This window comes from Camelus ferus, chromosome 19 (genome assembly GCF_009834535.1).
Source record: "Camelus ferus isolate YT-003-E chromosome 19, BCGSAC_Cfer_1.0, whole genome shotgun sequence".
In the NCBI taxonomy this organism is placed as follows: domain Eukaryota; kingdom Metazoa; phylum Chordata; class Mammalia; order Artiodactyla; family Camelidae; genus Camelus; species Camelus ferus.
Window position 1 is genome coordinate 24,816,211 of NC_045714.1, and position 72,089 is coordinate 24,888,299.

The window sequence follows — 72,089 nt, forward strand, 5'->3', positions numbered from 1 at the left end:
ATTGTAGTTTCCTGCTGAAAAGTATCTGTGTGTTCCCAACAATCTAGGTGAATAACCTCTAACACACACACTTAACTCTCAGAACTGAGCATGTGGAGAGACGTTCGTTCATCTAGCATAAAGGGAATAGGAAGCACTAGAAACACTTTGATTTCTCAGTATGTTTCCTACTGCCGGTTTAAACTGTGATGGAGCTTGTACCTCCCCATATATATATATATGTAGTGTAGTTCCCCTCTCAAAGAAACTGTGTGTTCCCTACAAGCTAATTGATAGAAGTCTTTCACACACACTCATCCCTAAGAACTGAACATCTGAGGAGGTGTTCGTTCATTTGGCATAAAGGAAATTGGTCTTAGCAGAAACACTTGCTCTCGTTTCTCAGTATATTTCCTAGTGCCGGCTTGAAGTTCATCCAGTTTTCACGGTAAAACCGAGTTGGAGCTAGTACCTCCCCATATATATGTATGTGGTGTAGTTCCCCCTCAAAAGAAACTGTTCATAGCAAGCTATGTGACTGATGGATTTCACACACATGCAGATCACAGAACTGAGCATGTGTAGAGGCGTTCGATCATAAAGCTTCAAGAGAATGGGTTGCAATAGAATCACTTATTCAGTTTTCTCAGTAACTTTCCTAGAGCCGGTTTGAATTTCATGCAGTTTTCAAAGTAAAATCGAGTTGGAGTTAGTACTTCCCTTTATATATGTATGTATTATAGTTTCCCAATGAAAAGAAACTGTGTGTTCCCAACAAACTAGGTGATTGACGGCTTTCACACACACTTAACTCTCAGAATTGTGCATGTGTAGAGACGTTCGTTCATCTAACATAAAGAGAATAGATATCACTTGAAACACTTACACTGATTTCTCAGTATGTTTCCTAGTGCCAGTTTGAAGTTCATGCAGTTTTCACTGAAAAACTGAGTTGCAGCTAGTACCTCCCCATATATATGTATGTATTGTAAATTCCCACTGAAACTAAGCAGTGTGTTCCCAACAAGCTAAGTGATTGATGGCTTTCATGCACATTCAACTCTCAGAATTGAGCATGTGCGGAGGCGTTCGTTTATCCAGCATAAAGGGAATGTGAAAGCGATGATCATTGCCTATGCTGGGATGAATACACCAAAGGGAGCATTAATTTAGAGCCTTTATATTTATAGTCCACAGACATGACAGAATTTCATTTTAACCATTATATTTCTTTTTTTTTTAAGATTCAGAAAACTTAATTCTTTCCTGTAACTGGATATAGATATTGAATATTTTTAAGTCTTTGAGCAACTGCTTTAAAGTAGAATAGTTACTGTACTTTTGGTCTTTAACCTAAGGGAATATCCAGAAATCTAGTGGCAGTTCAAAAGCAAGGGCCTGAACCTTGCCTATTACATTTTTTATGTTCAGTAAGAATAACTGTAGACGAGGGTACTGTGCATAAATCAAGAGCTGCTTGGATATGTTATATGTAAATTATATTTTCAGAAATTAGAAATATCATGAAAATCAATCAACCTTGGAGATCTATTTGGTATAATTTAATCTTGAATAATGTAGATTTATATAGCCCTTTTGTATATTTGACACTTATGAAAATATGTTGGCTTTATATAACTCCTTTGTAGATAAATGATTTAAAAATTAAGGGTTATTTTATCACTTACTTCTTAAAAATAGAATACTAATTGCAGAATATATATTTTCCTTCATGTTCATAGTTTTTTCCCTATACTATCTTGACTTGTTTAGATAAGTTAACCCATAGTCTGATTTATTTTAAACACTCAGTATGTGCTTCTGTCTGTTGCTTTATTGGAGAGCAAGGATTCTTTATTATTTTTAATAAAATATACTAGCAGGAATCTATACTGGGATTGTTTCATTCACAGAGTCAAGCAATGATACCTGTTTTGTTAGATCAAGTGTCTAAGCCTCTCAACTTCTAAAAGATTACATGGACAAAGTTAAAATCGTCATAAATGATCGACTAACAAAGTTTATTGTGTTCCTTGATTAAAAGTATAAATATGGGTCAGTCTTAAATTCGGATGTAAAGCTTTTATGAATTACATGAGTCTTCTCCAAAATTCTTTATTTTGGGCTTTAAACCCTCCAGTAAAAAACTGGTTTGAAGAAAGAAGAAAGTCGAGAATAGATTCAATCCAAATTCTATGGGAATAAACAAAGCTAAATGTTTCAGTCATTTTTTGAAGCAGAACAGATATGTTTTCTGCTCCATACGATTTTAATAGTATTCATCTGAACATACGGTTAAGACACCGTGAGACCTTAAGCCAACAAACACGATCTCAGGAAAAGCAAGAAAAACAACTGAGGGGATTTTCTACTGCAAAATTTCCCCAAACTCGAACTGTAATAGAAAACAAATCTGACGCCACATTGGATCTGTTCCTTCAGTTTGAAGCACTGTGCCCTGTTTTCCAGGCTTAATCTTCCTGGCTCTGCACCTTTTGTAAAACAACGTTGCCTTTAGCCTAAAACCTACAGGAAAGCCTACTCTCGGGGCTCTGACCTTTAAGGATGTTAGCACTTCTGCACTTCTGCAGGGATGGCAAGTTGCAAAACAGAGAATAACTTTGTTTTGTTGGAGGTTTACAGGGACAACATGACCTGACACACATGGACGGCTGCAAGAACAAAGAATGCCTGCAGCAAGAAGTTGGCACAGCAAACCACACCCCCTCCCCTTTTTAGTTTAAAAGGAGCCTGAATTCTGACTTGGGCAAGATGATTCTCCAGGACATTAGTCCCCCATCTTCTTGGTCTGCCAGCTTTCTGAATAAAGTTACTATTCCTTGCCCCAAAACCTCATCTCCTGATTTATTTATTTATCACTGTTGTTCACTGAGCAGAACAAGTTTGGCCTCGGTAACAGGACCAGCTTTGTCATTCCCTCTGATGTGAAATCTCTCTGGGTGTACACGTGCTTGCCTGGTGGTGGTGGTGGTGGTGGCGGTAGGCAAAAATATTTCACTTCTCCTGATTTCAATAGGCTAAAATTTCCTGCTATTTAAGTCAACTCTAGACTTTTACAGAATCACCTGCAGATGTGCTTCTGGAAGCTAAAAAAATTCCAACAATAAAAATAATTCTATTGTCTCCAGACAAGATAATTTTCCTCAAAACTGATCAGCTCTGAGACACACTTCAGGAGTAAAGATAGATGCAGTGTGCTTCATTTCCCATGCTGTTCTGACACAATTTTCCACTTATATCAAATAAATTAAAACCGGTCTTCAATAGCAGAGGCTCTGGCATGATACAACAATGTCAATTCCACTTATTTATTGAACCAGAGCAGCTTTAGAATAAATGATTTTATACCAAACTCCTGCTTGATGTCCTGTCTTCTCCCTGGTGGCTAATTCCTTCTTCTTTCTTCCTAAAAGTTCTCCTGTTATGGGAAGTTAGCCTTTACTGTGCACATTCAATTGGGAAGGCACAAATTAAATATGTGTGGGGATGACATACATATTTTATTCTTACTTATACATATATACAAGCACACAGGACCTGTGTCTTGGAAGATGTCACTTCCTAATGTGGGCAAGAGGATGGTCTATAGTTCAATCAATGATCTAAAAGCAGTTTTCTAGGATATAATAAAGCAATGCTTGAGTTATAAGGCAGAACAACTCCTGGATATGAATCAGTGGCACCAATCAGTGGGGGCACATGTGTGCACACACACGCCCCAGCACACAGTGCAGCCTTGGAGACACTCCATCTGTGCTGATGGAGCAAACCATACTGGGGAGATGAGGAAAAAGTGCCTAATACCATCAAAACAGGACACCTGAGTAATGGGTAATAGGTGTCAATTGAATTTTCTGGTTAGCTGAAGGTCAAACAAAAACACTTTTAGTTTCAAACGTCATTGCTAAAAATTTTCTTAAAGCACAGGAGCCTTTTTTCCTGCCTTGCTTAGTGTCATATGGCATATTAAACATGACAGATTCATACTTCTCTGACCGTGGAACGGGAAAGGCCTTGTTGTCATATTTCTGAACATTAGTTTATGTTTTGCAGCACAGTGGATACTGAAAATGGGGCAATTTGAGTGAATGGGAATGGACATAACCTAGCAGTCATTGACTGTGTGTGATTTGCCAACTTTCTTCAAAAAGTAGGGGTAGCAAGCAAATCAGATAAATTGAGGGTTCTTGGGGTGGGGAGTCGGGTGGGCTGACAGCTGGGTGGTCCCAGGTAGCTTGTTTTACTGTGTAAAATTGTGACTATGATCCAGACAGTGACACATTGTCAAATTCTTGTGCCTGTAGCTTTGATACCTGGCCAAGTCTGTGCAGCCAATTTTATCGATGGTGCATAATGAAGATAACTAACATTCCCTGAGGACCAGGTTGTGTGACTTCTGTGCATTGACTCACTGAATTCCCTAAGAACCCTTTGTGGTACATAACAGTCTTAAAATATGCGGCAGGGAATTATTCTGTTTGCAGATGATTAAAAGAATCTCTGAACTGTTGAAGACTGGCCCGAAATAATGGAGATGGGAAGGCGCCGTGCTGGGAGCTAAGCTCGGGCCTGACTCCAGAACCTGAAGGACCCAGCAAGTCCCCTCACCAAGGAACTTGGCCCACAGCCACTGCCAGGCCCTGTTCTGTTTCTATGAGTGCTCATAGGAAAATGCCAGGTACTCAGGGTCAATGTGACTTGATTAAGTAATTCAAACTGGGATAGCCGTTTGTTGGGGACTGTAACCTGGGAGTGAAACTGGCAGTGAAGTAAGGGAGGAAACAGCCCTGGTTGTAAGAATATTTCTAGGGAAGAAGGTTCCCTGATGGGCTGGCATGGGAATCGCTGTTGTTGTGAGCCCCCTGTTGCCCTGTGTGGGTGTGGGCAGGGAAGGAGAGAGGCTGTTCAGACTGATCATAGTCAATACAGTTTGTAAACAGCTGAGTTCTGTTCCCTCACAGCTCAGACACATGCAGGACATGAGGATGCTTAGCTAATGACCAACAGTGTGTAGCAAAGGCCAAGAGTGGGGTGGGGAGGAGAGATGGGACCGCCTTCTGGAAGAACTTCTGCCCCAGGGGACCAGGAAGGTAATGAATAATTGGGGATCCACAAAGGGTTTATATGGCCTCATCAGGTAGTTCCTACTTTAAACTGATAGTCTGGAATATATGGTAAAATACGGTGGAATGACTGCTCTTATTTTAGGTTCTACAAACTCTTAAACGGATAGATTTCTATCTCCATTATACAAGCACTGCTGGGTAACCTTTACAGTCATGTGAGGATCAAAAGAGTGAGTAGTTATTAATACTATTACCATGCTTCTACTGAATTAACACTTCAGCAACAGTATAATGGCCGCACTTCTTAACAACTGCCTCTTTAAGAGCTCTTGTAAGTCACAAATAACAATTATAAAGAAAATACATTAAAAATAATAACAATTACAGTTACAACAACTATGTTGTTGATAATGATGACCGTGTTAGCATCTCCCTCTCATATTAAACAATACCCAACCCTGGATACCTTAGGAAGCAACGCTAATGCATTTTTGGACTTTTCAAGGTCTTCACCCCATGAAGCCTTTTTACTCGCATTGGTCCACCACAGCCAGAATTGCTGTTCCTTGCATGGTGGGCTGCCACGCTGGGATGTCCTGGGCTTTTTCTGGCACCATGCGTCTATACTGGGTATTCAAGTTTCCACGTATCCACTCTGATTTCCAATATATTGTTCTCCAGAGCCAACAGAGGGGCCACTGGAAAGAGGCCACAAATAAGGTGGTGAACCCAAACTGAATACCTGTTGAAGAAATGGACACACAACACGGAGTGGTGGGTGGATGGAAGGACAACATAAATTCCTTTACTCCTGTAAAGAGAGAGGGGCAAATGGCGAACTAAATCCCAAAGAGAAAAGACATTCATGGTAATAATAATGTTCAACAGTGAAATAATCAAAACAAAAGGCAAATATAAAATCTCTGGGAAGAAGACTAATTACAACCTGTTTCTTTCACGTATATACCCTTAGTAGGAATAACATACTTAAAAATCTTTAACCAACCATAGTTATTTGCTGGTAATAAACTTGCGAATCTTGAAGCATATTATTCACTCTCAGCGTTGAAAATACACAATCGTGGAAGATAATTTGTAATTGAGGATTAAAAAAATAATATTGTAGATGTATCTAACAATTTAAATAGAAATAAGAAATGTACCTTTGGGAAAGCTATGCATAGAGAATGTTGGAGGAAATACACTGAAAATAAGCAAGTGAGCAAGCTCCCTTGAGTCTGGGAAGGTGAATGCAGCCCATTCAGAGGGTCTATGAAGTTATTACAAGTCACAGAAAGGTATGCAATTAAAGTGTCTTCATAAGGAAAATATCCTTCTTCAGGAATTTTTATCTTGATATTTCTATGGTCTGTGTGGTCACAGGAAGTCAAAGTTATGGTGGTGGCTTAGAAGTTCTTGTCTCTCTGCCTGTAACTTACAGGGCATTGCTACAGATGGGGCAGCAGAGATCCGCGGTAAGCTGTTCCATGGTGTGGGAGAGAGGTTAGAAATGATAAGGCCAGAGATCTAAAAGACTTTTAGACCCACCCCTCCTAACTGGCAGACCTTTAAAGTAAACTAGCACAGGTATGTAACTAAGACAGTGGATGAGAGGCAAATTTATACTCCCTTTAGGGTTACAGATCAGTCGAGGGATAGGGACCACTCTGTCCAGGAATGGCAAGACTGTGGATGGGGTTGATGGGTAGGAGAAGCTGACATTTGCTTCTGACCTGAGAGGCAGGGGTGTGTTGCAGAAAAGCAGACAGTGCTGGAGAGACGCAGCAGTTCCACAGCCCAAAAGTAGCTGTCATATTCAGTGAGGTCAGAGAGCAAGAACCAGAGTTAGTGACGCCACAGGGTCAGCAGCGTGGCAGCAGTGATGTCAGTACCTGTGTCCATAACCCACCTAACCCTACACGAGCTCATCTGCCTACAGGGGGCAGGTAAGTAGCAGAAATGTGTGGAGTGGGTGCAGCCACTGGCAAATTGGCAAGTGGACATCCTAAGGAAACGCACTGCTCACAGTCACCATATTGGAAAAAGGGCCCCACACTGTCAGATCTTCTTATTCAAGAGAAGCCAGAAATTAAGACTTTATTAGCAATCAACTCAGTTCAAAACCCAGAAAAGATATCATTTATAATGACAACAAAGGCATAGACTATTCAGAAATAAATTAATGATAAATGTTAAGGTGATTCTGATATATAACTTAATAAAAGAAAAAAAATGATGATTGAATGAACAGTAGAATGCAGCATATTCTTCACTGGGCAGACTCAAGTTTGGGGGACATAGAACATGTTTTCTCCAAAATAAATTTAGAATCTGAATGCAAATTTAGTTAATAATCCCAAATGGATTTAAGAAAAAAATCTGAAAGGTGATCCTAAAGTTCTTCCAGATATACACACAAATATAGAAATAAAATAATGAAGAGGGATGTTTGAATTTGTAGTATTAGGGACATTCTGGAAAAGGATAAAATAGGACCAAGTCTAGGAGGTATTAATCTATGGTCATGGAAACAGTATAGAAATAGTGCACTGAGAGTATGAATGAAATAGAATCCATTTCAAGAATAGACATGGATATTTATGAGATGTTAGTAATATTATAAAACTGACACTTCAAATCAGTGGATTCAAGTACTGGAGTAATTAGCTAAATCATTGGAAGACCTGGTACAGTGTCCTCACTTTTGACATTAAAATAAATTCCAGATAATTTTTTAGTTAAAAAATAAAACACCAGAAATAACCCAACATGATTTAATCTGTTCAGATATTTATGTGAGAAGAACTTTCTTAAAAGCTTTTGGAACAAAGACCAAAAAGAGCAAAGGCCTAACAACTCAGCAAGGCCAGAAACCCCCACTGTAAAACAAAACTAACCCTCGCCCAACCCTCTCTCACGGCCCTGTATTGCTCTCTGATACTTTCTACACTTTCTTCTTCCCTTTAAAGTCCAGTTTCTTGGAGAAGTACCTGCGCTGATGACTCCTCCAGGGCTCAGAGCCCTGCATCCCCCACGGCCCTCACCGCGGCACTGAGACAGGAGTTGCACTACCGGTGGCTGCGTGTTTCAAACCAGTGGGCATTTTCAGCTCCTGTTTATTTGATTACCAGGTAGCTTTTGCCGTGGACAAATATTTCCCTCTCAGTGGAATGTTTTCCCCCATTAATTTATATTTTACTTAAATAAATTTAAAAAGCCCAGGCAGAAATATGTGTGCACATATGTACACACACAGATACACACAGATCTGTTTTTTAAAGGCTACCTAAGTATAGCCCTCCTCCTCCTTTTCCCCAGGCTTGGCAATTAAAGGTGGGCTTTAGCTCTTGCTTTTTTGCCCCACACACCCCCCTTTCTCACTATGCTCCTTTTAGTCAGTGTTCAAATCCCTCTTAAGCCAGGTTACAGCCTTCTCTGTGTTGCCTCAACTAGTTTCCTCCCAACTGCTCTGCTATTCTTCTTTCTCTTGGTGGATTTCTCTTCTCCCATTTGCCATGTACATGGCCCTTTTCCCCAGGGCCTCGTCTTCCATCCTCCACTTGGCAGGACTGAATCGCCCCCACGGCCTCACCCACAGCTCCTCTGAGCTCCTGACTGGTGCATCCAGCTTAACAACGGACATCACCCCTCAGATATCCCATAGACACTTCGCACTCAAAATGCCACACACAGAACCATCTCCTCGAAACCAGTTCCTCCCCTTACACTCCCCCTGCAGATCCGCTCTCCGGATGGGTACCTGGAAAGTCACCTCAGGAGCTCTGCGGCCCGCCGCCCCGGCCCTGCAGTCCCCTCTGCAGCAGTCACCACTTCTGCCGCCCATGTCTCTCTCCCTCTGCCCAGGGCCTCTCTGCAGGCTTGTGCCACTTGTCTGGGTTACCTGGGGTGGTCCCTGAAATATCCTTTCCCCCTAAAATATGGGCCTTCCCAAAATAGTATCTTCCATTCTGCTGCCAGTAATAACCAGATCTTCTTCAACATAAACATGATGCAATTCTCTTGCTTATAAATATTCCAATATATCCCTGTTTCTTTAAGGATACTTTCAAGTCTAAGCACACAAGACCCATCGTGACAGAGGCCTTTTGCACCTGATATTCCTACCTATGGATCCTTTGTTCTAGCCCTACATGTTGTTCTTCAATCTGGCCAAGCTGCTTCATGCCGTGTACACTTATATGTCTCTACCTCTCTGTATGAAGTGTCCACTCCCTCTACCACACATTAGAGAGCTAACTTCCTTTCACCTTTCAAGATTCAGTTCAAACATTTCCAGCTCTAGGAAGTCCAATTTATGTTCACCTGCTTAGCAATCCATCAACTACTCGCCATTCCTTCCCTGGCCTGGGGAGTGCAGACACCAAGTCTTACCTGTCTTGGTCTCCCCAGCAGTTGATAGTGTGTGGCATAGCAGGTGCTCAATGTTTGTTGGATAGATAAATGAATGAATCAGTAAAGAGATGAGAGGTCTACAATCCCCCCCAGTTACTCAGCTGCCATTTTGGAAAGTTCATTCTGCGGAGTTAAGGAAATGTCAGTGCAGGTGGTGGGCAGACAGAACAGAGGTGAGGAAAAGGGGAAGACAGGCCTGGTCCTGGAGAGTGCAGGAGCGGCGTGGGTGGGAGAGCACTGGAGAGAGAGGGAATGGAGGGGGTGGGTGCAAAGAGATGTTGAAGAACAACTGATATTAACTGCAGTAAATTAAATGGAGAACATAATATATGAAGGGAAGATCAAGTTAACACAGCAAGGGTGGAAAAGGCAGTACCAGTGACGAAGAGCTCTCACTTCATCACTCACTGCATTTCACTTACAGCACCCGCCCTCTGGGAAGGCAGCGCCAAATTCTTGAGAGACTGGTGTTTGTGCTGTGGGTGCTCTAAGTACAAAACGGTATCTTATGGCTTCTAGGCTTTAAGACTGATAGATTATTTCTCTTATGTCCCATGTCTGAGTTCTCAGACAGCAGGATCATTCGCTGGAGGGGGGAGAGCTATTGTGGTTAACAACTCAGGGTTACTCTAATAATCTCAAAGGACAGTGGGGAATTCACTAAAACAAATAGAAGAGAAATTTCACTCAGAAAAAAACATATGCCATATAGAACCTTGTGGGGGCCTTGGGGGCAATGTTACCGCCAACTCATCTAACAGTTGTATGTGAGTGTGTTGAAACTCCAAGCTCAAGTCTGTTAAACATGTATGAGAACCAGCGTCCAGGCTGTGGTGCTCTGGACATAGACGGGAAGATGAAAAGCCTGACTACTGCCTCCGACAGGATCAGTCCAGCCGGGGAGCGCAATGAACACAGACACGATCACGCACCATCAAGACAAGAATCAAGTGCAATTCATGCCTAGAGAGGAGAGCAGAAAATCTCTAAACAGTGGCGGGGTCCCTGCCAAGGTGTGGCAAGAGTCCTTTCAGGCAGAAAAGCAGAAAAAGTTACTTCAGGCGAAGGAGACTAGGGTTGGTGGCTGGGTGTGAGGCCTAACGAAGCACGGGTGGAGGGCTCCAGGGTCATCTGTCAGAAGCTGTTCCCCTTCAGCAGCTAAGACGCATAACTAAAAGGGCAGGTGGGGTGTCATTAATGATCATGGGGAAAACTGGCAGGAGGAAACTGAGGTCAAGAGATCACCACCAAAGGCAGTTTATTTTAGAGGAACAAAAATAATTCAAAAAGCACTTGGAAATTCTATCTCCCATGAAAGAAAAGAACACAAAATAAGTTTCACTCCAGCTTTGAATACAGAATAACAGACTCCCTACTCTCAGAAATGGATTGAATTTTCTAATTTGTTAGGGATTATTTAGATAATAGGAAAACGAATAAATCTGAAAAATCTCTCTAGAATAGCTTTTGCTCCATCCTGTTTTGCAGGGTAGGGGGAGGCTGAATTATTTAATTGGTATTTTAATGAGACTATAAAGTTCTAAAAGTCCTATCAATTTCTCCTGAAAGCATACAACTTTTCCTTTCAATGACCTTTATTAGACTTACCTAGAACAATAACATTTTCCCAAGGATTATTTCGTGTGTGTTAAAATAGCAAGTGATATGCTGCCCCCAGAATGTTGTTACTATTAATGCTGATAATAGCCCCAATAAGAGATATTTACCATTATGACACATTTTGGAATAACATGTCATTGGCTTATAGTCCTTTTGAAAATAAGCAGAATAAACGAACATAACTTCTACACCAGGGACTGCAGCTGCACCCTTAATGGAACCTGGTCATGAAACACAACAAAAGCAAAGATGAAACTCAAATCAGACACCAGGCCACAAAGCATAGCTGACTGAAGATGCCACAAGATGACCTTTCACTCACCAAGGGAACCAGATGTGTTTCCATGTATAATGTATATTTTTGAAAGCAATTATTTTACATATAGAATGCAATTTAGGAGAAAGAAAACTCCCTCTCTCTGTAGACTTATAAACAGGAAGCACAAAGGGGTGCCTTTGCAGACATGAACCCGCATGCATAAATGCAAAGCCTATTGACCCAAATCCTTTCCTGTCTCCTAAGCTTAAAAACAAAACAAACAAAAAAAAAACAAAACCAATTCAAGGCAGTGGTGAGCTGAAAGGGCTCAGATACAAAACGTGCACATCATCAGCCTTCTAGTAGATAAAAGAGCGCCGTCCATAATAGAAAAGATGACGTTTCCTCTGGAAATCTATTTTGAGATGCAAGTATTTAAAGGCAACTGAGAGCTCAAAACCAAGTTCAACCAAAGAGAAACCGAGTCCAAGCAAATGTACAGAAATGGACAAAGATATTTGAGAAGGAGGGGATCTGTGCTCAACCGATACTCCAGATCAGCAAATTCATCCTGAATTCAAGCCAGTGATGTGCCATGAGGTCACTCAAGGAACCAGGCAGAAACCATCGGCCAGAAGAAATAGGAACAATGTCAAAGGTAAGTGTGAGGTGTGGAAGGGGTGACTCTGTGAACCTTGCTGCCATGAGGCAGGATGCTCTTGCGGGCTTTCTGCAGAGTCTGGCGGGCTCACATGACTCTGTTTAGAAGGATATCAGCCAACAGCTGTGCCACACTGGCTACAGCCCGAGCTGAGTCACTTCTAGTAACGGTTCTGAGTTCATCCTTAGACGACATGACCAGAAGGATCTGAGAATCAATGGTGGAGACGTACCTGAATGAATATTCCATTTCATTCCTTGGCAGTAAATCTTCATCTTTGTACAACATAAATATTGACAAAGATACAAACAGGCACCCTATTTGAAAGCCTTTCTGCATAGTTGCATCTAATGGAGAAAAGCGGGCTTTGTTTCAGTATGCTATGTCATTGTTTGGCTCGGTAAACGATGCTTCTGAGTCCCAAAACATACTCTAGTATAACCGACAGCACCGAAATATCCACTGATGACTTACTCATTTCAAGGTATTCATAAAATAACCCCAATTTGCCCATGGGATACAGATGGTTGTCCCGTTCCCATCATGGGGTGGTCTGTTCTGCTCCTGAAACTGTGGCACCATTAGATTCATGACCCAGCTGCCAAACAGATCAAATTATAAGGCAGGATATTATCAGACCAAGGTCATAAAAGTATTACTGACATTTCAAGCTGAACCCATCATCTTCCCAAGAATTTAATTTCTTGTTTTCAGGATAAATTTCTTTTTATTGGCTGCCTCCCTACCCCCAAATATTGTGAAAACTAGTCCTGCCTATGTACCTTGGATTTACCAAAATTGTAACGACTACTACTTTATCTCCTACCTCCTTTTCAGGTGGGCATTTTAGCTTTTAGACGATACCTTCCCTCATTTGTCTGTTTTCCCCCCATTTCTCCGCTATTATCCACCATGGCCTTTCCAGTCTGAAAATCGTCAGAGAAAATAAGTAAAAGAAAGAAAGACAGGGTCTGTGAGCTGGTGATAAGTGCTGCGGAGGAAAATAAAGGAGGGCGAGGAATGTGTGGTGGGGAGGAGTGGGGATGGGGCAGTGAACTTTGAATAAGGCAAAGACGGAGGCAAAGGGGTGGGCAGAGGAGGGGCAGAGGGAACAGTAACCACAGGCCTGGAGATCCCTCACGCTGGACAGACAGCATGGAGACTGGTGTGGGCCAGAGTGAATAGGAAATAAGTGGTGGTTTTGGGGGTGGAGTCTAAGAGACTGCAGCGAGGATGTGGGCATTTTTCCCTCTGAAGGAATTGCAGAGCCATTGAGGGTCACCGAGCAGAAAAGTGATACTCTAACTTTGGATCAAACAGGTCCAAGACCCTAATTTAAGCTGAACAAATCAAGGGCCAAAGAAGTGACTTGCCACCTCAAAGTCAGTGCAGAGCTTGAAAGAAACACAGCCTCGACTCGCAGCCCAGTGCTCTGCCCCCTCCTGGATGCTGTCCCACAGAGCTGTCTCTAAGGTTATCTTTTTTCCTCACTCAGAGGCTTGAGGGCCAACTGAATGCTTCCCCCTTTTTCAAATGGCAATTTGTCCTGAAATGAAATCGGAGTTGGCAGTGAAACAAGGCATGGACCTGTAGCCTACAAAGCTGTTGTCCCTGAAAGCAACAGCTGGCGCGTGGTTTACTCATGGAGTTCAGCAGAAGAGACAGAGGAACAACAGACAACTTAGCTTCTGGCCGAGCTTCGGCTGACTGCACTGCAAGTTTGGATGGATTTCAAATTTGGACAGTGAGGCGGCTTCACACGAAAGGCAGGTGTATACATCATACATGCCCACACGACCGTATGCACACACACATGGACACATACAGAGTATATGATGTGACTTGTAAAGAGCTGCCCCTGCTAGGTTTCACTGGCCTTGCTCCCAGGTTTGCTACGAGATTTCTTTGCAATGGAACATGCCCTTCGCTTCACAAATTTTCACCACTTCTTTCAATGACATTAGGGGAAGAGCAGGGAGCTCTGGGAAGTGGTGGGGATAGGGACTCGAGATACCCCTGAATCTGAATCCACACTTCATGGCTTATTTGTTATTTAACTTTATTTACATTCAAAATGCAATTGTTGCAGATCTCAGAAGATATTTACACTCACTGCTATGGCAGAATGTTGCTGTTAGTAGACCCACCATTGGATCCTCTTATTTAACACGTCCTTCCAATAATTCAGATACTACTGTATCACAAATGTCCATTTCTATATTTTGATATCTGCTTTTCAGTATAATTGTCTTCCTTCTTTATTCTCTAAATCTTATGATTTTAAAACATTTTTCTGAGGATTCCACAGGCTCTTATGATAAGTTGATAAAGAGATCCTGGAGATCAAAACCACATTTAAATCCTGAGATAAACTCAACTCTGTCATATACATGGCTAGGTTTAGGTCTGCAAATACTTTGTTTAGTAATTTTTGCATCAAACTATAAGGTCCTACTGTATAGCACAGGGAACTACATACAATAACTTTTAATAGCCTATAGTGAAAAAGAATATGACAAGGAATATATATATATGTATGTATGTATAACTGAATCACTATGCTGTACACCAAGAATTAACACAATATTGTAAGCCAACTGTACTTTCAACAAAAATTTGAAATAAAATTGGGAGATGAAACTTCCACTGCCTAGGCTGCTGTCAGTATGAGACCATTCAAAGCAGGCCAGGTATTAACAACCCCCCTAACACATCAAAACCCCATGTGGGATGTTCCTTTTGAGCAGCACAGGCTAACCGGCTGTGGTCACCTGTAATTAGGGTTGAAGTCACTTAGACATTTGGCTTGGGAACTCCGTGGCCACAGGGGTCGGGGTCACTGCAGCACCTACGAGAATGACAGGGACAGCCTGCTGCTGAAGCCACTCCCCAGGCTGCAGTCAGGTCTGAGGTTCGGCCAGGAGTGCGCAGCTCCACAACCACTCGGAGCCCTCCGGTGCGGGTGGCCCTGGGACCGCGCTCATCAATCACCCTTCCTGGCACCCAGACTCGGGAGTCTCCTGGGAGAATTTTTCTCTGCCTCATACTTCCTGTCTCACCCTTTTGTGGAATCTGGTCCATGGCCCAGGGAAGCACGGCTTTTACCCTCCGGGACTCAAATCCATCACGGTTTGGATCCAGGATGAAATTTCCATGCTAACTCATCTGGCGCTCCCTTCTTGGGCTGAACTGATCTCTCCCGTTGATGGCATTAGGTCGTATTAGAAGTCCCGACTTGCTTGTCCTTAGCTAAGACTCTGAGCCTCTTGCTCAGTCTTCCTGAGTGGAACCACTCATCTGTGGTAGAAAAGCTTGGGCTGTCGTCTACCCATCACTGTCCTCGGTCTTTTGGGCTGTCTGTTGGGTTATGGTTCTCGTGCAGGGATATCAATTTGCACATGAGAAGCACCTGTAGGCATTTTAAAAAATACAGACACTGGATCCTCCCCCCTCTCCAGCCAAGGCTGGAAGCTTTCTCCCTCTAGCAGGGGTTACACAATCATTTGCTTGGGAATTGACCACACATATTGACATAATCATAGTAAATTGCCCTTTACTCAGTGCTTGCCACGTGGCATTTTCTACTTCATGTTGTCTTTGTACCTTCATTATCACATTGAATCCCTGCATTCTAGATTATCACCATTTCTGCTGAGGACTCTCCCACTTGCTAATCTTGAATACAAGTATCTTTGATTCTCTTAATCTATTTCATTCCTGAGTTTCCTGTTCCTGAATTTAAAGAGTGAATTATGGACACGTGTATTTAAGATTCTCTTATTATACGTATCTGACTCATCCTCTAACCAAATCATATCTGGAGAAGAGAGATTTTCTCTTTTAAACATTTGCTTTTTCTTATTATATAGTAGTGCATAACCACGGTGGAAAATGTAGAAAACATATAAAGTAAGAAAATTACAGCCATACGTTATCTAAACACCAAAGGACAATGCTATGTCATTTTGGGCATTTAACTATTTTTCTTAATATTTTATCATAAAATTTCCCTAGGGCAAGTTGCTTAACCCTGGAATTGTACTAGCCTTTTGTCAAGTACAGAATAACATTCCCAGAAATGACCCCAATATCAAAATAGTATGTGAGGCTGGGAAGGCCACAGGGCTCTCAGCTTATTTTCTGAGTCCTACAAAGAATGTTGTTAATTCACTTATGTTACGCATTCGATGCCTGTGAGTCACTCACTCACTCAGCTGGCTCGGACTGAGACCTAATTTATACCAGGTGCCGATCCAAGTGCTGGGGAGACCCCAGAGGGAGCCCGGATCACGGCATCACTGTCCTTCTTCATTTGCTCCCAGAATCCTACTCAAGAACCCCATATGGAATTGGGGGCGTGGGGGCAGGTGAGTTATGGTGAAATTCATTTCATTATGTTCCTTTAGACATATTTAAATAGCATGAAAATAGTCGCTAACTTTGATAAGTTTTCTTTTCCCTTCCTATGTATTTTTGAGGATGGGTATAGTTTTGGTGCATCAAGATTAATTGATAGATCTTTAGTATGTTAGGATTTTATATGAAAATTTAAGAAGGAAACTGGCACCTTATGCAAAGAGAAGAGGCAGTGAGGAAGACACAAGCCACCCTCGAACTTGGCTAGCATTCAGCATTCCTGGTTTTCAAACAAGGGAAACATAATTCAAAACATATTCCCTAAATATTTTAGTCTATAGTAGAAATACATGGAGGCAAAGTTCAGCTCACTGGAACTTACAACAATGTGCTTACTTAAAATAAACAAACCACAGATACTATAATACATCCTTTACTTTAAACTTGTTCATGAGAGCAAGTTTCATTTCACATGAATTGCTCAGTACCAATTTAGGAAATATATCTTTCTCCTTGATTGGTAAAAATAGCTCACTGATAACCAGAGTCAACAAAATTTAGTGTTAAATAATTAACCTATTTCCTTCAGGAAATGCTCTTGAGTAATCTGAGTTAAGAATTTCCTCTATCTGATCTATTTCTTTTCACAGAGAAAAATAGTATTATTTGTACATGAGCTACTTTTACTCCTCTGGAAAAATCTGACTGTGAGCTCAAGGTAAGAGTTGTCTACTGCACAGTAGGGAAAAAAAAAAACGATTCATTTCACAGCGAAGATCAGAATGTTTATTTTTTTTTTTGAGGGACGTGGTGACCTGGGGGACAAGGGAAATGCCTTTGTTTAGAGACAGACCCCAGTAATCCATGCTGAAGCTGAAAGATGATGCCCTTGTGAAGAAATGTGGAAGGACACACTGACACCCAAAGGTGTTCACTCTGCAAAAACAGAAAGAAAGAAAAAAAAACTAATTTAACTGCCCTACAAAAAGAATGGACAGAAACTTGGTAATAAGGGAGAGAGAAGGAAGGTTAGGGAAGGGAGTAGAAGCAATGAAAGGGAACTTGGATGCTGTGGGCAGAATAGAAGTTTTCTGGAGCCTACAATGAAGGATGATAAGAAAAAAAAAGTAAAGTTTAAAAAAAGTAACAAAGTTTAAATAGTTTAAAAATTAAAAAATGAAGTTAAAAAAATAAAATTTTTATAGTGGCATGGAAGATTTTAAAATGATGGAGGTTTTTTATTTCAAAATTCAAGTTGTTTGAGTTTCTCCTCCATGCTCCAAACAACAGTAAGGCCTGCTTGGGTAAGTAGTATTGGGGGACACCACAGAGAGAGGTGAGCTCTGCAGTTAGTTTGGCCAGGAGCAGAATGCTGGTGTGGAAGGCAAGACAGAAGAGAGATCAAAAGTTTCATGAGAACAGAAACTCAAAGCCAGAGATTATCTTAAATAGGTTAGTGTCATAGGCAGAAAAATGATCCCCCCCAAGATGTCTATGTCCTAATCCCCAGAACAAATGAAGAGGTCAGCTTCCCTGGCAAAGGGGGCCTATGTTTGCAGATGCGGTTAAGGTTGCTAACAAGCCGACTCTAAGAGAGACGAGCTGGATTATAGAGATGGGCCCAGTGTAATCACCAGGGTCGTTAAAGGGGGAAGAGGGAGGCAGAAGAGGGGAGAGAGGAGAGGAGATGTGACCACAGAATCAGAGTCAGAGGCACACAACCATGCTGACCTTGAGAGAGAGAAAAGAGGTCACAGGCCAAGAGACGCAGGTGGCCTCTGGAAGCCAGAAAAGTCAAAGATACAGGTTCCCCTGGGGCCTTCAGAAACAGCTCTGCCAATACTTTGACTTCAGCAGGCTTGTGTGTTCAAGAACCCTACAAGGTTAAATTTGTGTTGTTTAGTGGAGACTTTTTCTTTTTTCTTCATACTACCATGACGTTTGGGGATACTTGTTACAAAAGCAACAGAAAGTGAATACAGTAATCTCCTTGAAATGTTCAGAAATTGCAGATAACACTGGACTGTCCACTTTGATATGGGATTGGGCTTATGTGAAAATCAAAAGGACAGTGTGACCTTTGCTAACATCTGCTTTTCTCATTTTTAGGAAGAGAACAGTAAGTCAAAACCTCTGTACTTATTATTTTACACAAGTGTCTCTTAAAACATTATGTAAGCCTGTGCCTTAGGACCCCAAGACAGTCTCTGTTCTTAGAAGAACATGGATTCAGAGAGAGAGGGTCTTACATCTGGGTCCCACAGTGGTCTCTTATTGGCAATGAGAGCTTGCGCAAATCATTTACCCTCTTTAAGACACAGGATCTTCATTTGCAAAAGGAAGATAAGAATAAGGGTTGTTTGGGTGATTAAATTGTACACACACGCACACACACACACACGCACACAAACATATAAGTACAACATTTAATACAGTGACTAGCACATACTAGGCACTCAACAAATGCCTGTTATGGATTTTCAAATACATGTATAAAAGGAGGAGAAAATTGTGGGTAGTTGTGGGAAAACTTAGTTCACGGCCCCAAAAAGGGCCATCTCTCAAAGGGCTCTGATCAGTCAGTCCCCAGTGATGGGCTAATAAGCAGAAACTATAGCACTTGGGGATTTAAGTTAAACATAAAAAGGAAGGTATTTAAGCATAATTATTAAATAGCAGGTACGTTTACACTGTTGGCTGGATCATCTTATCTGGAAAGCTTTAATAAGCAGAGAGTCTCCCCTGTTTTAGAGATGGGCACGCAGGAAAATGACTTGGATGGGTGGGCCGTTCTCATCCCAAGATCACATGATTTAGTACTCACGGATGTAACAACTCTTATATGTTATTCCAGATTGACTGTCCTCCCATGATTATTGTCAACTGTGTCATCAGTTCAAGGAGACAGCCACCTGGGTCACACTGGAATATTAGAAAGAAAATCTCATTTAAATTTTAGATAGCTCTAACATGAAATAAAGTCATTATTTTACGCCTTAAAAAAATCTAAGGAACAGAGAATAAAGACACTCTTCATTGGGCAACTAAGAGAAAACATGAAACAGGTCAGACTGTCAGAACACAAAGCTGTATTCACACGTCTTCATTTCTGTGTTTTCACAGCCAATACACCAGATCTCCCGGATAAGTCACAAATCTGCCCTTAAAGAATGTGATGTAGAAACACGAGGAGTAGTAGTTGACAAACTGGAACAAGGACACCTTCATGGCTAGGTTGTTCTCATAGTCAGTCTGGTCCTTGGGAGCGCTGCAGCTAGAATAAAGAAAAGTTGAGTCTGTAAAACTGTGAATGGTTTGATACCCTAATCAAAGCCACGGACACATGAGTTAACACGGTAAAAATGTATATATATATATATATATACACGCAATTCACACTGTTTTCATTTAAGCTGTTTTGAATTCCTTAACATAGCTACTATGTTAATTCCAAGTGTACACACTGTTGTAAGAGTTTCTCCCACTATGAACACAATATCCCACAAGGCAAAAAAAAAAAAAAATTCAGTCGTTCCTTAAAATTTATAAGCACAACAGTATCCAATGGGCAAGAACTGTCCTCTGTCAGGTGTAAGTTGACAGAAAGCTACTTTTAAACATCCTGCTAAATGATATTCTCTTGTCTCCCTGAAAGGCAGTAAGGTAGGACTATTGAAGAAAACAAACAAAACACGGGGCAACTTGCTAGAAGCATTTGGGGAAACATAAAATCGGTCATCCTCCTAGTTCAGAATTTGAATTGATCTTAGTGTTTTCATAAGATGACCACTGAGCAGACCACTGGGAGAACGACACAGCCACATGCAGCGTGTGGGAAGCACTTAACTTGGGCCGCTAAGCCACTGGCTGGGATAAATGCCAGAGAGAAGAAACATTTATTATAGAAGCCACAGCTGATGAGAATGGAGCTACACTATCAGGAACAGCATGGGGGGAAGACACATAACACTGTGATTACTTGTCCTCTCCGTAACACACAAGCAAATCTGCCACTGGAACCACGACCCTCTTCCACTTATTTGCAATACAGACACTATTTACTTTCAACAATATGGTACATGATCTAATGTAATTGAAATTATTATTAAGCACTGACCTGTTTACACAGAGCTTGGACATTCTAATGCTTCCTTTGTCCCTTTTACTATTGCAAAGCTGGAGCTAATTCACTTCTCACATAGGCTAGAGAAAATACGTTTACACTTGAAGTTTTCTAAAGACTGTAACGTACTGGAAATGAAGTGCCTAAAGGATACAGTCTCTGTTTTGACCTGGTTCTAAAACTGGTGTAGAAATGACCTCAGCTGCAGGAGGACCTTATCAGTCATCATGATTGCCACTTTCTCATATGTGGCGTTCAGGGTCACGATGATGATAAAACTGATGAAGGAAGCACTGATGGGCATGGCCCACCTGCACAGTCAGGTACTTCTGGATTGGGTCTCTGCCATTCAGGTTCTTGGGAAGTTTTGCAGAAATTAAAATGAACACTGAAAGTCCATAGATAATGATCCCAATAACTGAAGCAATGGTCAACAGGACCTGACAACCCAAAAACCCAGCAGCATGAGACTCACAAATGATCGTATTTTTACACAGGGAACTTGCCCCCAACCCACGCTTAAACACACAACATTCATGTGCTGTAAACCTCACATAAACGTGAGAAGTGATGTAAACCGCACATGAATGCCACGAGACACGTGAATATCAGGCATGTTAAACTTTAGGGGAGGAGGAATGAAGGATATCAAAAAGAATGAGTGCATCCGCTAATGTAACATGCTGACAGCAGGAGCAGCTGTGTGCAGGGCATAGGGAATATATGGGAACTCCACCTTCTGTGAATTTTTCTGTAAACCTAAAACTGCACTAAAGAAGGAAACCTGTTAAGTATATCTTTAAAAGGGTGAAAATGGAGTAACTGGTGGCATGATCTTTTGGAGACAAGTCTGTGATAGCAGAACCAATGAAAATATCCCTTCTACATCTATAGAATTATTTAGGTTATGAACTAGTTGTAACCCATGAAGGGGATATGCTTCCTTTAAAGGGAGAACCTATCACTGATTCAGGGGTCAGCAGGTGCTAGATGTCATCTTCATTCTGAATAGGACCAGTGAAGCTGTGGACATGCCATGAGGGAAATACTGGAAGTGACAGCAGGCCTCTGCTGATGAAAGCTTCACATGCTTTTCATACTCCTTGAAATCTTAAAATGGCAGGTATTCATACTCCCTGCATTTGCACAAGATTCATGTCCCTGATCCATTGTAGTTCTGACTGTGTGGACCCAAGGGCAACGGGGGTGTCTGAAGCATAATTTGCATGAGCCTGAAAGGGTTTCAGTTCCTCACTAGGCAGGTTTTTTTTCTGGCCACTGAAGAATGCACATTAAAGGTCCCATTTTAAAACTGTTTTCCTTCCATCTACCTTCTTGGTCATAGTCCAGAAGCATGTAATCAGTGTCCCTGGCTGCTCCTGATGGCTGCCCCGGAGAGAAAGCTACAAAGAATGTGAATTTCAAGACTAAGTGAAGCACATCATGTTATTGACAGTAACAGCGGGAGGCTGGCTTGCACCTGCAGGGGAGAGCAGAGGGAGTGTTTACAAGCCCCTCCTGGAGCCACACTCCTGCATCTGGATCCCAGCTCCGATGCTAGCTGTGGGGCCTTGTGCAAATTTCTTAATCTCTAGGGGCTTCAATCTCCTCACCCATATAATGGGGGGATAATAATAGCAATTTATAGGATTATTGTGATGAGTCAATTATTTACTAATTTTGAAAAAATTTAGAACATTAACCACAGGCATTGTGAAAAACTCTACCTAAGTATTAGCTATGAATATGGTGACCAAAATTTTAAAAAGGAGTTTTTCTTAGTTTTTAAGCCGTCAGTTTGTAGAGAAAGCACTTTATGTCCTCCTCTACTCTCTTTCATCATCGTTTTTTTCACAGTTAAGGCTACATGCTTGTGAAAGGAATAACTTTTTGGTGTGTATGTGATTAAAAGTGAAAATTACTTAAGGCTGAGAAAAATGTACTATAGAAGGTATATTAAGCCTTCCTCTCTTGTACAGCACATATAGGTCATTTAAATAATATGCATTTTTAAAAAGTCTGCATAATAATTTTTTAATTATGTATTAAGTTATCATAATAGTTAAGATTCTTTAAATGCTTACTATTGCTTCCACACACATCTATTTTTCTAAATCCTCACAATCACCCTGTGGGGAAGGTAATATTATATCTCTTTTACAGATGAGGAAATAGAGCCACTTGGAGATGATGCAATTTGCCCCAAATGAAGCAACTATTAAGTGAAAGAACAGAAATACTCAAAGAGCCCAAAGACACACTAACAGTATAGCACTGTCTCCTACATGGTCTGTGAAATCAATTCTAATTCATTTCAGAACTTTTACAAACTTGACACATTTCCATTTTTCTTACAAGCACTTAATGGGTTCAATATTTCTTAAGAAACAGGAAAGCTTTCCATTCTCCTTCCTCAAGTTTCTTCTTACTTATCATCTTTTCTGATCATAATTTTAACATTTGCTCATTAAAGAAAATTTGAAAGTACTCAGTAGTGGACAGAACTGCTGTCCTGGATCTGTCCCCAGTCTTAGAAGAGGACCCAGTATTTGCTTTAGGATAAATAACCTCCCTTCTGTTTTTAGTTCTGTGATTTAAGCTTGATTGACCCACTCTTTCTGAAGCACCAGAGGTAGATCTCAGTTGGTTTAAGACAAATAATACCCCTCATTCTACTGGCCTTGCACATGATTTGAGAATTGGCAAATAACCAGTAAGAGCCACTATTATGTGAGGAGATACTTGCTGGTGCCCATGTGAATGATAAGCTTCCTCTATCAAGAGAGGAAGCTGCCAAAAGAGACCTCTCTTGGTTTGGATGGATGTGTGATCTGGGATGCTGAGTGCCTAGAAGCAGCATGCTGAGACATCCTTGGACAAAGAATGAAGACAGGACAAAACCAGTCCTTGACATCATCTGGGCTACAGTATCTCTCCTTGACTGAAGCCAGACCTCAGACCTGAGGTTTTCATTTACAGGAACAAATAAATCCCATGCATCCCCATTTTTTGGTTGTTGTTTAAACACATTGGAGATTGATTTTGTCACCTACAATCAAAAGACTCTAACTCTGAAAATGAATAAAAAATAAAATAAGAAAAATGCTTCTACCTATAGACATAATTCCTTCAGAACTGTGCATTGTTTGTATATTACAAATCACTTTATATATTAATTTTATTCTCAAGCCTATCATAAGCATAACACTTTGACATGTCATAAAATATTTTCATGGACACACTTTTTCATCGCTGCATAATATTCTACTATGTGAAGGGTTGGAAGAATATTTTGGCTGAGATTTTATATATATATACATATAAAAGTATGTCTGTGAACTTACATCCATACTGACTTTTCCCTGCCATTTTGAAATACTTCCTGATTAAGTTTTTCAAAGATGAATTTGTGGATTAAAGTATATGAATATTTTTGACTCTTGATATGAACTGCCAGACTGCTTTCTAAGAAGGCTGGAGGAATACACCAGAAATTAACACAGCATTGTAAATCAACCACACTTCACAAAAAATATGCAGTAACCTAGGCATGGGAGTGGTGATCGCTGGCACTTCATCCTCATAAACAGAGCTGTGTCACTTGAGAGGTGGAAAACTATTTCATTCTGATGTGCACTGACTGAATTACCATTGGAGTGTGACATCTATTTTTTCCTTTGTGAATGTGTGTTCATCTTCTCTGCCTTCTACGCTCCTGAGATTTTTTGATGTTACCTTTGAAGTGATCTGAACTCTCTATGTATTGAAGGAAGTAGCCCCTTGTCGGATTTGTAAACAAATAACATCCTCTGGTGTTTTGTTTAAAATTAGGATGCTTCTGATGCATGGAAATCTTTATATATTTTCCTCTGAAATTTACTGCTCATCTAGAGGTTGTATATTCATCCATATTTATTTCTAGTTTTTTTCTAATTGTGTTACTTTTTTAAATGTTTCTGGAATTTATCACAGTATATGGTTCACTGTATGATTTCAATCTTTTCTTTTCCCCCCAAGTAGCTAACAATTGTTCCATTTACTGAATAACCTTTATTTATCTCCCTGATTTGTAATGCCTTCCATCTCTTATATTAAATTATTATTGATATCAGAGCCCATATCTGGATTTCCAGTCCTATTTTCTAATCTGGCTATTCTTGAACTAGTAAAACTCTCATTATCTTATTAATTATTATATTACTAATATGATTTTATTCACAATAAACCTCAAATCAATTTTATAACTTTTGATATTTTGGAGATATGATCTTTAAATCTAGAATCATGTGATTAAAGCATCTTTTATATCTTTCAGTGGTTTTTACTTTTATTTTTTTGATAGTTCCTACTATCCTTTTGTTAGGCTATTCTTAGATATTTTATCTTGGTTGTTACTCTTGGAAAATTTTAGAATTCTTAATGCCTCCATCTGGTCTCTTAATCAGACCATGGAGAATCCTAAACCACTGATCTGATTTGAACAAGTGAGGTGAAAAGAATTAGGGGAAGCACTGTGAGCAGAAGAGACTGTGGAACCTCCAGAGTGGCGCCCTGCTTTGGCTCAGACGTTCTCTGGAAAAGCTTTCTCTATGAGACTACATAGTTCCCAGCTTGACTTTCAGTTTTCTCAGCATTTCACATTAAGTTTTAAAAAGTCTGTGGCAGGTTCTTATCCAGAAAAAGAGCACTTGCACAAAAGGTTATATGCATACACTTTCCCCAGGTGGTAAAGGGAACACGCTCTTCTTCCTAATTAAAAAAACAAGCTTAGTCAATCAAGGGATTACACCAATGAAATGACTTTTCTCCTAACTGGTCACTAAATCCTAAACATAATTTAAAAAAAATAATAATTTTCAGACTTAGCCTCCTTATTTGTAACTGCATGGGTTTCTTTTCGTTTTCTTTGTTTTCTTTTCTGTTAATGATGTCAAACACACAACAAAATACGTACAGTGTTCATTTTAATAGTATTTTTTGAAAATGGACATGTGAACAACAAACTGTTTCCCTGCCATTGTCTGAGTTTAGGGGTCTGGGTACCTGACGAGGCCAAGCTGTAAAACTCTATTCGTGAACTTGCCTTAGATTTCAGAAGTGACGGTAGTGACAGCTTAGATTCCGTGCAGGACAGGAAGTTTCACAGGTGTGTGCAGCTAACTGGCCTCCACTGTGTGTTTCTTGGTTGAGTTTTATGTGTTAATTAGCTACAACTATGAAGTTTTAGGGTTTCCATTTTAGAGTTTATATTTAGATTTCTTTTTTAGAGATGAAATCAGTAAGACTCAAGATTTTCCTGGATTATAAAAACAGATATAGTATAATAATAGCTGTCCCTAAGTACATGGCCCTTCCTCTGTGCCAGGAAGTCTTCCAAGTAGATTCTTTACATTAATTCGACCCGTCCTTACCACAGTCATGAGGAAGCCACACTCTTATTCTTATTTTATAGGAAACTATGGCACAGAGAATTTAAGTTGTCCAAGATCACTCAGGAAGCAAGCTGCTGTGTTCAAATATGAATTTAGGCAACTTCATTCCCAAGGTCTCACTACCACAACGCTGGCCTCTATAAACAATTGAGGATGCATTCACAATTAAAGTAAAATGCTTCAATTAAAAAGCTAAAAAAAAATTAAACTATTTTTTACATAAGGAAGAACGATAAAGTGAAATGAGTCTTCATCTTCAATTTTTCAACAAGCATGTTCCAATGAAAATTTAAACTTATTTGTTGGCAATTTTAAATTTAAAATTGGCAGTTTAAATGACCAAAAACTTTTCTTCAGTATTTTTTGTATGCTGCCAATATGATACGTTTTTGTTTTCAGGACTCAAAAACATTATGAACATCTAAATTTGTCTGTTTCAGCTTTCATCTCTGAATGTACAGTCTTTCACCAACATATGCTTTGACCCCCATCTTCAGTTGTAAACAATGGGAACTATTAATAATGGGGAGTATTAGAAGCTTATTACATTGTAAAAGACAAATGTTACTTTCTATTAGTAGCTGAACCTCATTTTCTTCCATTTATAAAAAGAGGAGTTTGACCTGCTCCCTCCAGACCTTTTCAGTGCCAACATTCTGTAGATCTGTGATTCAATTTATTAAATCTATAGTTGGAGTCATTTTCAGATGCTCCTAGTAAAAGCATTTTCTTTCCAAGAGTTATTCATTCTCACAACCTACTCTCCTGCTGCTGCTGACTGCAAGTACCATCTGCTCTAAATTATCTCAGCTGATGGAAAGAAACAATAATACAGATGACTCAAAAATCATCTTTTCATAGCTCTGGAATGTTGATACAATGATATGTAGTTTTATTTTTTTAATTTTGCAGCAGGAGTGGCAGCAATAAATTTCCATTTCCAATTATATAAAATGCCTAGCTCAAACACTGCTCAAACACTGATGGCACCTCAGCAAAGGTTTCCCTGCTTCTTCTACCCTTTCTCTGACTTTAGGATGAGAGCAATGCTGTTTGTACACATCCCAAATGGAAGGGGGAGCAGTGACCGGGACTTAGTTCAAGACAAAGGGGCACCTAGTCTACGATGAAAAGGAGGCCGCAATAATGAAGGCACATGTGAAAAAATGGGAGTCAACTATAAAAACCAATGTGTCTTTCCTTCTACATCTATGTCATGGTGGCTAATTTATATTTTGCATTTTTTTATTGGTGTTATGAAAGGATACAAATCAATGCCTCTTTTCTTATACACTTATACGAGTCTTTTTCTTTTCCCCCTTTTTACTGTTATTACGAAGGAAGGACCACACTTCTCTTCTGTGTCCACCATTCCAGGCAGTGCTCCTTCACCTTGGCTGCACATTAGAATAACCAGAGGAGCTTTAAAAACTTCCCTATGCCAGAAAGCACCCCAGGCCACTAAGTACCATCAGAATTTGCAGTAATGGTATCCAGGCACCAACATTTTTTAAGGTCCCCTGGTGATTCCAACATGCAGCCAAGGCTGACAAGTCCAGAAGTAAACATACTAAACTGCATCTAAACAGCGCCCGCTTTTCCTGGGTAATGTCATCTATCTCCACGTGGGGACACTGCACCTCCTATTCTGGCCAGACTTGTCCTTCCTGCTCAACCGTGTCCCATTTGTACTCCAGTTCTTCCTGGCGCCGCTTCCAGAACTCCAGAAGTAAGGTGACTAACAGAGAGAGAGAACAGCGGAATGTGGATCTTCAGTGATGACTGATGCTTCACAAATCTGTACTTAATATTTATTACCCTTAACACTTTGGTAAATGGTTAATAAAATCATATTTTATTTATAGGCGATACTAAAGAGAAACATGAGTTAATGTCTTTTTTTTAAGAAAAAAGAAAATGTAGATAATTTATTGAACTTGGGAAATCAGACTATCTAGCTCTCTAGCTCAGGGGAAACGTGATGGTCAGAGGCAGGTGACTGTGTCTGATGCTAAAGGACCTGCTACCAGCACATTATGCCCACTAAAAACACAAATATCGGGGGAGGGGTGGTTATAGCTCAGTGGTAGAGCACATGTTTAGCATGTACAAGGTCCTGGGTTCAAGCTGCAGTACCTCCATTAAAAAAGAAAGTTAAAAAAAGCACAAGTAACTGTCATAATTTAAGAGCAGTGCATGGTCCACCCTCCAAGTCTTCTCCTCACATCCCTCTGTCTCTTCTGTCTGAAGGACCTGAGGGTGGGGAAGGGGATGAGAATGCTTTAGTGGCCCTTGCATTTCTACTTTCCACCACCCCAGTCACACAAAATTAAAATAATATTCTTAAATATGGAAAACTGCCATTTTCCTCAATCTTCGGTAAAGTAATTTTTAGAAATCGTCATTCTGTTTTAAGACTCGTAACTTCAAATAGTAGATAAAAACAACATGAAATGTTAATTGAAAATGTGGCTTCAGGGTAAATCCCCTAAGCCCTTCTTCCAACCAGACTGTTACCCTTAGGCCCCAACTCTAGAGAAATTCCAGAATAACCACTGTTCCCTCCACCATTATACCTGAGTCTCTACTATGCTCTGAGAATAAAGAGAAAAAAGACACAGTCCCTGCTTCCGGGAGCTCCTAGGTGCACAGGAGTCATCGGGAAATGATGGCTGAGGAGGCGTGTTAAGAGGGCTTGGATAACAGTCAGCAGAGGGTGCTTGGGGCAGAGAGCCAGAACTGTAGCCAAGGCTCTCCCAGAGGAGGGAACCACTGTGGTGAGTTCTGAGATGCCCTAGAAGTGACCAGGTGAAGGTATAATGTTAAGGCCATTTCTCCCTGGGGAGCTGCACATGCAAAGGAGGGAGGCCAAAGAGAGCCAGGTCCCTTCCAGGAACTGCAAATAGTCTATAAGCGAGCACAGGGTGTGGGAGGCAGGTGAGGCAACCAGGTGGAGAGATCACTGGTGCACATCACACAGGTCTCTGTGTGCCTCCAAGGTAGAGGAGACATGCAAAGTGATCTAGAAAGAGACAAGATGGGGTCAGGGAGACCTATTGGTAGGTTCATGTGAAGGCCTGCTGAGTCCCCGCCAGGAGGAGAGAGAAGAAAACATTTCAGCAGGTGGACGGATTGGCCACAGGTGTGATGGAAGGGCAAGAAGAGGTCAAATATGCCGGCCAGATTTCTGGCTTTGGAAGTGTCCTAAATTATAGTGCCATTCCCTGAAATAAGAAGGGCAGGAAGAGGGGCAAGTCATGAGAGGAGGCAACTGATTCAGTTCTGGCTGGGTGCCTGTGGGCTCCAGGAGAGATGTCCAGTAGGCAAATAAATGTCAAGAAATCGGGAGAAAGTTCTAGGTTGAGTCAAGTAATTTTCCTGTTTCAAGAGGCTAATGGGTGTGAGTGGACAAGCTCAAGAGAAGAGGTGTGGAGGGGTAGCTCTCACCCTCCTGCACATGAGAAACATCTGGGAGCCTTTAAGAAATAGTGCGCCCCAGCCTGGAGTGGGGACTTTGTACTGTTTATTGTTTTTTAAATACTTCTTTCCTTTTTTGGGGGGCGTAGTTAGCTTTATTTATTTAAATGGAGGTACTGGGAATTGAACCCAGGACCTCTTGCATTCTAAGCACTTGCTCTCTGAGCCATACCCTCCCCACCTTTTTTTGTTTTTAGACATTAGCTCTACTGAGCAGTCAGGGTTGAGAATCAACCTGTAGAGAGCAGACATCCTTGGGGTAGAGATCAAGGAGAAGCTGCCCAGAGCCCTGCAGACCCCACCAGGGGCAGCCGGAGACGCAGGGAGCCTCAGATGGGATGTGAGGAACGTGAACTCAACACTCCCCAATGGTGAAGACGACAAACATATTTTAAGCACCCACTTCCCAGCAGTGTTTGTTCCTGACTTTACTAGTTTTCCAGTAATACTGAGTGAGAATAGAGGTAATCTGGACACAGGGATCAAATTCAAATGCTGGTTCTGACCATTCTTAGCTGCGTGATTACTGATTAAAAGGTTACCCGTCTGCCACGTGTAAAATGGGTGACCTAGAACCGTGCTTGTGGGCTGCCGTGAGCGTAATGAAATGACATCTATAAAGGCCCTCCTGACTCTCAGAGGTAATTGCTACTATTGTCCCCATTTGGGACACCAAGAAACAGAGTCACAGAAAGCTTCAAACACTTGCCCAAGATGAGGGTTGGGGTCAGGAATCAAGCCAATGACTTCTTGGATCCAGAGCCCAGGATATTCTTACGAACAACACGTCACTGCCCAGGCTCCCTGCTCCAAAACCCGCCTCCCTTTGGCTCAGTTCCATGGCGCCTGCGCTGCACAGATGTCATCACTGCCTGCCTGCCCGCCCAGTATCTGATCCCGGCACTCCTCCATCCGTCCCACACACTGCTTCCTTGGGCACACCAACCCTCACGAGGCCATTGCTGTGTCTACTCGGATGTTTACACGGAAACGCAGGTGGCAGCCCAGCTTTTTGCTATAGATGCTGCTGTCAGTGGAGGCAAAGAGCTCACAGTTGGTGAGGGAGGCCACTTCTGGTCTCCTCCTTGGCTGGAGAGGTGGGTGGAATCCTGTTTCCCTCTGCAACTTAGACATCCAGCATGAGAGATATGTTGAGAGAGACCTCTCAACATAGAAATGATCCCCCACAGTCGTACTTAACATTGTAACCTCCTGGCTCCACCAGGGAGCAGAGGCCATGGCCTGTTGTCCACCAAGTTGTGTTTCCTTGCACGACAGCTACAATGGTGTGAGTTAACACCGGACCAGAAAATCTACAAAGCCCTCGTGTACTATTTCCTGACACTTGCAGGTCACCCAAATACCCCAGATCCTCCAAGTAAACAACTAGTAAGAGGAACTGAGCTGGCTCGTCTGTCAGACCCCTGATGGCAGGACTGATTTGGCCTGTCCTGCTCTCGGGATGACCCGTTCTCCTTCTGTGTGCCCTTCCCTGAGTGAAAGAGACAGTTCTTTGTTTATGGGCTAGGGAGTATTTGTGGCTGTCTGACCAGAACCTTCAAAAGTAGAGCTCTTGGTGAGAATGGAAGCATGGCACCCACGTCTCATGAGCTTAGCTACCCAACAGCCTCATCTAGCCAAGACTGTGGCCAACACCAGGGGTCCATGCTGTTGAGTGTTGGGTCTGGAGAGCAATGCCTCCACCACTGAGAAGCTGCCCCACCACTTGTGCCCATGTCCCCATCCAGCGGGAGCTGACACATCCATGTGGTGAAAGCCTTGAGGGCACTAGGTGACTGTGGACCAAGCTGTGACTGGCCGGTCCTGCTCCCCATGTGACCCATGTTAGCCTCACGTGCAGAACATCCCCAAAGAGACCCCTGCTTGAGTGAATGGGTCACCTATAAGCCAACTGTCCTCGGGCCACCTAAGAAGCAACACAGTATACAAAGTGAGCCACCCACTCACTGAAGTCCTCAAGGTTCACAGCTCCCTAATGTGACACCAGGTACCCCCAGTAAACAGAAGACCCTTACTTTATAATTGACTTGAGAATTCTACTGCCAATGCTGCCTTCCACCTTCCACTTATGAAGTTCTTTCCAATCTGTCCCCTGCTCTGCAATTGTGCAATTAGTCCAGAGCTCCTTTATGAGACAGGAGGGAAGGGGGTCGGGCACAGCCATTAAAAGAATGGCATAGCCATTAGCACCAAGACGGTGGAAAAGTCAACTCCCAGTAGACCTTGAGCTTCAATACACACTCACCGAAATACAGCAGGATGCTAAATGGCACTCCCACAGGTGCCAGGACAGGTGCAAGGCTGACCATAAAAGGTCAAAGAGTGAGTGGTGGCCCAATTTCTGGGAATCCTAACACCTTCCCCAAAGCTGTTGGAATATTCCTCCCACTTATTAGCATATGAAGATACTGAGTGCATAAAAACTAACAACCCCACACCTCGTGGCTGCTCTCTCTGCTGAGGGAGACAGCCCACACTCTGTCCGTGGAGTGTGTATCTACTTTTACTTTAAACTGGAGCACCCAACCCCCACGCCTCATGGCCTTTCTCTTGCCTTCTGAAACAGCCCACTCTGTTTATGGAGTATATATCTCTCTGAATAAATCTACCTTTACTGAAATGTGGCTCTGTCTTGAATTCATTCCTGTGCAAGCCAAGGACCCACATTTGGCGAGGTGCATCCCAGGGACCCAAATAAGACCTGGGATACGGCCATCCTCTCCCCCACATTTTCCTGTATCATACATTCCTTCCGAAAGATTTCACCTTGTGCACTCCAAAATAAACAGCACTCATGTGTCCTGACCTGGATCTGCTTCTGCGTGTATCATTTCTCATGTCAACTAGAACATCACCTTCATGAGGACAGGGATTTGGTTCTGTTCACAACAGAAGCACCAGCACATCACAGGTGCTGGAGAAGTATTAGCTGAATGAGTGAGCTGTGGGAAGTCATGGCAATTCCACCTGCAACTCCTAGCCACTTGGGTCCCAGCTGACTCCAGGTGCTCCCTGCTACTCATGGCTGACCTCTTGCCACCACTTTCTGCTCTGCCATCACCTGAGCCGGGATGAGCTGAGATGAGCACACATCCTGGAGAGCATGGCGGCTGGTTCATGAGGTTGCAACACACTCGCCCTCTGACTGCCAGGGGTTACTTAGGATGGACAACCTGAAGGCAGCACCATGTGCACTGCCCTAACCCACAACTCACTTGAAGCACCAGGACTGCACACAGGGGAAACGCTGGCCCTTTCCAACCTAAGGAGAGGGACTATGGGTGAGAAGGGGGTCTCTTTCAACTAACAGTCTCTTTACAAGCCCAGTCTTAGAAAAGCTCTTTAAAGACACTTTTGGTATCTTCCTTGTGTTTCTGTAATCCCTCTAGATTTTGTCATTTTAATCTACGCATCAAAAATACAGATGCTCTTGAAATCTCTATTGATTTTCAATGAAGAAAATCCTCAATTTCCTTCTCTGCTAAGAAAATTACTGCACTTTATATTTAAAAAAAGCAGCTTCCTTTCATGAGTTTCTATCCTCAAACACCTAATTTCACAAGAATCAGTGAAGCAGGACATGAAAATCATGCTGTGCTTTATCACCTACAGGTGGGCAGGGTTGAAATGAATGAGGACTGATCTCATGAGATGGGAAGGTTGGGGCTGCCTTATTCCTGCTACAGATGGAAGTGTCCATATCTGTGAGGGTGAGGAAGGACCAAGGATGAGAAACCAACATTTTCTAACCCATTTCTCTTTTCAGTGTCCCAGACAAAACAGTGTGATTGTATCAACAAAAACAAGAACATCTGCACCCTTCTAAAAGCACGCTACAATTTACTACTACACACGGCACTGTCACTGACCTAAAGGCTGATGACAGCCAAGAAATTTGCAGGGATCTTATTCTGTGCTCACCCCTTTTTGTCTTTGGAACCTCAGGAAATTTGCCTTCTCTCCCTGAGTGTCATTTTCCTCATCCTTCAAATGGGAGTGTAACAGTCATTCATTTGCTCTGTGTCTATTCGACAACAGGAGACGGCTTATGAAAACAACAACAACAAAAAAGCAAAACAGCAATTCTGATCTGTGCTGTCTTTCTCCTCCTCCCTGAACATGATCTTACAGGGTAAAATGGCATCTTTCACTAAATACCGAACTTAAGGAGCAGTTCTGATAAGGAAGTCACAGGACTGCCGTGTAACCGAGAAATGACCTGGTGAAAAAGAATGAGTTGCCAGCAAATCCTCAAAACCCGTAAGGGTGCAAACCCTGGGAGCTACAGGCATGGGTGGGAGTTCCTTAGTTCCCCGTTTCACAAAGCCGAGAACTTTGCAGGGTCCATGAAAGACACAGATAGCCCAGTACAACCACACCATGTTTTGGAGTACACCGGGGCCACATCGCTGCTGACCTGTATTTCTTTGTGTCCCAGACCAAGAGCCCTGGGCGGGGGTGACTGTGTTTGAGGCTGGACAAGAACTTCCTTTTCTGTCTCTTTTGCTCTCTCTCTTCCTGCAATAAAACAACTGGTAGGACTCTGGAGGGAAGCACTGCACCCACATTCTCTGACAAACCACACACCAGGCAGCTCTAGCTGATGTGAGGACTATTCAATGACATATATACACCAAAGTCAGGCAGAAGGCTGCCTGTGACCTTGGGAATCCAAACCAGCTTGTCCTGTTAATCAGATATCTAAATAAAGTGTACACAAGGTGAAGACGATGCCTTAGACAGCATTGGTGGTTATGTCCAGCAGTGTCTAAGGACAAGTCATGCTCTGGTAGATGGGAGCATTTTGGTTGCTTTAAGAGTTTGCTACTGAAGGGCTGGGACATTTCATTGGGACTTGAAACTCCAGAACACTTTACTCACAAAGGCAGACAAGTTAGGTAAGCCAGCTCAGCCTTTATTCCAACTTCCTAACCAAAAGTCTATGAGGTTGAAAATATATTTCTCAGACTCTTCTGCAGCAAGGGTTCCAGATGTAGCTTTAAAAATGCACATCAGAGATTAAGATTTGCAAATATTAACTGCTATATATAAAAATAGCTAAAAAACTAAATTTCTTCTGTATAGCACAGGGAACTATATTTAATATCTTGTAATAACCTTTAATGAAAAATAATATGAAAAGGAATTCATACATATATACATGTATATGAATGACTGGAACATTGTGCTGTACATCAGAAATTGACACATTGTAACTGACTATACTTCAATTAAAAAATATATATATATAATGCCTATCAGCAGCATCTGAGTGTCACTGAAAGCAGAAACTCTGATGAATGGAGGCAGAGGTGAGTGGAAGAGCTACGTTATTTTGCTGGGGTGGATGCAGCCGGCATGGCAGAGATCTAGAAGGAATGCTCACAACAGCCACTCACTGATCTGCAAGTGAGTTAGGGTAACAGCTTCCTGAAATCCTCCCCGCCCCTCCTGATGAGCCAGGTGTCTGGCGTTTCTCTGGAAGTCACTAGGCACAGCCTGGAACTCAAAGGTAAAAATTAAAAACTGCAGTCAGGCAGTGAAGAGACTGGCAGGATGTGTTGGACAAAAGTAGGTCAGAAACAAGAAAGAATGGGGAGGTGATAGAAAGTGTGCTGAGGACCCTGACTTCAGTGGTGGATTATCTGTGTTGAGAACTCTGAGTCAGTATGAGTAGATGGATTGGTGTGGACTAAAATGGTGGCCATTGTTCAGATAAGTGTGTGATTTGGACTATATTTATAAGAGGAGGGTATTTTTTTCCCCTTCAACATTGATCATTTCTAGGGAGCAGAAAAATACTCTGCCACACAATATCTAAGTGCAAAAGAGGTGCTACGGGATGATGGTGGTATGAAAATTTTCAGTTCTGCAGTTCCAAGGTTTCCTTAATGGGGTTCACAGCAGTAGGTACTTAAAATAAAATAAGGTACTTAAAATAAAGATATCATCATATGTACATATCCTTAAAGATACACATATGGTGCTATAAGTGGGCCTGAAATGTGTTCTGAATTCTAAAATCCGATGAAATAAAATCAGTAGCTCAATATGCCTGTCGGCTCTATAAACATGATGAAGCTAATGATCACAGAAAGCAAGATCAGCTAGGAAACTTGAGATTTGTCTTTTCCAGTGTCAAAGTTAATATTTTTTGCTTTACTTAAAAAGCATATTTTAATTAGGGCTGTCAGCATCCATTGGTATACGGAGTTCAGTAGATGTGTTCAGATCTTCCAGATAGTAAATCAGCAAAGACTGAGGTTTAGACAGTAGTTAAATATCTCACCCGTGTGATCAGCATCCACATATTGCTATACTGAAAATCCTTAAAAGTGAGAACTTCATTAAAACAACGAAAAGAGAGGGAAAAAAATAGCCACAGATTAGTGGGAGTTTTGTAACGTGTAAAAATGACAAAGGGCTATTCATGAGCATATTTTTAAAAACCCCTACACTTTAATAAGAAAAACAACAAACTCACAACAGGTTGCACACTGCTTCCTGTAGGAGTAGTCACGCAGATGGACTCATGTGAATGGGGCTGGAGCTGTAGAATTAGTTAGTCTTGCAAGTAACTCGGTTAAAAACAAATGCAAATGGGATACACTTCTAGAATATCTGAGTAAATATCTTGGAAAACTTACTCCTCTATGAAGCAATGACAATGGCATAATTTGTCAAAATTAACCTCTGCAGAACTCTGGAAGTTAAACAAAGGCTTCCAGCAATCCGGGGAGTGTTTACTTCAGAAAAAAAAAAAACAGCTAAATCTCCATAAAGATAGTGAGTTTTGGGGCATTGTAACTTGATGTAACCCCATCCCTGTATCCTCACTTAAATGGTGGCCTTTAAAATCAACAGTCTCACAATCAATGTAGGGACAGAAGTGATTTGAAGTTACCCAAAAAATCCGTCCCCAAAGAGCTGTCACTATTTCACCTATCTCAAACTCATGCTGTGCAAACAGCCTATCCCCAGAGTGTTTGTGGAAAACAATCAGCAGTGAGTATTTAACATTACAACTGCCTGAGGCAGTGGTACCAGTAGAGGCTAACTAGATGCTGACTAGGAAACTTAGAAGGCAAAATTGAGTAATGAGACGTTCTGGGGGTTGAGGTAGGGTTAAAAAGCTCCAAAGAATTCTTAGAATTGTAGAAGGTTGTACACATGTGTGGTACATGGCAAGGAAAGATCTGAGAAAATCTTAAGCCTTCAACTCTGGCTGAATTTGAGGTTCTGCATAAGCAAGAACTAAAGGCTACGGAAGAGCTGCAGACTGCCTGCCGGTGCTGAGGGCATCCCTCAGCACGCAGACACACAGCCACCTGGCAACAGCTTAAACGATTGCCTCCAGGCATTGAAAGAAATCACTGTCCAATCATTATTAGAGTGATGACAACTAGGCTTTCTGCACACAAACTGATCTCATGGCCATGCATGTTAAAGAATACAGACTTTACAGAATTTGTTCAGGAAAGTAACTAAATAAATAGCTGCAGCAGCAATGACAATGGAAGCAACGATAAACCCTGGAGATGAGGAAAATGTGGCTTTCAGATATGCCACACTGTAATATTTTAAATGTCCAGTTTTCAACAGAAAATTACAAGATGTACAAAGAAACAGAAAAGTTTGGCCATAACACAGGGGAAAAAGTAGTCAATAGAAACTCCCTGAGGAAGCCCAGACACTGGACTTACTAGACAAAGACATAAATAAGCAATTACACATATGTTCAAAGAGCTAACAGAAACCATGCCTAAAGAATTAAAGTATGTGAACATCTCATTGTACAGAGAATATCAATAGATAAAATTTATATTAAAAACCAACTAGAAATTCTAGAAATACAAATATAATGAGTAAAATGAAAAATTCAATAAGAGGTTTCTCTGTAGATATGAACTTGTTGAAGAAAAATTCAGTTAACTTAAAACTACTGAGATTATCCAGTCTGTGGAAGAGAAAGAAAAAGGAATGAAAAAAAAAATGAACACTGTGTCAGAGATAGGTGGGACACCATCAACAATACCAATACACACAAAATGGGAGCGCCAGAAGGAAGCAGAGAAAAAAAGGGGTAGCAAGAATATATAAAGAAATAATGGCTGAAAACTTCCCAAATTTGATGAAAACATTAATTTGTGCATCCAAGCAGCTCAACAAACTCCACATGGTATAAACATAGAGACATCTAAAATGGGTACATCAGACTCAGTGTGTCAAAAGACAAGAACAAAGAATCTTGACAGCAGAAAGAGAAAAGTGGCTCAAAATATACAATGGCTCCTCCGTAAGACAGTTGATTTCTCATCAAAAACCATGGAGACCAGAAGGCAGTGGGATGGTATCGTCAAAATGATAAAAGGAAAAGACTGTCACCAAGTATTTTATAGCCAGCAAGATGATTCTTCAAAAAAATTAAAGGAGAAATTAAGACACTCCTACAAAGACAAAACCTGAAAGAATTAATTGCTAGCAGGCCTGCCCTACAAGAAATACTAAGGATAGTCCAGCAGGTGTAAATGAAAGGACACTCACGTGAAAACTAAAGAGCACTAGTAGAGGTAACTACCTGAGTAAAAAAATAAAACAGTATAAATAGAGTATTACATGTAAGTGTTTTCTTCTATTTGAAGTAAAAGACAGCTGCATAAAACAACTGTGCAGATGTGCTTATAAATGCATAAAGGTGTAATTTGTATGACAATGACAATATGAGGAGGGGGAGGGAAAATATTGTTATCAAAGCAAAGTTTTTGTGTACTATTGAAATTAAGTTGGCATTCATGTGAACTAGATTGCTTTAAAACAAGATGTTAATTATAATCTCCAGGGCAATGGAGGAGAAGGAGGAGGAGAAGAGGACGAGGAGAAGAAAAAGATAAAATAAACAACAAATTAAAATGGCACACTTGAAAATGCCTACTTTGTACAAAAAAGTGTAGTAATAGAGGAATTGGAAAAATAAAAGACACATAGAAAGCAGATAGCAGATGTAACTTCAACCTGATAAGAAATTACATTAATGTAAATGAATTAAACATTCTAATCAAAATACTAAAGGCAGAAATAAATGGAATAGAGAATAGATGAACAACAGAGAATAATCAACAAAAAGAAAAGTTGGTTCTTTGAAAAGATCAATAAAATGGACAAATTTTCAGCTAGTACTGAAGAAAAAAAGAGAGAAGATTCAAATTACTAAAATGAGAAATGAAAGGAGGGATGTCACTACTGCCCTTACAAAAATAACAAGGAATATAAGGGAATACCATGAATAATTATATAGCCAATAAATGAGATAATCTAGTTGAAATGGATAAATTCCTAGAAGGACATAAATGACTGAAGCTAATTCAAGGAGAAATAGAAAATTCAATTAATCCTACAATAAGTTGTGACTGAAATAGTAATCCATAACTTTCCCACAAGGAAATGCTAGGCCTGTATGGCTTTGCTGGTGAATTCCATCAACTACTTAAAGAAAAAACAAAAACAAAAACAAACAAACAAAACAACAATGCTTCACAAACTCGTCTAAAAATAGAGGTGGGCACACTTCCCAATTCATTCAATGAGACTAGTATCACACTGATACCAAAACCAGACAAAGACATCACAAGAAAACTAAAGACTATCTCTTATGAATATAAATGCAAAAATCCTCAACAAAATACAAGCAAATCCAACCCAGTAACATATAAAATAGACCACAATTAAGTGGGATGTATCCAGGTATGCAAAGGCAGTTCAACATACAAAAGTCTATTCATGTAATAAGCCATATTAATAGAATAATGGATAAAAACTAGGAATAGAAGAGAACGTCCTCAACTTGACAGAGAACATCTATGAAAAACCTGAAGCAAAGATCATACATAATGGTGAAAGGCTGAATTATTTCCTCCCAAAATCAACATTGTACTAGAGGTTCTAGTCAAAGCAACCAGACAAAGAAATTAAAGCATCTAGATTAGAAAGTAAGAAATAAAACTATTTCAATTCCAGATGACATGATATTATATATTGAAATCACAAGGAATCCACAAAGAAAAAAAAGAGAGATAGAGAAAAGAAAAAAAAAAAAACTATTAGAATTAATAACCCAGTCTGACCAAAATTGTAAGACACAAATCAATATATAAAAAAGTAATTATATTTCTATATAACAGCAGTGAATAATCTAAAAATAAAATGAAGGAAACATTTTCATTTACAATAGCATCAAAAAGAATAAAATACTTAGGAATATTAAGAAAAATATGTGGAATACTGAGAAAAATGTTTGAAACTTGTATATTGAAAACTAAAATACTACTGATAGAAGTTAAAAATGACCTAAAATAAATGGAAAGCTCTTCTGTGTCCATGGATCAGAAGCCATATTATTGTTAGGATGGCAATTGTCCTCAAAATGACCTATAGATTCAATGCAACTCTGGCTTTTTGGCAGAAATGAACAAGCTGATCCTAAAACTAATATAGAAATGCAAGATACCCAGAATAGTCAAAACAATCTTGAAAAAGAACAAAGTTTTGAAGTTTCCAAATTCAAAACTCACTAACAAAACTGTAATCCATACAGTGTGGTGCTTGCATAAAGGACAGACAAATAGATTGAGAGAAAAAAACTGAGAGTCCATAAACAAACTTTTACACATAGCCAGTTAATTTTTGACAAAGGTGCCATGACAATCCAATGGGGAAAAAGTAATCTTTACAAAAATGATGCTGGGACACCTGAACATACACCTGGAAAGAAAGAATACTGAACTTTTATCTTAACACCATTTATGAAAATTAACTCAAAATAAATCACAGACCTGAAACTATAAAACTTTTAGAAAATGAACAATGAGAAAATCTTCAGGACTTTGGATTACAAATACTTCTAAGATATGACACCAAAAGCACAAACAACAAAAGAAAAAAAATCAAGTAACCTGGATTTCAGTAAAATTAAAAACTTCTGTGCTTCAAAGGACTTCATCAAGAAAGTAAGAAGACAATCCACAAGATGGGTGAATATATTTCCAATATTTTCCCTGATAAGGGACTTTCATCCATAATAGACTAAGAAGACTTAAAACATGACAATACAAAGACAAATACAATTAAAATGGGCAAAGACTCTGAATAGATGTTTCTCCAAAGAAGACATATGAATGGGAAATAAGCACATAAAAAGATGTTCAACATCAGTAGGCATTAGGGAAACAGAAATCAAAAGCACAATGACATGCCAGTTCATACCAACTAGGATGACAAATATATATGATATATGATATATAAATATGTATCTATAAACCCGGTAATAAAAAATGTTGATGAGGATGTGGAGAAACTCAACTTCTCATACATTACTACTGGAAATATAAAATGGTGCAGTCACTTTAAAAACTACTTTAGCATGTTAAAATGTTAAAAGTACAATACATCCCAGCAATTCCATTTTTTGATATATCCTCAAGAGAACTGAAAATGTGTGTTCACACAAAAACTTGCCCATGAGCATTTACAGCAGAATTATTCATCATCAACTGATGGATGGATAAGCAATGTGGTGTATTTATAACAATGGCATATTATTTGAACACAAAAAGGAACTTGGGTACTGATGTATGCTACACCATGGATGGGCCTTGACAACGTCACACTAAATAAAAGACGACAATCAAAAAAGGCAGCATACTGTATGATTCTACTTATATGAAATGCCCAGAACAGGCAAATCCGTAGAGGCAGAAAGTAGAGTGGTAGCTGCTGGGGTCTAAGGGAAAGGAAGGTTAGGGAGTGACTTACTAAAGGGTACTGGTTCCTTTTGGGGGTGATGGCTACACAACCCTGAAATGTACTTAAAACCCTAATGCACACTTTCAAAGACTGCATTTTATGGTATGTGAATTATATCTCCATAAAGGTGTTAATTTTGAAGCTGAGCCCACCTATGGAGCAACTGGCACAGCACTGACTGCGGCATCTGGAAGGTGAGTGACCCATCCGCCCACCACGAAGGAGAGCAGCACCTGACCCTGTTGGAGGGGCATGATCTTCTTGCCTACAGACACTGTGAGCAGCACAGATGAGGGGGCCAACAGAGCAAGGTGAGTTCGTGAAACAGGATGAGGAAATAAAGACCTCTCAATAAAACCATTAAGAGCGCACAGTCTCAAGGAGAACACATCTTTGTTTTTTAAATCTTTCTATATCTGTTTTATTTTCTATTACCTTTTTAATCTTTAGTTTTTAAACAGTTCTATATGTTTACAGTTCTCATTTCCTTTATAATTCTCTTGGTTTTGATCTGTTATTGATTATTCACAGGTTTCAAATATTGTGTTTTGATTTTTTTCTTCTTTTCATTAAGATTCTTAAAAGACATCTCAACTCGATTCCTATTCTGCTTCAACTTGCTCTTCTTTTATTGATTATACACTGTTTTCAAACCTTTTTTCCTCCATTCTTTTAAAATTCTCTCTCTCTCTCTCTTTTTTATGTTTTATTCCCGCATAGGCTTTAGATAGATAAATAAATAAACTCCTTTAATGACCAAAATAGATAACTGATACTCCTTAAGCCACAGTGCCAGAGAGATATGAGCAGTATGAAGTTGCAGAGGAAGTACTCCCAATTTAAAGAGCAAGAGAAATCCCCTGAAAGAACGATCAATAAAATAGACATTGATGGCCTACTAGATCAAGATTTCAAAACAGAAGTGATCAAATTACTGAAGGAACTAAAAGAGATAGTGTTTAGAGACTTAAAATGTGTCAAAAACAAAATAGAAGCTATAAAGAAGAGCCAAGTAGAATTGGTAAATTCATTGGCTGAAATGAGATCTGACCTAAAGGCTGTACATAGCAGGCTAGATAATGCAGAGGAACGAATAAGTGACCTAGAAGACAGGACAACAGAAAGCACCCAATCAGAACAGCTGAGAGAAAAACATAAAAAACAATGAAAACAATATAAGGAACCTATGGGATAATATAAAGCATGCCAATCTATGCATATTAGGGGTTCCAGAAGGGGAAGAAAGAACAAAGGGGATGGAAAAGGTATTTAAAGAAATCATGACTGAAAACGTCCCATATCTAAAGGAGGAATCAGACACCCAAGTACAGGAGACTCAGAGGTTCCCAAACAGGAAGAGCCCAAAGAGACCCACACCAAGACATATCATAATCAAGATGGCCAGACTGAAGGATAAAGAAATGATCCTAAAGGCAGCAAGAGAAAAACAAAGAGTGAGTTCCAAGAGAAGGCTCTCAGCTGTATTCTCTACAGAAACACTACAGGCCAGAAGGGAGTGACAAGATATATTCAAAGTCCTGAATGAAAAAAAAAGATACAGCTTAGGATACTTTCTCCACCAAGGCTATCCTTTAGAATAGAAGGAGAGATAAAGAATTACACAGAGAAGCAAAAACTAAAAGACTTTAGCAACACTAAACCCATGCTAAAAGAAATATTGAAAGGTCTACTCTAAATAGAAAAGAAGCAGGATGCAACAAAAATGAGAATTCATAACTGGAAAGGTGATAACTACCATGAGTTACAAATAGAATAAACATGAAATTGTAAAAGAAGATATTTAAGTCATTGAGTGGGAGAGGGAAGCAAGAAAATATAGAGTATTTTTTTCTTTCTTCTTCTTTTTTCTTAAATTTTTTGTTCTCTGTAAGATGGGTTTGAGATTACATTACTATATGTTTAGTACACACAGTTACAGTAATTGGTAAACAAACTTACAAAAAAGTGTAACCACAAGCCAAAAACTTACAAGTGAGTCACAAAAACTAAATACAATCCAAGATAATACAAAGGAAAATTACCATACCACAAAAGGAAGAAGAAAGGAACAAAGGAGAAATACCAAATCAAATGCAAAAATAAGTTCAAAATAGCAATAAACACTCATCTATCATTAATTACTGTAAATGTTAATGGACTAAGTGCTCCAGTCAAAAGACACAGTAACAGACTGGATAATAAATCAAAAACCTTCAATACACTGCATACAAGAGACACACTTTAGGGAGAAGGACACATATAGATTCAGAGTGAATGGATGGAAAAGGATATTCCATGTAAATGGAAAAGCCAAAAAAGCAGGTGCAGCAGTACTGATTTCAGACAAAATAGACTTTAAAACAAGGGCCATAAAGAGAGATAAATAAAGACATTTTATAATGATTAAAGGAGCAATACAAGATGAGGATGTTACAATCATTAATATATATAGCACCCAACATGAGCACCTAAGTATGTAAAACAACAACTAACAGAGATAAAGGGGAAATTGATGGGAATACAATTATTGTCAGAAATTTTAACACCACATTAACATCACTAGAAAGATCTTCCAGACAGAAAATAAATAAGGCAACAGAGAAATTAAATGATACAATAGAAAAATTAGATTTGGTGGGTATTTTCAGAGCATTACAACCCCCCAAAATAGGATACACATTCTTTTCAAGTGTGCGTGGAATATTTTCTAGGATTGATCATGTACTTGGTCACAAAAGAAACCTCAACAATTTAAGAAGATAGAAATTATCTCAATCTTTACTGACCACAATGCCATTGAACCTAGAAATCAACTACAGAGAAACAAAGGAGAAAAAAAGGAAAGCATAGAGATTGAACAACATGCTATTAGAAAACCAATGGGTCAATGATGAAATCAAAGTTGAAATTAAAGAATACCTTGAGACAAATGAAAATGAAAACACAACCACACAAAACTTATGGGACGCAGCAAAAACAGTGCTAAGAGGAAAGTTTAGGGCAATACAGGCCTTCCTCAAAAAGAAGAACAATATCAATTAAACAATCTAACCCACCAGCTAAAAGAACTAGAAACAGAAGAGCAAAAACACCCAAAAGTCAGCAGAAGGAAGGAAATAATAAAGATCAGGGAGGAAATAAATAAAATAGAGATTAAAAAAATAAAGGAAATAATCAATCAAACCAAAAGCTAGTTTTTTGAAAGAGTAAATAAAATCAACAAACGTCTGGCCAAACTCACAAAGAAGAAAAAAGAGAGAGCACAAATTTGCAAAATAAGAAAGGAAAATGGAAAAATTACAACACATAACATAGAAATACAGAATATCATATGAGAATGTCATGAAAAACTACATGGAAACAAAATGGATAACCTAGAGGAGGTAGACAAGTTTCTGGAAACATACAGTCCACCAAGACTGAATCAAGGAGAAACTGACCACTTGAACAAACTGATCACTAGGAATGAAATCAAATTAACAATAAAAAACCTCCCTACAAATAAAAGTCCAGGACTGGACAGCTTCACCGGGGAATTCTACTACACGTACAAAGAAGAACTCATACCAGTCCTTCTCAAACTCTTCCAGAAGATTGAAAAGAAGGAATATTCCCAAACTCATTCTATGAAGCCATCATCACCCTGATAACAAAACCAGGCAAAGACACCACCAAAAAAGAGAATTACAGACGAATATCACTGATGAAGACAGATACAAAGTCCTTACCAAAATACTAGTAATTAGAATCCAACAGCACATAAAAAAGATTATACATCATGCTCAAATGGGGTTCATCTCAGGGACACAAGGGTGGTTCAACATATGCAAATCAATCAATGTAATACTTCACATCAACAAGAGAAAGGACAAAAGCCACATGATCATCTCAATAGATGCAGAAAAGCTTTTGATAAAATTCAACACCCATTTATGATAAAAATTCTCACCCAAGTGGGTATTGAGGGAACATATCTCAATATCATAAAAGCTATATATGACAAACCTACAGCCATCATAGCACTTAATGGTGAAAAACTCAAAATATTCCCACTAAAATCTGGGACAAGACAAGGATGCCCACTATCACCACTCCTACTCAACATAGCCTTGGAAGTCCTGGCCAAAGCAATCAGGCAAGAAAGAGAAGTAAAAGGGGTCTAAATTGGAAAAGAAGAGGTAAAAGTGTCACTGTATGCAGATGACATGATACAATACATTGAAAACCCTAAAAGGTCCACACAAAAACTACTAGAGCTGATCGAAGAATTTAGCAAGGTAGCAGGTTACAAGATTAATGTTCAAAAATCAGTTGCATTTCTTTACACTAATGATGAATCAACAGAAAACGAAAGTAAAGAAACAATGCCTTTTAAAATAACACCCAAAGTAATAAAATATCTAGGAATAAATCTAACCACAGAGGTGAGAGAATTATACACAGAAAACTATAAAACATTGGTGAAGGAAATTAAAGAAGACTTTAAAAAATGGAAAGGTATCCCATGCTCTTGGATTGCCAGAATCAATATTTTTAAAATGGTCACACTGCCCAAGGCAATCTACAGATTTAATGCAATCCCTATGAAATTACCCAGAACATATTTTATAGAACTAGAACAAATCACAATAAAATTTATATGGAACCATCAAAGACATAGAATTTCCAGGGCATTACTGAAGAAAAAAAGAAAGAGTCTACAGGAATAACTCTCCCATACTTCAGACAATACTATAGAGTTACAGTCATCAAGACAGCATGGTATTGGTACAAAAACAGACAAATAGACCAATGGAACAGAATAGAGAGCCCAGAAATGAACCCACAAACTTCTGGTCAACTAATCTTCCTCAAAAGAAGCAAGAATATACAATGGAATAAAGACAGTCTCTTCAGCAAGATAAACATAAGACAAGATACAATAAACCTCCTTGAAGAAAATACAGGCAAAATATCTGACATACATCTCAGAAATGTTCCCCTTGGGCAATCTACCCAAGCAATAGAAATAAAAGCAAGAATAAACAAATGGGACCTAATGAAACTTACAAGCTTCTGCACAGCAAATGCCACCATAAGTAAAACAAAAAGACAACCTACAGAATGGGATAACATTTTTGCAAATGAAACTGACAAAAGCTTGATCTCCAGAATATATAAGCAGCTCATATGACTTAATAAGAAACAACCAAATAACCCAATCCAAAAATGGGCAGAAGACCTAAAGAAGCAATTCTCCAAGGAAGACATACAAATGATCAATGGGCACATGAAAAAATGCTCAATATCACTAATTATCAGAGAAATGCAAATCAAAACTACAATGAGGTATCACCTCAAACCAGTCAGAATGGCCATCATTCAAAAATCCACAAATGACAAATGCTAGAGAGGCTTTGGAGAAAGGGGAACCTCTTACACTTCTGGTGGGAATGCAGTTTGGTGCAGCCACTGTAGAAAACATTATTGAGTTTCCTCAAAAGACTAGGAATAGACTTGCCATATGACCCAGGAATCCCGCTCCTGGGCATATATCCTAAAGGAACCCTACTTCAGGATGACACCTGCACCCCAATGTTCATAGCAGCACTATTTACAATAGCCAAGACATGGAGACAGCCTAAATGTCCATCAAAGGATGATTGGCTAAAGAAGTGGTATATTTATACAATGGAATACTAATCGGCCATAAAAACTGACAATAAAGGGCCATTTGCAGCAACATGGTTGTTCCTGGAGAATGTCATTCTAATTTAAGTAAGCACGGTAACAAGGAATAAAGAGAAGTTACCTCCAGGTACAGTTATTTTGATTAAAATATCCATACAGAAAACAAGTCACCCCCACGACTGCTGTGAGGAGGAGCATATGAGTGCAATAGCCAAGCCAAGCAAAGTAGATTCCGAACTTCTCTTCATAGAATTTCCTGCAGAAAGACAGAAGGTAGTTTCAGAAGACACACATAATCACTCTGTAGCTTCATCCTCATGTTAATTTCTTTTTTCTTTGTTTTTTTTTGGGGGGGCATAATTAGTTTTATTTATTTGTTTTTTAAATGGAGGCATTGGGGATTGAACCCAGGACCTCATGCATGCTAGGCATGCACTCTACCACTGAGCTATACACTCCCTCCATCATATTAATTTCTGATTCTAAATCAAGGGGGCTTTAAGTTTAAAACTCTGACTCAATTCACACTTAAAATGTATGCATTTTAATAGCAGCCTCCAAATTCTACCGTGAAATAAGTATTTTACATATCATAGAAGTACAGATCACTTGTTCACCTGCTGAAGAGAGATAAATGAGAACAGAGCAAAGGATGGAACGTGGCCGACTCCAGAGCAGATGCAGGGGATCATCACTACTCACTGGACAGTCTGGCGCATTCAACAAATCCCCTCAAAGATCATTCTTAACAGGCTTGACACAAGTGGACATCAACAACTGGCTCAGTCATCTGCTCCTGCTTTATCTCGGGAACGTCCCTGGAGCAAATGCATCGAAAACCACAGATAATAAGGAAATGGCTGATAATGATAACAACTGGGAGTGCAATGTCTCTCTGACAAAATATTTATAAAACTCATTGTGGGAATGGGAGAGGGCAGGAGGGATGTGGCTGAGTACGGAACTGCCCTGTATTCTTTGTATCTAGCACGTCGGCTGTTCCTAGGTTTCAAAAACCCTTCAATGTTACTCAGTTAGTCTGGAGTAGATGGAACAGGCCAGGGAGGCAAGATTAGAGGAAAGGAAGCAGGGCACGAAGCTGTGCCAGGCTGGTCCTGAAAGGGAGACAGACACAGACAAGCAGACACAGAGGGCTTAGGGATGAGGCAGAACAATGAGACGGTGGCTCAGGTGTGTCTGCTGCTGCTGATACTTCCCTCAGCTGGCGCACTGCTGACTCGGCAGTGCTGGGTAAAACCTATGGCTTTCCTCAGCTCTGAGTTCTCTCTGAGGCTTCCGGCTCAGTCTGGAGCTGAGATGAGCTCCGTGGGCTTAGCCTAGGGGGGACTCAGCTCTGAGAACAGCCTGCAGTCCTGGGAAACTTCACGCAGGAACCCCCCTTGGGCTGGACCAGCGCTCACAGCGCTGCTGTGAGACCAGCTCCATCGTCAGAGACCTGGGCATGGACCATTCCATGGGGAAAAGGGCTGAGCCCTTTGCCAAATCAGATAGGAGGGGCAAAGTGGGTTCATTCTCATGTGACTGGGATTTGTGGCCTGGCTCAAGGATGCAGGCTCAGGGTGGTGTCTGGCATAGAAAACTCTGGCAATGGGTTTGAGATGTCTTGGACTCTTTCTTGTTAAGCTTTTTGTAATACATTCTTATCAACTCTCCGTCCTGAAAATGTCACATTCAAAAGTGAAAGAATGTTAGAAGTTGCCTGCTCCAACTGGCCAGTGGTAAAGACAAGCTGCTACAGTTAGAGAGCTGGTCAGGCAGCCTCTGCCTGGATATTTACAGTGATGGGGAGTTCATTACTTCCAAAGGTTACATGTCGGCAAGAAGGTCAGAAAGAATTTTTGAACCTTAAACAGATGTCTGCCTCCTAGTCCTTGCTGAAAGGCTAGGAATAATGAGGATCCCTTCAAATGTAGTTTTGTCTGATTGTTATATCTCTTTGTCAAAAACACCCCAATTCTTAACATCAATTTTTCAAAATTCAGCTTTGATTTCTTTTTATCAAAGTTATACCATACATTCATTAAAGAGTCAAACAGTTCTCGAACACCGATTGTAAAAAGGAGCAGTTCCCAACAACCGCCCCATTTCCTGGCCAGAAGCTACCATGTTCAGCTCCTACTGCTGACTCTTGGAATAATTACTCCCTGTCTCTGACTAATATCCTTGTAACACAGCCTACTGACTTTTTCAGCTTTATGTATCACCTATTTAATTATTTTGGAAAATGAGGATTACCTCTCTTTCAAACCCCATCTCATCTACACACCCAAACCTTCATTCTTCCAACCTTTTCATACAATTACATTATAATTTTGATCAGCTCAGTAACCTTGATTTACATTATTAGGACTCTGTACAGACTGTTCACAGCTGTAGCAAGTTGTCTGCTAGACTTACTTTTTTCTTCCCTACTTCGTTTTTCCTGGAGTTAATAATTGGGTTGGTGGTTCATAGCTTAGATTTCTGTGCACTTAACAATTCAACCCCAGACCTTCTCCTAATGAATAACTTTCTCAATACTTTGCAATACATTGTCTACAAATTTCATCTCCTTGAATAAATCTCTTCAGATCTCCTTCAACCTGCATTAACGACATGCTAGTCTTGTCATAGAGCTCAGGGGGCCAACAGTAGGAAGCAAGAAAGAGAACACATGGACCAGGAGCAGGGAACAGATCAACATATTTTCCTTAGCAAAACGTACTTAAAATAGTGGGAAAATTTTTTCTTTACAAACACAAACACACACACAAATCCCAAAAGGCCATAAAGAATGATTAAAGAGCCATCAAACCTATTGCCCTGCCATCAAATACTGTATAACATAAAACAAAAATAACAGAAGGAAAATATCATATAAATATGAATCTCAAGGGTGATGGGGTACACTCAGAGGCAGAGTGTGTGCTCAGCATGCATAAGGTCCTAGATTCAATCTTCAGTAACTCCATCAGAAAAAAAAATTAAAAAAAGAAAAATGTATCAACTTTAAATATTTACAGATGTACAAACATCTTCTTTTAAAACTGTGTTCTACAGAATAACCTGGGTTAATGAGAAAGTGCCTCTTTATGACTGTGATCCTGCTGATAATTGAGGGAGGAAACTAGAGTATGACCACGTGAAATAAAATCCCTTATGAAACAATGATCTCGGGAGACAATCATTATTGGCTGCTGTTATCACAAAAAAGAGAGTCAACTGGACATTATGTACCTTTTGACAGGAGCACAAAACTTCACATAACAAGTATTCTTGCACAAAGTTGAACCTCAATCAGATCAAGCTTTTAGGGGAGGATCAAATCACTTAGCTAAAGCAAATACATAGGATGGAGAAACAAGTCTAACACCACAGGGGGAATGAAATCAGCCAAACAGGAAATAGAGAAACCCCTCAGAAATTTCAAGGAAAAAGAGAAACAGGAAAATTATAGATTAGAACCCACTTGAGAGATATGCTAGCTGCAATGTCTGAACCTAGTCTGGATCCTGATTTCAACCCCAAAACTACTTAAAAGTGTATTTTTGTGACAATCAGGGAATTATTTTGTAACCCTTAAAAAAAAACGGAATATTCCAATTGTATTTGAAAGAGACCTTGTCATTTCACTAATGAAAGGTTAAGCTATGTAGGATTGTCTTCAAAATGATCCCGTGGTGGGGGAGGGGAGGAGGTGGAGATGAAAGATGCAACAACAGTGACTCTGAGTTGATAATTCTGGAGCTGGGTGACTGATACAGACAGGCTGGCGGTGCTGTTCTCTCTACTTCTGTACATGTTTGAATCTTTCCATAAAATGTGAAACAAACGAAAAGACTTCAGTGTTTTCAAACCCTCACTTTGAAGGTTAAGAGGTTTGCCCAAGTAGGTGGGAACCTGCATGGGGCACTGAGCTTAGAAAGAACAGGCACCTGGCTCCAGGACGACCTGGGGCTACCTTGACCCTCCTCTTCTCCTCACCATCCACATCCAGCCCATAACTGCATCCTGTCAGTTCCACTCCCCAAATGCATTCCTCCCTGGCTCCCACCATCTCTCATCTGGCCCACTCCAAGTGCCTCCTACCCGGCCTCCCTGCTTCCTGCATCCCTGCAATTTATTCTCCACATTATCTTTGCAAAATGTGAGTGCGGGAAAATTACTTTAGTGCTTAAGCTATCATGACTGCTTCTCACTGCACTTAGAGTCTACACTCCTTTCCGTGCTCCTGATGCCCTTCTAAACCTCGTGTGTCAAAACTCTCACCAGAGCTGGCTCCAGTATCTCCTCAAACATGCTGAACACATTTGTGCCTCGGGGCCAATGGAAAGCTGCCTCTAGTCCTGGGGAGACTTTTCCCAGATCCTCAAAGTCGAGCCTCCTTATAGCCATCTTAGCTCACATGTCACCTACTCAAAGATAGCTTTCTTGACTCACTTCCCCCCAAGTCTCCCATCTCAACACTGTTATTTCCTTCATTTCAATCTGACATTGTTTCCTTATTCGCCCGATTATTTTTGTTTGTTCGGTTGTCCTTGGCCTCCCTCCCCCCAGCAGCCTTGCCCAAACACCATAAGCTCCCGGGAAGCAGCCAGCACTGGTGCTCTGAGAAGACACATGCTGAGCGCGACATTACAGTCACGTGGTTTAGTGAAACGGTGTCGAACAGCAGATACAGCAAAGCAGTGAGAATTTCTCTCTTATTTTATAATTTAAGTGAAATCTAACATTTACTCCTGTTTAATGAAGAATTTGGTAGGTCTTTGGTCCCAGTTCCTGGACGGCAACCCCTAAAGCCTTGAAATTTCCCAAGATAGGATTGTCTTTGCTATTCATGGTGGACCCTTGGATGGCTTGTGTTCATGAGATGACTCAGGATGGAGACTGGCCAGCCAGAGACACCAACCATGTGATTAGAGGAGTGGGGCTTTGAGCTTTGTGACAAGTGAGTGACCACCAGGAGAGGAAGGGGCTCAACGGTTAGGGCTAAGGAAAGTTTTGAGTTACAGTTAGGGTTTGGGTTAGCCATGTCGGTAGTGACCCAATAAATCATGTCTTTGTAATAAAGCCTCCAGTAAAAACTTGGGGCAACAAAGCTCAGAGCTCCTGTGAGCTTCCTGGTTGGTAACACTCTTGGAGGACTGTCACACTCAGATGCCATGAGGGCAACCCTGAGCCCTTCCCACTGGAGTGCTCTCCACAACAGCTCACCTGATGAGATCTAAGGGCTGCTTCTTGTCTATGCTTCGAGGAGGAGCCCATTCCCTGTACAGAAAGGCCCTGTTCGCTGGGGCAGCTGAGGTCCTCTGATGGAGGCTGAAGTTGCACTGGGAAGCAGAAGCAAACAGGTGAGCATCACTGTCACCACGTGTTCACATGTTCTGTTGATTAAATGTGGTGCTAACACTTCGTGGTCATTTGTAAATAAGGGGCCCTCACTTGCCAGAAGGGATGGAGGTACCATATAATTTTTCATAATTCTCACCCAGGATTAATACTAACCCCTTGAGGGTCATTTGCAAACGTGGGTGGAAAGGAACGCTTGGATGTTACAGTCCTGGGACCACCGTGGGTACCTGGTGAGAGCCTTGCAGATGCTTAATGTCCTACAACCGGGCCAGTCTTCCACAGCAAAAAAACTAGGCCACCCAAGTGCCCAAACTGCTGCAGTGGAGGGACACCTGACGGTCCAGCCCCCTCCTTGGACACCCAGAGGAACCTGGACTCTGGCTGGTTAGGGGCAGGGTCAATTCTAAAACCCAGGCTTTTTTGTCCCCACAATTCAGTAGTTATTCGGTGACAGCACATGGAATATAAACAACAAAGAAACTTGACATGATGTTATATATTTAGCTTACTCAAGAAACAAAATTTAAATCCAGTCATTCTCCTTCCCACCTGACCTACTTTCCTTTCTCCTGTACTAGAACCAGATTATTACCCACCCAGCCTTAGCATGGGTCCTGACTCCACTTACCTCCCTCCCAAACACCACATGAGATGATTCCTCAGCCTGGATGTGGGACCAGCAATTACAAGAGGCTTTAGTGGAAAAGAACTGGTTGTGTGCAGATGCCAACTAAACACTGTAGAATCCTGGTGTCCCACATTAGTAATCATGACAGCTGTTTGCAAGTGTCCCCAAAGTTCATTTCAGACTCTCACTGCTAATTTTGCTGGGACATAAATATAAAACATGTGGACTGCTGGGCTGGACTGCTATGCTGGGTCTCTGATCCAGGAAGCTCAGTGTCTGCTCCCTGCACCCAGCTCCCTGTTCTGTTCATGCATGTGCATCAAGCAGCTGTTTAGTGTCCATTTTAATATCTTAGACAGTGCATTTCAGTATTGTCTTCATCCACAAATACGTGTACCACACAGTAGTAATGATCAATCTCAGTCTTTGCTTTCTTTGGTCTTAGAGAGTCAGATAAATGGATAGCAAAGATAACAAAGTCATAGAGCGCTATAATATAGTATTTCCTTTATTTCAATGACAGGATTTATTTAAAGAGCTTAGATATAACATCCTTGCATTTATGGCATCATTAAGCGTCTGAAGCTGTTACATTTTAAAAACTTCATTTCATGCGAGATGTTATCAGTTAGAGAAGTGCTCCTGAATTTGAGGGGTTGCTGTCATCTCAGACGGAGTCCCTAAAAAATGTCAACACTCTGCAGTATTGCCATCATGACAAGAACTCAGACAGATGAAATTTGGAAAGCCCTGTGACTTACTAGTGCACAGACAGAAAATGGTATTTCAGAGGGAAAAAGCCTGAATTACAGAAAATGATAAATGAAATGGTCTAACATGCATTTCCCTTACAAAGAACTAATACTTCTTTGGTTGATAATAACATCTGTCAGTAATTATGAAAAGAGCTGACAGATGCATAGTACTTACTATTAGCCAGGGCTGTTCTAACATTGACACAGATTCATTAATCCCCATAGCAACTCTACGAGGTGGGTACTATTATTATCCCCATTTTATTGATGAGGAACTTGATAAACACAGAGGCTAAATGACTTTTACAAGGTCGACAGCGAGAAACCAGCACAGGTGTTCCAGCCTGAGTCTACGCTCTTGGCCACTTCTCCTTTTTTTTTTTTTTTTTTTTTTGGTGGCGGGGAGATAATAAGGTAATTCTGGTGGGGGGTGGGGAGGTAATTAGGGTTATTTGTCTATTTTAGAGGAGGTGTTGGGGGCTGAACCCAGGACCTTATGCGTGCTAAGCATGCACCCCATCACTTGAGCTGTACCCTCCCCTCTCGAGTCTATGCTCTTAGCTGCTAATCCACACTGCCCCACATGGTAACTCTGGGGGAACTACAGTTCATTCATTCACTCGTTAAACTCAGCCTTCCCGGTGCCTGGGATTCAGCAGTGAACAAGACAACATGGTTCCTGCCCTAAATGAGCTTGTCGCCTCCTGACATATTATCTTCATTTTACCCAGGAAGAAACAAGGTCAAGAAGATTAGCCTTTTCCTGTTAACACCGGAGGATACATGAGGTGCTTTATTTCATTTCTGCCATTTGACTTACACCATGGGGAGGGAAAGCTGCCTTGCAGATCCCGGAGCTCACAAGCCTGTTAATCCCGAATTTTTTTTAACACTGTCCCTTACTTGATACTTGATCTGAGAAAGGATGAAGTAAACCTAAAAAGATTCTAAGAGAGTGTGTGGTTTATACAGGGTAACTAACCAGCCACTGTTTACTATCCTAACAGGAATCTGTAGGCATATTTCTTTTCTTTCTCTTTTTTCCTTTTTATGGGCAGCTTTTAAAAACCAAACCAAACCAACCAAACCAAATCACTGATAATTCAACAGCAGGTTCTAAATCACCCCCAAGACAGCAGCTAAACTCGGTTTAGACTTACAATGCGGCTTCTGGTGGCTGGATTGAAGAATGTATCTCTATCCTGAATATAAAAGTCATTCACGCAGCTCTTCTCAAATAGGGCAATGAAAAACTCTTGCTCCGGCTTGATGATACTTTCATCCACTTGGAGGACTTTCATAAAACAGCTGAAATTATCAAAGGCTGAGGACCGGGTTTTCAGATCATTGGGCTTCAGAGGCAATTTTATGTGCAGTATCTCAGCGTATGTACAGAGCACCTCCCACAGGGTGTGTACTTTTGCAAATACAAGCTTGTCATCCAAAACCTATATTGGGAGAATGAAAACACAAACCAGGAAACTATTTTCACATTTTTAGTACACAGATTTTTCTTACATTGCTGGTAGTTAAAGCACTTGTGCAAACACACACACATATGACACTGGTAAAAGTGAAGATATAATAAAAATAGATTTGCAAACCATCATACATTTTTGCCTTAAAGATAATTTCTTTGTTGAAATTACTGAAAAGTTATTTAAAATCCTTACAATTCATTAATAAAATAACCAATGTTTTAGATGAAGAAAAGCAAACTTGTTAATTTTTAGTCCAAATTAGTAACTAAAAATAGAAACACCAAAATATTCTTTGCAGTGGTATTGTAATGACAATTTTTTAAATTTCTGAAACCTAGGACTATTTACATATCTGTTCAATATAGTGTTAAACAGCCATTAAAAGGGATTTAAAAGAATTATATTTATTGATATGGAATATATAATAAAAGGAAAAAGCAAAAAAATGTGAAATAATAATTTTCCTTTTTGGAAGGGAAAAATATCTACATTTGAAAAAAAATAGTTTAGAAGGATTTTAAGATTCTTTATGTATAATTAAGGTACAGATGATTTTTAATTCCACTGTTCTTTCATTTTCAATTTTGGGGGTAAATTTTTATAATAAAAAAATCTTTAAAAAGGTTCTTGCATAAATACATTAATAGATATATTTATGACTACATTCTCTGGCTATTAAAAAAGATCTCCTAGCTTTGGATCTGAAACATACATTCCATAATGCAGATTCTGACTGACTCGCCTCCCAGCCCACAGCAAAGGCACGGCTAGGGTGACATGTTTCAAATATCATTCCAGGTAACATGCAGGCTCCCAGCCAATGGCTGCAAAGGGACTGACACTGATCTGGTTGCTCCCAGCTGCAGACCATCACAGATGAGTTTAGATTCATAGGCTCATGTTTTCTCTGTCAAAAGAAATCAGAAAATGTTAGGCTTTTACTTTCACCAAGGGAACAAGAAGTTGTTTGATTTTTTTTATGCAAAAAATAACAACAAACCAATTTGAACCTGATGAAAAGACATTTGCTCAAAACAGCACAGTAGCAATGAAGGTGCTCTGGCTGGCAGGGACTTGTTGGATTCCTGTGAGTGCTGGACTCCTCACATGGAATTCCCTTGGCACTCCAGAAGGCCTGTGGTTGTCCCCATGGGTTTGTGGCCATATGTGGTGCACAAAAGTCTCTGGCTTTGCCACAATTTCAAAGCCTTTTTTGGCTTATGAAAGGTTTTGCACTCAAATGGAGTTTTCTTGAGTCCACTCACTGATGTCATTCACCAGAGTTATAGTCCAGATCTGACATTCTAGACTCTTAAAATCTTGCAGACATTCAAATGGTTCAGGTTTGGATGTGTATTCACCTCTGCAGGCCTGGACCAAATTCGATAAAGCCACCCGGACAAGTTCAGCAAAATGCAAAGAAATTTTTCTCTCTGCAAGACTGAAATGTCTGTGAAGCTATAAAAACTTCTGCATCTACAAAAATAGGGAACCAACTCATCAATAACATATCTATCCATAATGCATGGCCATTTAAAAAAAATACTGTATTTACTGCTATTAAATTCTATCTGGCTTTTGCCAAATTGTGTCCTAAACTGTAAGGAAAGTATATAAATGTAGAGAATTTTTGACCTTTTAAGAGAAAAAGGAACCCTCCTACTCGGTTGGTGGGAATGTAAATTGGTGCAGCCACTATGGAGGACAGTATAGAGGTTCCTTAAAAAACTAAAAATAGACTTCCGTGTGATCCAGCAATCCCATTCATGGGTATATGTCTGGAGAAAAATATAATTCAAAAAGACACATGCACCCCAATGTTCACAGCAGCACTATTTACAATAGCCAAGACACTGAAACAACCCAAATGTTCACTGACAGATGACTGGATAAAGAAGGTGTGGTATATTATATATATATGTATATTTACATATATACACACATATATACACATGCACACACACACACAATGGAATACTGCTCAGCCATAAAAAATAAAATAATGCCATTTGCAATAACATGGATGGACCTACAGGATATTATGCTAAGTGAAATAAGTCAGAGAAAGAAAAACAAATATTCTATGTATTAACTTATATGTATATCTAAAAAATAAAACAAATTAATTACTATAATAAAACAGAAATAGACTCACAGGTACACAGAACAGACTGGTGGTTACCAATGGGGAGAAGGAGGAGAGGGGAGGCAGGAAGGGGTAGGGGATTGAGAGGTAAAAAGTACTATGTATAAAATGGATAGGTTACAGGGCTGTATCATACAGCACAGGGAAATATAGCCATTATTTTATGGTGACTTTAAATGGAATATAATCTATAAAAATGTTGAGCCTCTGTGTTGTACACCTGAAACTAATATGATGTAAATCAACTACTCAATTACAAAATTTTTAATCAAAGTTTTCTTTTCATATTATTTGCAATAAGTTAGAAGCCAGCACTGTCAATAGAAACATAGTGCAAGTCACAATTTTCCAGTAATCCCATTTAGAAAATAAAAAGGAACAAGTGAAATTAATTCCAGTAATAATTATATTTATCCCAAAATATCCAATATACTATCATTTCAAAAGTGTGATTAACACTTTTAAAACTTATTAATAAATATTTTACATTATTTTTGTTGTACGAAGTCTTGAAAATCTATTATGTATTTTCCACTTATAGAACATCTCAATTCACAATAGCCACATGTGGCTGGTGGCTACCATACTAGACAGAGCAGATTACACCATTCACACTTCTGATAAATTACCTGCTCTTACTTATTTAAAAAACTTGCAGAAAAGGCTTTAGATATTCCCTATATCAAACAAAGCAACCTTGACGGGTGGGGAGTATCTTCATTATAAAGTGAAAAATAAAGGTAAGAGAGCCATGGTTACATGTATGTTAATGTAACAATACCTTCTTAATTCATTCAGGACTTTACAATCTTTCTTCATATGCCAAGGATTCACTGTCACTGTGCAATGTTTTTCACTATTATCATCTTTGGAATTGAGAGGCTTCTGATGACCCTGCTTTGTGCATCTGTACATAAAAGAAAATAACAAAACAGAGAAAAAGACCTTATTAAAGATAATTTAGGGGGAGGGTATAGCTCAAGTGAAAGATCATATTCTTAGCATGCACAAGGGCCTGGGTTCAATCCCCAGTACTTCTTCTAAAAATAAAATAAATAAAAATCCTAATTACCACCCCCCTGCAAAAAATTAATTAATTACTTTAATTAAAATTTAAAAAAGATAATTTAGTGCAGGCTTATCAGGCTACAAGAGCTACAATGAATGCCCCTTCCCCCCATTAATTTAGAAGAAGTCTCACAGTATTTCCCAACATAAAGGCTAAAATATAATTCAGAACACTTTCTGATGGTCAGCATGATTTTAACAAAAAGTAGATAATTACCTCCCTGGTGTCAAAGCTCTGTCAGAGATGGGCACAGAAAATTTAGTAAAAATGATTTTGCAACTACCTTTGAAAGAAATGCTGAGAAATGATCTTTTCTGTTGGAAATTAGCCTGCTTTTACATTCTGCAGTAGGCATACGTGTTTACAAACCAGGCAGGAACTGGATCATATTTTACACATACTTTAGAAACTGATTTGAATTTTGCTCTCTACCTGCAAGGCTATTTTTTAGGTAATAACATAAGCTGGCCACTATACTAAATTTTGTTTCCCTGTTTGCTTAATCCTCACAACAACTCTGTAAGCTGCTATTATTACCCCCATATAACAGATAAAGAGCTTGAGGCAGAAAATAATTTGGGTAACTTGGTAAATGGTGGAGCTGGGTAAGACTGCAGCCAGTCTGACACTCAAGTCCATTCTTCTCACCAATGTCTGATACTGCTACCTACATTCAGCAATGACTGCTGATTTCATATTTAAGTGTGTCATTTCTAAAAGTGCAAAGCTATATTAGTACTGCTGTGTAAATTATTCTTTTGAGATGTGATTGCCAAAAAAACAAAAACAAATAAAATCAGGGTGCCACTGAGGGGAGGGCGAACTGCATATGGATGGACACAAGGGGACTTTTTGAGGACACAGTTGCACAACTCTAGAAATAGCTAAAATGGCTGACTTGTACAATTATAATGTGTGAATTTTATGGCCTGTAAATTACACCTTAATACAGCTATTAAATTAAGAAACTGGGATACCAAATTAAGACTAAAACACATATATATCACACAAAGAACAACAGGCAAATATCATTATTTACTGCACCATTTTCCTTCATGCAGCTTCCTTTCCTCACCCGTTCCTGAAAGGATGATTCATTTTTAAAATAGTCTTTTAATTTATTCAGCAAATAATTTTTGACTGCCTACTATGTACCCAGGACTAGTCTAGGCACTTGGAATAGATCAATAAACAAAACAAAAGTCCTGTCCTCACGGAGCTTGGTTGGAGTCTAGCTGGGGTGGGGGGTGGAGATGACAATTCACACAACAGAGCAGCAGAGGAGGTGGCATGTTAGGAAAGAGGAACCATGGAAAAAAGAAAAAAGGGCAAGGTAAATAGAGTTGAGGGTATGGGATGAGGGTGATGTTGTATTAAATACCAGAGCAGGCCACACTGAGGACTGAGGTTAGAACTAGGACTAGGAGGTGAGAAGTCCCAGGTGGACGGAATAACCATCACCAAGGCCAGCGTGCACCTCGCATGTTCCAGAATGGGGGCACGGCTGGAGCTGCAGAGAAGGGTCAGTGCAGATCCTGTACAGCCTTGGAGGACGTTGTAAGGACTGTGGCTTTTACCCGGAGTGAAATGGGGAGGCACTGCAGAAGGACGACACAATCTAACTTAGGTTTTCAAGGCTCACTTGACTGCCGGGTGAGAATAGTCGAAACGGGTCAGAGATGAAAGGAGGGAAGCCACTGAGAAGGGCTGTGCAGGAGGAGAGGACAGTGGCTCAGGGCAGGGAAGCAGCAGTGGAGGCAGGAGCCATGGTGAGAGTGGACTGGGTTCTGGATATGTTTTAAAGGCATTGTTAAACCAGATCTATTGACAGAATTCATGTGGTATGTCAGTGAAAGTCAGAATAACTCCAAGTTTTTGACCCAAGCAGCTGGAAGGATTAAGTTTCCACTAACTGAATGGGGGAGGCTGCAGAAAGAAGCAGTTTGGGGGGTAGGAGGACCAAGAGCTCAGTTTTTACACATGTTGGTTTTAAGATATCAGAGTTCCAAGTGAAGATGTCAAATCAGCAGAAGATTGTAAGAGTCCAGAGTTGGAGAGAAAAAGTCTAGCAGGAGACAGAAATGTGGGAATCATGGGTCACACAGGTGGTACAGGAAGACATGAAACCCAGGTACTCAAACATTAAGATAACCTGGCATTAACCATAGAAGTTATCCTTGAGGGCCTGCCTACTAGGTGTGGATATCAGTCCTATTTCCCGACCACTCGAGTTTTAAAAAGGAACTTACAAATGAATTCGTGCAAGACACTGCCTCCAGTGGGTGGGTCCAGAGCTGGAGTGGGAGAATGGGATGGTGCACGCTACTCCCTACGGCAGATGTGTGTGTGTGTGTGTGTGTGTGTGTGTGTGTGTGTGTGTTTGTACGCATGTGTGTGTGTGCAGGGGGATGAGTTACACCTGGCTTAAGAAAAAGAGCTAGTAAGTCTAGAAGCCGAAAGATGAAAGAACATCCAGATCTGGTAGAGGGAACAGGGGAAACACTGTGTACTGTAAGACATATCCCCATAATGCCATTTCCCACCATCCTTTCATCAGGAACACAGTTGGAAAGGGGGGAATTATGTAGATACGTGTGATGTACACAAACTTTCTGACTATGTAACACTGAATATCTACATATGTAGCAAGTTAATGATATTTATATCTGCTTCAAGTTTAATAACAAGTTCACAACAGAGGGAAAATAAAATATTGAGGACTGGTAGAAGTATCATAGAAGGCCTTTCAATGCTCAGAATGGAAGCAAAAGCAGCTTCACCCCACAAAGAATGTCATTAAGAGTCAAGAATGTTTATATTTGCTTAAGAAATTGAGAGTTACAACTTCCTGCTTTAAAGAATTAACTTTAAGACAGATACCATACTATAAGCAACGTCTATACTGGTGCTTTCTTAAAGCTATTTTTAGTTCCTGCTTGTTCTGATGTACTCCAGAAACTCTGCAAAGAAAACCTTCTATTCAAAGGCTTAAAGGAATAAAAAAAGAAATAACACTGCATTCTTTTAAGTGTTCTCTGTACTGAAAGTCACTTGCAAATGCAGCACCCTGCCACAGGTCTACATTTTTAACAATAAAGTCCTTTGCGCAATTTTTCAATTGCTATGTGACTTTGTGTCAGTCTCTCACTCAGAAGCAGAATGGAGTACCAGAAAATGACACATCATGTCTAAAACTACAGATGTGGGAGATGAACGTACACCAGGACACAGCTAAGTGGGAGGGTGAGGTTTACCTTCTAAGTTACCGTAAGTGCAGTTACACCTGCTCCCTGCTTCCCCTGTGAAGTGAAGAACTAGTCTTTTCCAGAAAAGCTCTCATTCTGAGAACTGTCTTCTTTAAAATATTTGGAGATTCTTTTTTAAGGTTCTTTCACTTTTAAGTCTTTCCCCAACTCTACATCCCATAACAAGTGTTAAAATTATCCAATAGCCTATTGTTACAGAACATACTCTACAAAAGCTGAGGTTTCCCAGGGTTTGGATCCCAGAACTCTGCTACCAGATAATCCTAAAGCCTTCCTTCCATAACTGACTCTTCTGCCAATTCCCAGCTGCGGGCAAATTCGGCTTCTCAGACCAGGTAACTTTCTAACTCTGCCTATGAACACTCTACTGCCAGTAAAGGAACTCTCAGACAGGAAGCAAACAAAGCCCCTAGTGAGGGTTGCCTCCTTCAAACAATCAAGATGCCATCACCAAGCAAATATTTAAACCTACTGCAAAACTTCTGAAGACATCTTACAAACAATATAGTTTCTATAGATGCATACTATTTGCTCTGGAATAGTGATTTCCAATGGAGGGAACAAAGGACCACATGACCCAAGCAATTTTTTAAAACTGCACATAACCATCCCTCTTCACGTGAGGATTCAGGCAAGCCCGTCTTACAGGTCCTAGGTGTAACAGAATGACAGCACCTCTAGGAGTAGGGTGAAAAGCAGCGAGGTAGACTTTTAGTGAAAGGGGGTGATGTAATAGGCCCCATCGCCCACTTACTGTCCCACCACAGGACAATCATCTCAGATCGAGAACAAACACTTTGGGAAACAGAGGTTGTTTATGTTTTTATGGTTTTCTGGTGGAAATAATGCCCTGAGTCATGTGAAGTTGTGGCTGCAAAATTGAACAGGGGACCAGACATTTTCACATTCAGGACACAAATACTCAGCCCCCGGGTGGCCACCATATCTGCTCTCCCCTTTGCCTGTTCACCCCAAAAGCTGCAGGACTCTCCTGCTTGCAATGACACCCACCACTACTCACAAATTCCTGCCAAGTTCACTGTCAGCAGCTGGTGGTGTCAAAGTCACCATTTGTACTGCTCTGAAGTCCCTCCATTACTTTATATCCCTTCTATTTTCTCTGTTGTCTTCCTAGCTACACTTGCTCTATTCAGAAGCTGGTTACCGCACTAACATTGCCTCTGTAATCAGTCCAGGATATAGGAAGTAGAGATTGAACTGTAACCAGTCCCAGAATACTTGTCATGCCACTCTAGTTTCCCAACAAAATACTCTGGCATCCCTCATCTCACCCAAAGAACCACCGCATTACTTAGCGGTTGTAAAAGTAGAGGGCTTTCTCTACTGGGAAACACTGTGGCTTGTGGTAGAGTTGTGATTTCAGTTTTTGCAACTAGTTACAGGCAAAAAGACATGGTCCGCAATTTTTCTTCAAGCGTTTGGAATTTAAACTTTTATTAGATACAGAGCCGGCGGACTAACTGTAATCTATGAACATATGGTCATATTACCAAATAATGTTCATGTCTGACTTACAGACATGTAAGAACTTGAATTACACCTGCTTCCTGTAGGCCTTTAGAATTGGATGTGAAGCATCCTGTGAGATAAAAAGCCTCCTATCCAGTCACAGAACAACTTACAGACAACATCACAGTAATGCCACTGAATACATTAGTATAGTCCATGTATGGTTAGGTTACATCTCCAATTTCTCAGAGCTGGAAAGGAGATGTCTAGAAAAGCTGGAAAAGCCCAATTACCAAAACAGCTCAAAAGTTAAAGCAGACTCCTGAACCTCCCAGAGCGGAGGGCGGAGGGGGCATTGCCCACCACCCTGTCCTCCCCCAGGACGTGGCATGTGGGGAAGCAGGCAGGAGTGGGTGGCTGGGACTCGGAGGTGGAGAGGTGATGAAAGCAAGAGTGGAACTGCTCTGGTCCTAGAACAACAGAGCTGTAAAAAGCTCGGCTTCAGTTCAACCAGCTCCCTCTCCCACTTTCCCTCCCACCTACGTGACAAACAGAACACAGTCAGGCACTTTCTAGCCCATGACGGCGACTACTAGCAGGAAAGGGACCAGGATAAAAGCATGTCCTATAAAAGATCAGTCTGATTTTAAAGACTATGTTATAAACAATGAACAGCACTGTCAGAGTGGGACACTTGTGAGGCAGCTCAAATAGGGAGGAGGAGGTTGAGGATCCATTTCCAGCACTTCCATGTCTTTTATCACTCCTATTTCTGACCTTTCCTTTGCCACTTTTTGTAGCACTGCCATCACTGGCAGGTAAAGGGGCAGCAATGTGACTTGGCCGTTTGGCTGATGGGGCTACATTTCCCAGCACTGGAATGAAAAGGAACTGGAAGAGGAGCAGCTGGAAGATGTGAACCGCGGTCCTGGCCTGTGCCAAACACTAACCAAGTGACCCTGGGTTAGGCTGTTAGTCTCTCTGGGCTTCCAGCTGTTTACTTATAAAAGAAGGTTTTGTCATTCCACAAATATATCCAATATGAAATGTAACGTGAAAGTGAAGCATAATGACATCTCACCTGCTTGCCTCAGGGAACTGTAAAGCACTGAACACTATGTGAATGTAAACAAAGTTAAGAAAACTGTTGAGGTAAAGCACTAAACTGAACATGGAGATAAAGTTTTATGGATTTTCTTGGCTTTCTTTTTTAATTGCAACACTGAATTAATAGCTATTAGCTATACTCCACACCACCACCCCTGCAAATAAATAAAGTAGGTAAGCACTGCCTGGATGCCTGCTATTGCCCGATGCTAAGCAGGGTGAGGGGTATAAAGGAGGCTGAACAAGGGAGTCTTCTCCAGTTACGAGCTAAGTGAGGAGACACATAGGAAACCACCCGGGAATGGTACCAAGTCAGTACTCAAAGCCAAGATTACAGGCTACCGATCATAAACAGTGCAGGAATACAAAGAGGGGCTAGAAGTATTTGGAGTAAGTAGGGAAGACTCTATGAAGGGGATGGGACTCCAACTAGTTCTCAGGGCAATTCTAAGCTGTTTTAACTGAGGACTGGGTAGGAAAAGGATGGTGACTCCTGGTTTTTAGTAAGGCACAGGTTACACTATGAGGCTAAGTCACACAATGACTGGAACACATAAGGTAAGGCCAAGATGGTGGAGGGTCGAGACTACCTGGCTGAGATATAGTTGTGGTAAGTTTTTGACTTGACTCTAGATGTTGGAGGGTCAAAACTGTAGGTTGACTGAAAGGGGGGGGAGAATATCCAAGAATTCAACAGAAGGAAAAATTCACGTATCAGGGATGAAAGCTCTTCATCAGAGCATCAGCAATCAGAATAGACACTTGAAACCGAAAACATACAGTTCTAGAAGCTGACAAATTGTGGAGGGTGGTGAGAGAAAGGTAAATCAAAAACCATTCCAAGCCTTTTGGTATTCAAGACCGGAAGAATGATTATCCCACTGAATAAGTGGAGATGCTGCAAGAAGAAAGATTATGAAATCAGCTTTAGACATGTTGAATCTGACATATGAGCTAAGAGTAGGTGTTCTCTAAGAAGCTCAAAATTCAAAACTGAAGCACAGATCTAGAGTACAGGCTTAAGATGCAGATGGACAAGACATGATAAATCTCCTAAAAGAAAACATAGGCAAAACATTATCTGACATAAAACTTAGCAACGTTCTCCTAGGGCAATCTACCCAGGCAATGGAAATAAGAGAAAAAAATAAACAAATGGACGTAATTAAACTCATAAATTTCTTCACAGCAAAGGCAACCATAAGTAAAACAAACAACAACCTACGACTGGGAGAAAATATTTGCAAATGATACGACTAACAAAGGCTTAATTTTCAGAATATATAAACAGCTCATACAACTTAATAACAAAAAAGCAAACAACTCAATCCAAAAATAGGCAGAAGACCTAAACAAGCATTTCTCCAATGAAGAAACAAATGGCCAATAGGCACATGAAAAGATGCTCAATATCACTAATAAACAGAGAAATGCAAATCAAAACTACAATGAGGTATCAGCTCACAACAGTCAGAATGGCCATCGCTCAGAAGTTCATGAAGTGATAAATGCTAGAGAGGCTGTAGAAGGAAGGGAACCCTCTTACACTGCTGGTGGGAATCCAGTTTGGTGTAGTCATTATGGAAAGCATGGAAATCCCTCAAAAAACTAAAAGTAGACTTACCCTATGACCCAGCAATCCCACTTCTGGGTATATAACTGGAAGGAACTCCAATGTGAAAAGATACCTGCACCCCAGTATTCATAGCACCACTGTATACAATAGCCGAGACATGGAGGCAAGATAAATGTAGGAACAGATGACTGGATAAAGAAGTTCTGATATATTTATACACTGGAATACTACTCTACCATGAAAAGGAGAAAATAAAACCATTAGCAGCAACATGGATGGAGCTAGAGATCGTCATTCTAAATGAAAGCAGCCAGAAACAGAAAAATACCAAATGATACCACTCATATGTGCAATCTAAAAAAAGAGAGAAAAAGACACTGTGAACTCATCTACAAAACAGAAACAGACTTGCAGTCTTAGTAAAAAATCTTAAGGTTACCAGGGAAAGGGGATGGGAAGGGATAAATTTGGGAGTTTGAGATTTACAAATGTTAGCCACTATATATAAAAAGAGATTTTAAATAAAATTTCTTCTGTATAGCACAGAAACCTATGTTCATTATCCAGCAATAACCTATAATGAAAAAGCTGATACAGCCACCAACTGAGGAAGCAAGAGAAGAAAGGAGAGTTAGTTATGCTGGGCTAGATACCACTTCTAAAATCCTTGTCAGCCACTGAGGCTGCCCCGAGTACACTGAGCCCTCCTCCCAGGGACAGGCTGACATGACATGCGTCCTGCAAACCTGGGGCAGCAGAGGCCGTCCCCAGGTCTGGCCCTGGGGGAGATGGGAGCAAGTCCACCTGCTCCCCCTGGGCAGCAGCCCTCCCCGCAGCCCCCGCCTCCTGACTGCACCGCGCCTGCCTCTCAGGAACGCACTGACTTGAAAACAAGTGATCCACGAATCTTGGAGGCAGCGGCAGGGAGATGGGCAGCGACCTGGCAAGCTGGTCGATTGACCCCATCTCCCCCACGGCCTGTCCAGGGCTCGGCCTCTGCTCCAGGCACTGTCCGCTCAGGTGCGGTTGGTCGAAGGCCGGTTTATGGTTCCTGGAAGATCCCCCAGGTGGCAGTTGGCTCTGATGCCCGTGTGGAACTAGGTAAGAATCTCCTGGAGCGGCGGTGCGATGGCGGGATTGCGATGGCGGATGGGCTGCGTGAGAGCGCGGGGGTGGACAATTTCCCGCTGCTGCTTGAGCCATCCCAGCACACTGATCGACCGCGCCCACCTCCCAGGAGCAGTCTGACCTGTAACCTGAGTCCCACGAACCTGGGGCTTTAGAGGCCGCCCCCAAGCTCAGGCGGCAGGGAATATGGGAGCAAATCCAGGGGCTCTCATGGGGCAGCCCCCATTCCATCCGAGGCCCTGCGACCGCACCGCACCCTCCTCCCAGGAGCAGACCATGGTCTGAGGGCCAGTCGGAGATGCTCCGGAGCCGTCCGGCGCCCTCCCACCTCCCGGGGCTCTACCTGCTCTCGTAACCCGGGTATAAGCGGCGGCAAAAACGAGGGGTTCAGGAACTACTAATAGCGGTGTTACCACGAACCACAGCGGCGGCTGGGACCCGCCTCAGGGTCCTAACGGGACGCGCGGCCTGGACCTCACCTCCGCACCCCTCCCTGTGCGCCTCCCCAGCCGCACAGCCCAGGTGTCACCCGCCGGCTCCCCGAGCTGCGCGCCCCCAACATGGCCCTCTTAACTGCCCGGCAGCGGCAGCCGAGCCTAGGGCAAGCGGCGGCCCAGACCCCAGGCCGTGTTCCTCTTCCAGGAGCTGATCCAGGAACAACCAGCTCCCTCCAGCTTCCAAGCGTTCTGGGCGGGTTCCGGCGCCCGCGCGTCTGTCCGCCTGCACGTATGCGCCCCTCCTCCTCCCGCCTGCAGCGCAAACTGCTCGGGTGGGGCTACTGCTTTAGCAGACCTGGCCACTGGGGCCAGGAGGAAAGGGTGGGGCCCCTCCTAACCGCCCCGCCTGGTCTCCATCCCCAGAGCCCTCATCCCGCCACCAACTGGGTCCTGGCACTGAACTAGAACCACGATTGCCCTGGGCCAGGCCACACCCCGCCAGCCCCACTTCCCCTGCTCACCTTCCCTTCCCTGTTACTACCCTCCCACCCCTGGCCAGGCCCAGTCTCCCACCAGACCTTGAAGACAGGGCTTCTTTCCCTCACACTGAGGCCCGTGCCCTGACACTCCATCCTGCTAGTTCCTAACCTATGGCCCCTACACCCACAAGCTTACCCCTCATGACTCACTACAGGACCCCTAACATCCTGAAATTTTCCCCCTCACCTCTCAGCAAGGTCAGTTCCACTCTGAGTGGCCCCACACCCTCAACCTGTACCCCCTCACCATGGGATCCACTTCACTCTGAGTGCACCCCTACCCTGAGCTGACTCCCTCACCCCCCACCCTGTGGTTGGGGTGGGGAAATCCGGGCTCCAGTAATGATGACCATTGCCACCAGCGGGGGATCCAGCCTAGTGTGCACCTTCATAGTTAATGTCTGAGGCTACAGGGCGAGGCAGGCTGGGCTAAAGGCTGTTCAAATTCCCATCCTGGCACTTTGATCCACGCACCCTGTGCCTCAACTGACCCTATGGGTCAGGGTGATCCCAGGATGCCAGCCATTGGCCTGTGGGCCTTGGGTGGTTGATGGTCCTGATGGTGATCTGGACCCCTAGGGCGGAGGCACTGGGCACGCGGGCCTTTGGGGTGGGGGAGTTCAGAGGGTGCACTTGAGCCCAGGGGTAGACAGCAGATGGTGGGCTGTGTGCATGGGGCTGTGTGCGTGGCCTGGGCTCAGCCCAGGTGGGTGCAGGGACCATGTTCATTCACAACAGGCCAGAGGGAAGAGGGACGGGAGCTTTTAAAGCGTCAAAGTTAAGAAGCCAAGGCTGGAAAACAAAGTAGGAAGGTGCACTGGCCAGGACACCAGGGAGCCCGCCGCGATGCTGGTCCCTTGCATCAGGGGAGACTGGCAGTTGACTGGCCAATGAGACATCCCCTGTTGTGGTATAGTTTACAGGCAATTGAAGGGATTTTGACAGGTAATTTTAATCCAATAATTGTCATTTTCTCTGCGGGAGATCAGGTCCAAAGTCATGGTGAATCTGGCAGGGATCCTGCCTGAACTCCAGCCTGGGACAGTGGAGGACCCACCCAGGAAGCATCCTCTTAGCTCTCACCAAAAGGCACTGTAATAGAGAAGAACAAATCTGACTCCATATTGGATCTGTTCCTTTTCCTTTAAACCTCTGCCCTGTATTCTAGGCTTAGTCTTGCTAGCTCTGCACCTTTTGTAAAAGCAATGTTGCCTTTAGCCTGAAATATGCATGAGAACCTATTCTCAAGGCTCTGACCTTTAAGGATAATAACACTTTTGCCCTCCTATAAAGATAACAAGTTGCAGAATAGAAAATAACCTTTGTTTTCTTCGAGGTTTTACAGGGATACAATGATCTGACCCACGTGGACAGCTGCAAAGGATTCCAAGAACAAAGAAATCCTACACAAAGAAGTTTGCAACAACCAACCACAGCTCCTCCCCTTTTTAGTAGAAAAGGAGCCTGAAGTCTGACTTAGGGAAGATGGTTCTCCAGGATATTAGTCTGCCATTGTCTTGGTCTGCAGCTGTCTACGTGGACCAGGTCATAGTGCCTCTGTAAAACCTCTAACAAGACAAAAGTTATTTTCTATTCTGCAACTTGTTGTCTTTGTATCAGTGCAAAAGTTTTAATATCCTTAAAGATCAGAGCCTTGAGAATAGGCTCTCCTGTATATTTCAGGCTAAAGGCAGCATTGTTTTACAAAAGGTGCAGAGCTAGTAAGACTAAGCCTAGAAAAGAGGGCACAGGTTTAAAGCCAAATGAGCACATCTTCTATGGAGTCAGATTTTTTTCTTTTCTAGTATAGTATATTCTATTTTTGTTTAAGTTTATAAGAATAAAGTTTAGCCTTTTCCCATTTTAAATTGTGCAGTTTTAAGGAGCATTAAGTGCATTCACAGTGCTGTGAGACCAACACCACTTGTTTCAGACTATTTCCTTCCTCAAAGTAAAAGCTTGTATACAAAGCACACCCCAAATCCTACCTCCCCCAGCCCATGACAAGCCCTAATACCCTTTCTCTCTCTATGTCTTTACCTATCCTGGAGGTTCCCAATCAATGAAATCATATAAAAGGTGGCTTTTTTTTTTTTTTCTGTCTGCCCACATATCTTAAGTAGGGACGGGTGAATTTTTGTTTGTTTGTTTTCACGTACATTAGCATTTTTGTATTTTGAGAGGGAAATCCAGATGGATTAAAGATGAGACATACCAAGTGAAGCCCTTTAAGTAACTCTGTGCATAATCTCGGGGTAGGCACTGTTGTTCTAAGTGTGAAACCAGAGCCAGAAGGGTGATGCTTAGCTCTTCTTGTGGCAAAATAAAACCAAACCAAAGCAGAAAACAAAGGCCAAGAAAGACAGCTGGAAAGACAAACCACAGCCTGGAAAAAGCGTTCCTCATGACCCAAGGTCGGAGAAAATCTTCACATCACTGTGTTCCAAAACCTCTTGAAGCCCAGTGTTCTGAAAAGAAACAAAACACACACAGGCAGTTCCAACGAGAGTCAGTGCAGGTGGCCAGTGTGTGCTAGAGATGCTCGACCTCTCAGGTGAGGACACAGGCAAACGGACAGAGTGAAGAGACAGCATTGGCCACCATCACACTGGCAAGTCTTTAGCCCTGTGACAACCAGCTCTGGTGACAACTGAGCAGGCAGAGGCCCCAGGAGGTCCCCTGGAGGGAAGAGCAAACGGACGCTCCTCTCTGGCAGAACAAGCTGCAGGATACATCAAAGTGCCACAGGTGCATCCCTTCACTAGCAGTGCTGATCCTTAGAGAAGATCCCACCAATGTTGTTGCACAATTTTCAAAGATAATTTTTCTTCAGTACATGAATTCAAAATAATCAATATGTCATCAAGGGATTTTCAGAAGTGACCTGCCCTGGGCCCGAACAATACACACACATAAATACACACATATACACATAAATATATACACACATACATACAGGAAAAGAGACAGACAGACTGAAACACAAAGAAGCGGGGGGAGACAGAGAAACAGAGAGAGAGACAAGACAGAGAGAGAGGCACTGAGAGACAGAGACAGAGAAAAGGAACACTGGAGCTGGGAATGAGTGGAACTCACGCACATTTTCACAAGTCAGTCTACATGTCAGAACCTGGTCCCAAAGTCCATCCACCCTCCAGGGGAGGGTGTGGGAGTCACAAAAGGGCGTGGGAACAGAAGGCAAAAAATAGGAAGCCATTGTGGGGCAGCCCACTCCAGAGGCCGAAATGGGACACTGGGCCTGTATGTCAACATGACAGAATGACCTAGGAGGTTGTATGCCAGAGCGGATGATGTCAGAGTTGTATTTAATTTCAGTCTCACGACTGGGAGCTTGGAAGCAAGCAGCAAGGAAAGTGACTTTCTCCAGACCTCAGGGCAGACCCAGGCCTGTGTGGAATGTGCTCTGCGCTCTGCCAGCCCTCTGTGGGGTCCTTCCTTTGCTGAGCCTGTGCACAAGCTCCCTGTGATGACAGCCCATGGGGGTGACAGATGCAGTAGGTGTTTCTAGGTCTAGAGACAGGATGGCTTCTCTAGGAAGCAGGGGCCAGAATGATCCCCACTGTGCCGATGGGGGATTGGGGAGACCCTGAGAGGCACATGGCTTGTCCAGGGTGACAGCACTGCTGAGTTGGGGGAGCCAGGTCTGAACCCAGCTGTGTCCTCAGAGCTGCGGCGCTGGCTGCATCCAGGCCTCCCCAGGGCTATCAGGGGGGCTGAGTTGTTGTCACTGTGTGTGGACATGGCATGGAGTGAGAAATGAGAGATCGGCAGCCCAGAAAGACCCTTGGGGAGCTTTGTGTCAGGAGGAAGCTTGGGTAAGTGGGCCCCAGAAAGTGACATCACTTCCCTGGCAATAGAGCCCAACAGAACTTAGGAACCGAAGTCACCATGCACCCACTCTATAGAGAAGTCCCTACTCAGCTCACTTGGTTGGAGACAGAGGCATGTTCTGCTGCATCCCAATATCCCGAGGCAGCAGCACACGGAAAGCCTGCAGCGAGGGGCTGTACCAACGCTGCTGGCGCTGGGTCAGGTCTCACCAAAGGCGCCTCTGGCCTTTTGGCCAGAGATACCCAAAGGAAACACAGGGAGGCACAGGGAAGGCCCGCCCAGGCCGGGCAACCATTCAGATCCCACCCAGGTAGCCCCACGGCCCCGTCCTGGCTGGTGGAGGTGGGGCAGTCATGTTGGGGATGGGTTTCTGCCTCAAGCAAGAG

At 41.4% G+C, this 72,089-nt stretch overlaps 1 long non-coding RNA gene and 1 pseudogene across 1 annotated transcript in view; both read right to left on the reverse strand.

Moving 5' to 3' along the window:
* Window positions 1–5,593: 5,593 nt before the first annotated feature.
* Window positions 5,594–56,416, reverse strand: LOC116658041 (annotated as a pseudogene).
* Window positions 56,417–67,907: 11,491 nt separating this feature from the next.
* Window positions 67,908–72,089, reverse strand: part of LOC116657944 — a 12,326-nt gene continuing 8,144 nt past the window's right edge. Inside the window, exons 2-3 of the long non-coding RNA XR_004313123.1 lie at window positions 70,549–70,556; window positions 67,908–67,918 (exon numbers count right to left, since the gene is read on the reverse strand). This is a non-coding gene — a long non-coding RNA (uncharacterized LOC116657944). The remainder of the gene's footprint in view (window positions 67,919–70,548; window positions 70,557–72,089) is intronic.